At 32.2% G+C, this 69,379-nt stretch overlaps 5 protein-coding genes and 1 long non-coding RNA gene across 14 annotated transcripts; 4 read left to right on the top strand and 2 right to left on the bottom strand.

Moving 5' to 3' along the window:
• The first annotated feature begins 14,155 nt into the window (after positions 1-14,155).
• LOC126845636 (charged multivesicular body protein 4c) lies at positions 14,156-16,189 on the top strand. The gene is made up of 5 exons (XM_050584418.1): positions 14,156-14,538; positions 14,623-14,800; positions 15,173-15,287; positions 15,357-15,492; positions 15,954-16,189. The coding sequence occupies exons 1-5, from the start codon at positions 14,358-14,360 to the stop codon at positions 16,016-16,018; spliced, it is 675 nt and encodes a 224-aa protein (XP_050440375.1). The 5' UTR covers positions 14,156-14,357; the 3' UTR covers positions 16,019-16,189.
• Positions 16,190-17,748: 1,559 nt separating this feature from the next.
• Positions 17,749-24,450, bottom strand: LOC126845635 (leukotriene A-4 hydrolase). 2 transcript variants are annotated; one of them, XM_050584416.1, is made up of 14 exons: positions 24,317-24,450; positions 21,260-21,329; positions 20,514-20,629; positions 20,301-20,434; positions 20,104-20,215; positions 19,968-20,036; positions 19,669-19,890; positions 19,459-19,599; positions 19,178-19,384; positions 18,981-19,122; positions 18,565-18,736; positions 18,275-18,508; positions 18,105-18,209; positions 17,749-18,045 (listed from the first exon to the last, which is right to left on the bottom strand). In XM_050584416.1, exons 2-14 carry the CDS (start codon positions 21,312-21,314, stop codon positions 17,925-17,927), a joined length of 1,830 nt encoding a protein of 609 aa, XP_050440373.1. In that variant the 5' UTR covers positions 21,315-21,329; positions 24,317-24,450; the 3' UTR covers positions 17,749-17,924. The 2 variants fall into 2 exon arrangements, with proteins under 2 accessions (XP_050440373.1, XP_050440374.1); XM_050584417.1 differs by lacking the exons at positions 21,260-21,329; positions 24,317-24,450 and having other exon boundaries at positions 17,750-18,045; positions 20,301-20,418; positions 20,514-20,615.
• Positions 24,451-24,574: 124 nt separating this feature from the next.
• On the top strand, positions 24,575-25,908 carry LOC126845782 (uncharacterized). The gene is made up of 2 exons (XR_007686826.1): positions 24,575-24,877; positions 25,043-25,908. It is a non-coding gene; the product is annotated as an uncharacterized LOC126845782 (long non-coding RNA).
• Positions 25,909-27,893: 1,985 nt separating this feature from the next.
• LOC126845906 (transient receptor potential cation channel trpm) lies at positions 27,894-41,619 on the top strand. Of its 7 annotated transcripts, none has more exons than XM_050584924.1 (25): positions 27,894-28,033; positions 28,205-28,246; positions 28,727-28,835; positions 33,285-33,367; positions 33,439-33,613; positions 33,672-33,885; positions 33,950-34,243; positions 34,306-34,462; positions 34,560-34,707; positions 34,937-35,120; positions 35,266-35,396; positions 35,456-35,583; positions 35,648-35,831; positions 35,897-36,086; positions 36,180-36,391; positions 36,488-36,676; positions 37,029-37,247; positions 37,322-37,479; positions 37,886-38,076; positions 38,205-38,386; positions 39,155-39,340; positions 39,480-39,836; positions 39,911-40,569; positions 41,076-41,379; positions 41,478-41,619. In XM_050584924.1, the coding sequence occupies exons 3-25, from the start codon at positions 28,806-28,808 to the stop codon at positions 41,598-41,600; spliced, it is 4,698 nt and encodes a 1,565-aa protein (XP_050440881.1). In that variant the 5' UTR covers positions 27,894-28,033; positions 28,205-28,246; positions 28,727-28,805; the 3' UTR covers positions 41,601-41,619. The 7 variants fall into 7 exon arrangements, with proteins under 7 accessions (XP_050440881.1, XP_050440882.1, XP_050440880.1 ...); XM_050584925.1 differs by having other exon boundaries at positions 41,133-41,379; XM_050584923.1 differs by lacking the exons at positions 27,894-28,033; positions 28,205-28,246; positions 28,727-28,835 and adding an exon at positions 32,975-33,131 and having other exon boundaries at positions 41,076-41,404.
• Positions 41,616-45,811, top strand: LOC126845909 (S-methyl-5'-thioadenosine phosphorylase-like). Of its 2 annotated transcripts, XM_050584931.1 has the most exons (8): positions 41,616-41,714; positions 42,665-42,774; positions 42,853-42,925; positions 43,005-43,150; positions 43,716-43,883; positions 43,943-44,180; positions 44,366-44,575; positions 45,330-45,811. In XM_050584931.1, the coding sequence occupies exons 3-8, from the start codon at positions 42,908-42,910 to the stop codon at positions 45,360-45,362; spliced, it is 813 nt and encodes a 270-aa protein (XP_050440888.1). In that variant the 5' UTR covers positions 41,616-41,714; positions 42,665-42,774; positions 42,853-42,907; the 3' UTR covers positions 45,363-45,811. The 2 variants fall into 2 exon arrangements, with proteins under 2 accessions (XP_050440888.1, XP_050440887.1); XM_050584930.1 differs by lacking the exons at positions 41,616-41,714; positions 42,665-42,774 and having other exon boundaries at positions 42,785-42,925.
• Positions 45,812-48,596: 2,785 nt separating this feature from the next.
• Positions 48,597-51,691, bottom strand: LOC126845908 (uncharacterized). The gene has a single exon (XM_050584929.1). The coding sequence runs from the start codon at positions 51,318-51,320 to the stop codon at positions 49,419-49,421; it is 1,902 nt and encodes a 633-aa protein (XP_050440886.1). The 5' UTR covers positions 51,321-51,691; the 3' UTR covers positions 48,597-49,418.
• Between the last annotated feature and the right edge of the window lie 17,688 nt (positions 51,692-69,379).

The following is a 69,379-nucleotide window of genomic DNA, read 5'->3' on the forward strand; positions in this document are numbered from 1 at the left end:
TATAAAGTCATATATATTTTACATTTTTTACGATTAATTTCTATACTACCCTCCTAAAGAGAAACACAGTTAACGAAAATTAAAGAAATTGAGGTTATTTCATAAACCGGGTGATTTGATAAATTCGCGTTTTGTATTTTCAAGGCGAAAGCAGTAAATCCAATAAAAATGTGTTTAAAATATTACATTTTTTTATAAATGTATGTAGCAATATTGTTTCAAGAACATGCCAATGTGATGATATAAGATCATTTTTTTTTCAATACTAAGATTTTAGAATTTTGTTAGTTAAAAAATGTGTTTACTAGGAAAATTCTAAAAAAATTGCTAAAAATACACTTTGAACATTTCTAGATTTTAAAAATTCTACAACGCATTTTGTTGTATTGCATTCCGTTTCCCTTTAGATGTAAACGACTGCGGACTGATAGTGATCATGAAAAAAAACATTTGATGGAAAATGGCTGATTAGGCAAAAGATAGACAAATAGCTCACTGTATCACTGTGAGATACGAGATAATATGTATCCCTTCGTAACAACGAACATAACAAAGACAGTGTACACACAGAGAGATTGTTTATAGCAACTTTGGGACCGAAGAGTCAGAATAAAACACAAACCCAATAGAAGAATTTAATTTTTCAAGTCTAAATTGACAAAGAGAAAAAAATTATTTTATAAATAACAAACACTAGTTTTGTATCCGGTTGTATCTTTAATATTTTCCAAAAATAATTTTACAGCGTTTTTTTTTTAACATATAAACGCAAAAATAAAACGCCACGTTGACAAATTTTAGTTGATACACGTTAGATATACACAATATTATGTTGATTATTCTACACAATAAATAGCGGTATTTCAGTGTTAATAATATTTTAATTATTCCCGATCTTAACCATTCCCTGCACTCCGTATGCAAAGCCCAAATTGTGGAACCATCTGCTGAAAATGTCATCGACAAAACAATCCAATTCGTTTACTACATATTCAATCATAGTCGTTTCCTGTGGTATCAGCTGTTTGCTCTTTTTGTACTTAATATCTTCGAAAAATTTCTCGTCAGTCCATTCAGTGTGTTTCGGAATGATGCAGTTATGGCGGGTATAAGCATATACGTTCTTATTATATACTTCCGATATATATTCGCTTATGGTTTTAATTTCGTGATCGACCACATCCTCATTAATACCGTGTGCGGATAATTTTGCCGTCGTTTCCGGCCCTACAGTTAAAGTATAAATTGTTATTTTTTCCGTGGCGATTCTTATATTACGCTTACATCTGGATTGTGGGACTAGCGTGTAAATAAATTCCAACGCGTCTTGCATGCATTTAAACCTCGGTGACACGCTGTGGAGTTTGATCAGCAGCAATTGAAAACAATCGTAATATTTTTGAACCGAAGAGTCGCACCTATTTTTTTCGTATCGGCAAACCCGAATAAAATATTTTATGTGAAGCTTGAACTTATAAATTATCTCAGCGTACTTGCACATGAGCATAGTCGAGATCTCTTTGTATCTTCTCATGACGCTGGATTCGTCGATCGGATTCAGGTTTGACGATATGGCTTGGAGTATTACAGACATGGGATCCGAGATAACTTTGCCATTTTTTATTAAGATTTTAACATTGTGCATGTCATCCCGCCATCCCGGATGACGCACCAACATGTTTAATTTATCAACTAGTTCCGATTTTAAGATCACATTATCCGCCACAATGCGTGTAAGACAAACTACAACAACCCAAACCAGTACTGAAATCAACGTTTTCAAATGCATTATCATAGCGACTAAAAATTGAAACACTGTAGCGCGATTCGATAGACAACCTTGACTAAATGACACAGTGTTGAAAACTATAATAACATTTTTTAATTATTAAATTTTCATTCAGGCACGTGCCAAAACGGCACGTGCTAATAATATTCACATCTAGCTCTTAATTAACACACAACTTCTTGCTTGTTTATTTAGGTGCACTTAATTAAAAGGCACTAAATTACACGGCCACATCGATGTCGGCGTAAATGCTTGTATAAATATGTTTTACACAATTCTATACTAAATACTCATCGCATAGGCGCACGTTATAAATAAAGGTTGGAAACATTAAAAAAAAAAAAAGAACTATGTCTTTGAAACTGAGAAGTTATTGCGTTGTTATAGTATTTGATTTTTTCTGTACCAAAAAACAACTTTTGTTTGGATGGACAATAGTAGGGACCGTTTTTACTATAAAAAAGGGCGTACCCTGCATTTTCGTTACCCCTAAAAAGACCAACACTTATAAAAATGAATAGGGTTATCAAATGTGCGGAATGAAAACAGTAATTTGCAGTCGGTATGGTTGGAAGGACATTAGAAAAATTAGCATAAATTTGTATGATTACGCCAAGATTCAGGACACTTAATCCCAGCTAAAACCTAAAATTAGTGTTATGAGCGCCATAGAAAAATTGACCCAGTATACTTCAGCTGTAGGGGCGGAAACCACGGCAAAATTGTCCGCATACGGTATCAACGAGGACTTGGTTGATCACGAAATTAAGAACATAAGCCAATATATCTTGAAAATAAAATATAATAAGAATGTACACCCGTATACTTACCTACATTGTATCATTTCGAAACACACAATAGTGAAAACAAAGAAACTTATCGACGATATAAAGTACAAAAAAAGCAAGCAGCTGATACCGCAGGAAACGACTATGATGGAATATGTAGTAAACGAATTGGATTATTATGGTGATGAAATTTTCGGCAAATGGTTCTACAATTTGGGCTTTTCATACGGAGTTCAGGGAATAGTTCAGGGAATATCTATTCCACCACGACTGTGGTGGAATAGATATAGTTAATAATGACATTAAAAAATAAAAACACTATAATATTATGAACTACTTAATTCAGTAGGTCGATATCTTTTGTTTTTTTTAATGTTTGTCAACCTCCAATGACAGAATTTTATAAAGTTGTGTAAAACACACGTAATACTCCACGGATGAAAATAAGTGGAGGAAGTTTGATTTTTGTTTGTTCGATTGCCTCATTTAGGTCTTTACCCGTCTGATCTATTTCGATATTTTCGTCTTCAGAATTATCGATGTCGAGTGGAGAAAAATGATTAGAGGATGCAAAAGCAGTTATGTGTTTCTTATTTTTCCCTACAGTTGATGCAGTTGATGTCGGTTAGGATTTGAATTTAACCATTTAAAATTCAGAGTCGTTTTTTTATAGATTCATTTTGATTTTTTTGTTGTTCATTGTTAGTGGGTGATAGGCCAAGAGAACCGAGTCACTTAAAGCTAGTTGGGGTGATAAGCGTATCAGTATAATCGGATTGATCTGAAAAAAGCAAAAGTTGCACAACATGCAGATGCAGCATTTTTGCTTTTTTAGTTTTCTTTTTTAAAATCATTTACAATTGACAAATTTGGAAACTTGTGTGTCAAAAATATATTTAAATGAATATAACATACATTATTTAACAAATGTTTTTCAAACTATAAAGAAACAGGGTTATTAAATTGACCGTAATTTATGCGGTGGGTTTTTATATGAAATGTAGGACAAGATCTGGAATAAAACTGAGGTACGTGGATATAATCTGTTCTAACAGTGGGGGACAGGAAATTATTCCTTTTAATAATTTGTGCAAGAAAAAGTTATCAACTATTTTGCGACGGGTTAAAAGAATTTATGATTAATTTGGATACTGTCTATGGAATGACTACCGAGGGTATTAGTTATGTTATTAGTAGAAGAAAAGGTTATGTTAAACTTGGGTCAAAACATTTCCAAAAATAAACCAAATACTAAAAACATGGTAGAGACCTCTCAAATACTTAGTAAATTAGTGCATATTTATGTAAATCTACCAATTTTTAGTTACTTACCCAAAAGCCTTGTATAGATAGTACGGTACAGTATACAATGATATATCATTATCATGATGCCAAAGTATTGTTTCGTATTGTAATGGACCTACTTGTCTAGCTGGCTAGACTAGGCAAAGTGGCCGTCGATAAGGCTAAAATAGACGGATCCCCACGGGAAAACGGTTGGCTAGGCCGCTGTCTACGTCTAATTGGCCTTAAAGTCTCCCTTATTAACTTAATATATCGCCCGAGGAGCTAGAACGGGCGGTCACACTGTTAAATAATCTAACTTTCAGCTGCAGGCTACAAGATGTTTTATTCTAAATTAGGGTTTCTAAATAAAATACAAAATTATACAATATATATATATACACTCTGACCTGGGTTGGACGATGAAATGGTTGGTCAAAGCGGAGTTGAAACGGACGCACACAAAAGATAGTCGGATGGGCGGCTTGTAGTAAAACGGCAAAAATATAGAGCGCAAGGTCGAGGATATTGGCGGTCCGTGATGGTAAAGTCAACTGGTTAATTAGATGATATGCGACGTGCATTGTCCTGTGTGTGCGACCGTTCCCCTACCTATAGTCGGGGGTGCTGTGTCAGTAGGTTTGGGACGCGAAGTAACGGTCAGGTGAAATATGATCGTTACAGTATTTTTAAATAAGAAAATTTACTTTAAAGTAACAGTGAAACTCGATATGTTCCGGACAAAACGGCCTAGGGAGTGTCCTGAACAATTTGGTCCGAACACCTCTCTCCTCCATACCAGACTCCATAGGATGGAGCCTTTACAACGGACTTCTATGACAGTCTCCGATAAAAATTGCCGACTTCGGTAGAGTACGCACTTTTTTAAAGTAAAACCATCCCACTACTTTTATTCTAAATTGAGCACAGCCAAAGTGGTTTGTTGGTACAAAGAAAATCAATCACATTAAAATAACTTTTATAAAATTGTGTAAACATATTACTACAAGAATTTACTCCAACACCGCTATCATTGTTTAAATTTATTTCGCTTATATAAATACGCTGGACGGTGCATGTAAAACAAGTAATTCACGCAAAATTTATGGGCAAATAGTCTTGTCACGAGCTTTAATAAAAATATAATTATTCATAATTTTAATCAAGCTTGCTTACACTATTTCCATCAGTTAAAGTGAGTTAAAGGTTTCCATCGAATTGTGCCCACCGTGTTTTGTTTTTTAGTCGCTATAATAATGAATTCGCAAAAGTTGATTCTAATTCTAGTTTGGGTTGCGATACTTTGTTTTACACGAATTATGTCGGATTTTGTGAGCGAACTCGCTAATAAATTAAACATGTTGGTGAGTCATCCGGGATGGCGAGACGACATGCACAACGTCAAAATCTTAAAAAAAGATGGCAAAGTTATCTCGGATCCCATGTCCGTCATACTCCAAGCTATATCGTCGAATCAGAACCCGATCGATGAATCCAACGTCATGAGAAGATACAAAGAGATCTGGAATATTCTCGTGTGTAAGTACGCCGAAGTTGTTTACAAGTACAAGATTCTCATAAAAAATACTATCAAAGTTTGCCAATACGAAAGAAATAAGTGCGACCTTTTGGTTCAAACGTACTACGATTGTTTTCAATTGCTGCTGACCAAACTCCACAGCGTGTCACCGAGGTTTAAATGCATGCATGACGCGTTGGAATTTCTTTACACGCTTGGTCAACAAACGAAACCTAAGCTTAGTGTTATGACCGCCATAGAAAAATTGACCCAGTATACTTTAGCTGTAGGGCCGGAAACGTCCGCGAAATTGGCTGCACACGGTATCAACGTGAATGTGGTTGATCACGAAATTAAAAACATAAGCAAATATATCTTGGATGTATATCATAAGAACGTATACCCTTACACCTACCTACATTGTATCATTCCGAAACTCACAAAAGTGAAAACAGAGAAACTTATCGACGATATTAAGTACAAAAAAAGCAAGCAGCTGATACCGCAGGAAACGACTATGATGGAATATGTAGTAAACGAATTGGATTATTATGGTGATGAAATTTTCGGCAAATGGTTCTACAATTTGAGCTTTTCATACGGAGTTCAGGGAATAGTTAAGATCGAGAATAGTTAAAATACTATTAACCCCGAAATACCGCTATTTATTGTGTAGAGTAATATCATATATTATTGTGTATATCCGACTAGCAGATATTTTTATTCAAAACAATTATGTAATAACAACTTGATATTAAATAAAATTTGTCAACGTGTCATTTTATTTTATAACTTTATACATACACGTATGCTAAAATATTTTAAGTAAGCACGTAAAATAAGGAACTTTAAAAAAAAAATTCACTGTCACAATTTTTGAAAATAATAATAAAGAAAAAACTGAATACACGACTGATGTTTGTTATTTACAAATTATTGAACATTCTCTTTATCAATAAATTGAGTTCACTATGGTTACTTATAACATTTTACAGATTTTCGACTGACATTATTTTTGTTTTATTGTTTCAAAAGTCCTGTTACCATCAATCATATCTTATTTTTTTTTTTAGACTGGTTGCAACACATCTTTTTTACATAAATTTTTAATTATACTAAATTAAAGCCAATCACTTTTTATTTGTTTTGTTCTTTAAGTATAAAATCTCACGTATTACAAATGATATGCTTCGTATACCAGAATTCTTGTTTGTATCCAAAAAGATACATCACCTTGTATGTACCTTTATTTTCGTTATTAAGATACATTATCCTATATGTAAAATACAAATAAATTTTATAACAATAATAAATAACTAGATATATTTTAATTTTTTTATTCTAATAAGTATTTATTATTTTATTACGATTAATAAAATGCCTATTTTTTATATGCAGGTGCATTTTTAACTTATTTTAGCATAATAAAATGTATAAAAGTAATTTGTCTTCTTATACGAATTTGTCTTTTTATAATCTGACTTGTAGAATGTAGATATTTTTGTTTAAGTCTGTTTGTTATAGCAACTTGATATTAAATAAAATGTGTCAACGTGCCATTTTATTTTATAACCTTATACATTTACACGTATTCTAAAATAATTTAAATAAACACGAAAAACAATTAACGTTAAAAAAAATCGCTGTGAAACAGTTTTTGGAATTATAATTATCATATTATATTTTGTTTTACTATATTACTTGTTCAATTTTCAATGTATTTGAAAAAATATATACAATTGTAATGTATTAAGTATTTTATGTTAGAAAAAATGTGACCCTCAAAAATCTATACTGTATAATATGAACCATTTGAATTGCACATCTTATGTTACGAACAATTTTTTTTCATGTATAATTTTTAATATATATTTAAATGCGTTTATGTACGTTAGCAATGCGAGAAAAGATTAATGTTTATTTTGTTATATTATTATAATTAAGATTATTAAAGACTTTATATTTTTAAAAACATTATATTTACCAAATTTTTTTACAATTAATTTCAGGACTTCTTCGGTCAACTTTTGTTGATAGAAAATCAATTTTGCGTTACGGTTAACGGGTTGAGAAAAACCGCTGGCCCAGGCAGCCATGTGCCTCGTTATGATCCGAAGAACGACTTGCTCAAAGCTAATCGAGTCGGTACCACTTGTAATTGATTATATTGACTAGAATAGCTTTGTCTAAAATGTATTCTATTATTATTTAAGTGCCCAATTAAGGAAAGTCTAAACAATTGAACAGAAACAAGGTAAAAGAAGTAGTAATGCGTTGCGAAAAGTGATTGGCTTTAATTTAATATTAATAAAATACTTAAACATACATGATCTGATTGTAACAGTTGTATCATTTATATTTAGGTACCTATTAAACTGTAAATACAATGTGTTAAAAATCAGTTTTAAAAAAATAGAATTATATGATAGCTGATAAGATGGTTTTTAAATCGATATAACAAATAAAATACCACCGAAAATATGTATTATGTTATAAATAGCCATAATGAACTTAATCGATAAATAAAGAAATATTTAATATTTTGTAAATAACAAACATCAGTTGTGTATCCAGGTTTTTCTTTATTATTATTTTACAAAAATTGTGCCAGTCATTTTTTTTTTAGTTATTATTTTTAAAAATTCATTTTTTTACGTGCTTACTATTTTAGTAGATATACATATATAATGTATATATATATATATATATATATATATATAATGTATATAAATTTATAGAATAAAATGCCACGTTGGCACATTTTATTTGATGTCAAGTTGGCATTACATAATTATTTTAAATAAAAATATCTACTATACTCGGTTCAAAATAAGAAGTGACGTCGGCGGCCAGCTTCTGCGCAATGGGCGTGGCTGTTAAATCAAAAAACCAATGACAACAGTTGTACCCGCCAGCCGTGTATGGGTGACACACACACGCGGAGTACAGTACATAGTTAGAACAGATGGTTTAGTAGAGTAGGGGAAACGGTAGGGCGTGACCTGACCGCCGCCGACAAAAACTGGTCGCCGCCGACGTCACTTCTTATTTTGAACCGAGTATATTCAAATTTACATAATATCATGTTAATTACCTATTTTACACAATCTCCTTCTTCTTTATCTTTGCCTTACACTCCCAACTACATGGGGTCGGCCACCCTAGTCCTACACCTCCATAGAGCTCGGTCTTCTACATCTCGTTCAATCACCCCCGCTATCATCATATCACTCTGTATTCCGACTACCCATCTTTTCTTTGGTCTTCCTCTTCCTCTATTTTCCTCTACATTCATCTTAATAACACCTCTCACTGCCTCTGCCTCATCTCTTCTCATAACATGACCAAACCATCTCAACCTATTCTAGCTCAATTTCTCCACAATTGATACAACTCCTAGACTGCCCCTTATGTATTCTTTTGTTATTCTATCTTCCCTAGTCACTCCACTCACCCACCTTAACATTCTCATCTCCACTACACTCATTCTCTGTTCCGTTTTCTTATCTACTGCCCAACATTCCAACCCATATAACATTGCTGGCCTCACATCCTACCTATAAAATTTACCTTTCAATCTTATAGGTTCCTTCTGTCACACAAAACACCCGACGCTCCCCTCCACTTCATCCATCCACAATTTATTCTTTTTTTCACATCCTCCTGGTATCCACCATTTTTCTGTACCACCGATCCTAAGTACTTAAACCTATCAACCTCACACACTTCATCATCACCCATATGCATTACCTGTCTTACCCTATAATCTTCTCCAAAATCAAACACGATTGTCTCCATTTTACTCCTACTAATCTTCAGCCCTTTCCCTTCAAGCACTTCTCTCCACTCTTCAAATCTCTCACCCAATTCTTCCGGACTTTCCCCCACTAACACTACGTCATCCACAAACATTATACACCATGGCACCTCCCCTGAATATCTTTCGTAATCTTATCCATTACTAAAGATGCACACCTACTCTTACACTAAAATATTCAGTTTCTCCACACACACTCTTCACTCTTGTAATTGTCTCTTCACACATTTCCACTATTACTTTCACATATACCCTCAGAACTCTTATCTTCCTTAACGTCCACCTCAAAACCTCTCTAGGAACTCTATCATATGCCTTTTCTAAATCTATAAATACATTACACAGTTTTCTTCTTTTTTCTCTGTACTTTTCCACAATTTGTCTCATACAAAATATTGGTTCCATAATTGATTTCCCTGTCATAAACCCAAATTGATTCTTCGATATTACACAATAAATCGGTAATTCGATGGAAATAATATATATATCAAATAATCCCGATCGCAACCATTCCCTGCATTCCATATGCAAAGCCCAGATTTTAATATGGTAAAAAAATGTAATAATAATAATATCAAGTTCATTAAGTTCATTGTTTTTCGTGTTTATTTAAATTATTTAAAAATACATTAAAATGTATAAAGTTATACAAAAAAATGCCACGTTGACACATTTTATTTGATATCAAGTTGTTAGTACGTATTGTCTTAAACAAAAATAGCTACAAGTCAGATACACACAATATTATGTTGATTATTCTACACAATAAATAGCGGTATTTCAGTGTTAATAATATTTTAATTATTCCCGATCTTAACCATTCCCTGCACTCCGTATGCAAAGCCCAAATTGTAGAACCACCTGGTTAAAATTTCACTAACGTAGCAATCCAATATGTCAACTACATATTCCATCAGAGTCATTTCCTGCAGTATCAACTGGTTTTTCTTTAAGTGATCAAAATCATCGTTCAATTTCTGTACAGTCCAATCTGTGTATTTCGAAATGATGCAACGTTTGTGGATATACGGGTATGCGATTTTTGAATATACTTCCTTGATATTTTCGCTTATGTTTTTCATTTCAAGATCGACCATGTCCTCGTTGATACCGTGTGCGGACAATTTTGCGGACGTTTCAGGGCCTACATTTAAAGTATACTGGGTCAATTTTTCCGTGGCGATTATTATACTTTGCTCAGGGTTCGATTGTGCACCTAGCGTATAAAAAAATTTCAACGCGTCTTGCATGCATTTAAACCTCGGAGACGCGCTGTGGAGTTTGGTCAGCAGCAATTGAAAACAATGGTAAAACCTTTCAGCCGAATAGTCGCAGCTGCTTATTTCGTATCGGCAAACCCGTATATATGTTTGTATGAGAAGCTTGAACTTATAAATAATCTCGCCGTACTTACACATGAGCATAGTCCAGATCTCGTCGTATCTAACCAGGACGTTGGATCTGTCGACTGGGTTCCGGTTCGACGATATGGCTTGGACTATTACGGTCATGGGCTCCGAGATATCTCCGCCATCATTTACGATTTTGATGTCGTGCATCCCGTCTCGCCATCCCGTATGGCGCACTAACATGTTTAATTTATTAGCTAGTTCTGATTTAAATTCCGACACAACGCGTGTAGAAAAAAGTACGGCCACCCAAACTAGTATTAGAATCAACTTTTGCGAATACATTATCATAACGACTAAAAAATGAATCACGGCAGCACGATTTGATGGAAAACTTTAACTGGTGGACACAATCTTAAAAAAAATGATTTTAGTTTATAATAATTACATTTTTATTTAGACACGTGCCAAGACTATTTGCCAACAATTTTCGCGTCAAACTCTTGATTTATACGCACCGGTAATAAGTTTATTCAAGCGCAATTAATTTGAACGTACTTTTAATTAACATGTTGACAGCCGCTTCAAACAATTTCATAAAAATCGCTCATCGGTTAGGATAACATTATCTTTAACATTTACATACATCTTTCAAAAGACAAACCAATTTATAATAATATTTTTTGATTTGCTTAAAGTAGATATCATCCTTTAAACTATGTATATTTGTATGAATTAAGAAAAATTATTTTTAGCCTCTACCGTGTGTTTCTCTATTTGAAACCAAAAAAAGTATATATTACATTATAGTACAATTTGTTTTTCAAATAGTTCAAATCAAGACAATTGTTTGAAGCGGCTGTCAACATGTTAATTAAAAGCACGTTTAAATTAATTTGTTTACTATATTACTTGCTTAGTTTTTAATGTGTAAATGTGTAAATACACAATTATAATGTATAAGGTATTTTATGTTGGAAAAAAACCTAACTTTAATCGATGTTTTATTTATTTGTATTAAAGGATAGTTAGCTTAAAACTGTTTTTTAGTTATCTTAGATTTTTTTTTTAATTGATAAATTGAAATTATGTTTTCATTTGATATTAATTATATGATATTCATAATGAATTGGATATATTTTTGTTTTCATAACATACACCACAGTTCATTTACGAATATAACTTACAATAAATTAGCATAATACAGATGAGTATATTATATCATTTTTTTTATCACACAAGAATCTATAATTTTTTTAAACATTATAGTTTTTGCTGTCGATTTATTTACAATAAATATTACTTAGTTTTTTTATTTTCCTTTTATTCATGCATCCTTTGCGTTCCGGGGAGGGGGCTAGCCTGGTGGGGCATTGCTTCCCCCCGGATCACCGATGCTCTTTATTGTACAAAAACACAATATACAACTCTGTTGAGAAGGTGTTCCACGCACCCCCTCTACATATGACCAAAAACTATACATGTTACTTTAATCTAACACACCCTCTCCGGGTGGGATCCAATAATAATATTAACATTGGACCTTGACGTGCTGCTTGAAGTTAAGTTTTCAATCGACTAGCATCCCGAGATACTTAATAGTCTCTCCTACCTTAACTTATAAGCCGTTCAGGCCGATACGCGGGTCTTTGAATACTACTTAGTTAAGTTAAAGTAAATGTATAGGTTTTCAGTAATACCTTGATAATAAAATGCGTACACTGACTCAATACAGTTAGAATATGTTAGGATATATCAAACAAATTAACACAGATTATAGAAAAATACATGGTTAATCATTAAAATAAGTCTTTAATAAAAAAAATTAACAATTTATGTAATTAAAATTAAAATTGAATAAAATAAATCAATATTCTATTAAAAAGTAGATTTGTGTGTTTTCAATAACTAATATATTTATATTTTTTAGTAGGTGTTCCGCTTGAATACTTATTTCTTTCAAATACCGCAGTGTAAAATATTTTCCAGAATAATATTAATTATAAAATACATTATTTCAATATTTCTTCACACATATACATAATATTTGCGGTTCTATGCAGTGATATTTTATTTACAATTTTATTTATATAATATTATTACTACGTACTAAATAATTGTTGCCCTCATTATTGACCGAAATGTTACAAAAATTAAATATTAAAATATTATACTTTATTATATTATATTATATATCTACATAATATGCAAAGTATATCAGTTTAGTTATAATATTACTGTTTAAAAAAGTATAATACTATGATTTATGTAGATTACTTTGTAGATTCATGACCCAATAAGGGCTATTATTAACCTATCCTAACTTAATCATTTAACTTTAAAATGTTACCTACTCTCAAAAAACTTTAATGTATTATATGAACCATTTGAATTGCACATTTCATGTTACGAAAAATCTTGTTTCATGTACAATTTTTAATACATTCTAATGCGTTTATGTACGTTAGCAGTGCGAGAAAGATTCATTCTTTTATGATTTTATCATTATAATTAAGATTATTAAAGACTATATTTTTAAATACATTGTATTTACCCAATTGTTTTACAATTGATTTTCGGAATTTCTTCGGTCAACTTTTTGTGATAAAAAATTAATTTTGTTTTCATACATCAAAAAAATTATTACCCGAAATTAATTTATCTTTAAAATAATGAGTAATCGTTATTTTTTTAACAACCTTGTTGTACCTATTATTCAAATATATTTTTATAGAATTAGTGAAATTGTTCAAACCAATATTATATTTTATATTATAGAATCCAATAGAAAACTCTTTTGGTGTGTATTTTGTAACAAGTTACATCTCAAACCGATGGGCTTATCTGGATGAATAATCAGTTCCTTTTGCTGGTGTATAATACTTGGTATTACCATTCAATCCAAATTTTCACAACAAATTGTATAAAAAAAAAGGCATTTTGTTGATAAATAATAAAAAATGCAGACCACTGACAACCGTGTAAGCAAATTACAAAATTGTTAAGTACCTATAATCTTTAAAGTCGAATATCATATTATCCATAATCTATGACAAAATAAATGTATTTTATCATGATATTATAAGTATTTTTATGTAATAATTCTTTTGTTATAATGTAATATATTATTTATTATTTAACCACGATTATGCTCGTGTGACATTTTATAATAATTATACCTAATGTGCTAACTTGGATAATTAAATAGGTATTGGCAACTTCTTGCGTGTTATCATTTTCTACACAAATTTTCATTTTGTGTTCGCAAAATGCCGACATACCTTTTTATTTTGTCTTGTGAGTGCGTTTAAAATTCGAATATTTTCTCAAGGGCGGGAAAACGGCGCCACGCCTACCCTAAATCGTAATGTTATGAACATTGAGTTACAATTATTAAGAAATAATACCCAATACCTATAAATAATTATGCTGTATTTAATTCTTTATAGCTGGGTCTATGATTATGAATAATGACAGTTAAAAAAAAAAAAACACCTATAACTTCTTCCATGAATTCTTATACAGCGTCTTTGGACGAGCGTTATCACACTTACGGACCTACGTTCAATTTTCCTCGGATCACTTTTGTGGGAAAACAGATGACTAATGAACGACAACAATAAAAAAAAATAACATTATATTTCCAAGTTACCAAGTCCGACGCGTACGTCTTATAATATAATAATTATTATTAAGATCTGTGTTTGTGCGTTAATTTATTGACGTTTTGTGCTCGTGGAATAGAATGTTCGCCGTCTGTTGAAAGTCGAACCTGTTTTTTTAAATTGTTGCCGTAGTCGATCCCGTCAAAATGAGCTTCCTAAGTAAACTATTCGGTGGCAAAAAGGAAGAAAAAGGCCCTTCTACCGAGGATGCCATTCAAAAGCTGAGGGCCACGGAGGAGTTGTTGATCAAGAAACAAGAGTTCTTGCAAAAGAAAATCGACCAAGAGTTGGAAATAGCCAAAAAGAATGGCACCACGAATAAACGAGGTAAGTCGTCTAATCTATAAAAAAAAAAAAACGTATAAAATCCTCAGGCTGCCATTGATTATTTTCATTGTGTTCGATCAACAGCGGCAATACAGGCGTTGAAACGCAAGAAACGCTATGAGCAACAATTGGAGCAAATAGATGGCACAATGTTAACAATTGAAACACAACGAGACGCTCTAGAAGGCGCCAACACAAATAATGCTGTTTTGACTACTATGAAAACGGCTGCCGACGCACTTAAGACAGCACATCAAAATATGTACGTTGTCGTTTTAGTATTCGATACATACACAATATTATTTGGCTCTAGAATTTTTAACCATAATAAATAGTCGTTTTGCATATCAATGTCGACCAACTAAAATCTTTGAACCTTACTAATTCAATTGCCTACTACTGAAAATAGCAGCTGCTATTGTCGGCTTCTTATATTTTTTTCTCTTATTAATAAATTACTATATTATCTCTTATCATTATAAGACCTTCATGTGTGGATGTCGAATAGATCTGTAAAATTGATTAACTTTTCTTTTGGTTAACATTTTAACAACAAGTATGAAACTTGTTGGAACCAAAATATGTTTGATGTTTTTTCCTGCTAAAGCATTATTATTATTATGCCCTATTACAGGAATGTAGATGATGTTCATAATATGATGGATGACATAGCGGAATCACAAGAATTATCAAAGGAAATTTCGGAAGCTATTTCCAATCCAAGTGGCATTGGTATTGATGTAGACGATGTAAGAACTGATATTAAAAAAAAAATGTCAAATGGAACAATCGATTTATATGATTTAATATGATTATAGGATGATCTACAAAAGGAATTAGATCAATTAGAACAAGAAGAACTGGACAAAGAACTATTGAATACAGGCAAGACACCATTATCAGATTTGCCAACTCCCGCTGTTCCAACCAGCGAGCCTGGCGGAAGAAGCAAAGGTACGTATTTATTTATTTTATGTATAGTAACTTTTTTGTAAATAAGCCACCAAAACACGGACCATTTGGACAATATCGGTAATTTTTTTATGTTAAATAATAATTAATATTGTACTTAATGCTGGAGAATAAGTCAGATTTAATTATTCCACTAACAAAAGCCATGAGCCATAAGGATTTATGAATAAAGTGTCTACACAAAAATCAATGAATTTCCATTGATTGGTAAATAAATTAGTCGGCTTATGGACGTAACTCATCGTCTGTTGTCCAGTGGCCTGTGTTACGGAATGTGTTGATAATAATATGTAATGTCGTGTTTGTTTTATCTGTCGAGTCAAAAACAAAGGATCTGTAGTTAAGTTCTGATAGTATAGGCACTAAAATGAAATCTGCGATTTCACTCAGTTGTGTTTTGAATTTGTCTTTATGATATTTATAACAATTGTATAATGTTTTAGCAAAAACAAAAGTTGTGGAAGACGATGACGATGAAATGAAAGAATTAGCCAAATGGGCTTCGTAAAAACATATATTGCTACAATCCATTTAGCGGTAATCATATTATAAATAAAAAATAAAACAATTATAACATTTTTAAACAAATTTAAAGTTATCAGTACAATATACTATTATTATTTTATACATAGAGGTGAGGCATTTACTGTTTTAACACGAATTTATTATTACCGCCCAATTTGTTTATATTTGTACAACTACCTTCTTCCTTTTTTTTTCTTCTGTATCTAGTAAAGTTAGAATAAAATATTTTACTTGTTCTAATAGTTTAATAACCTTGTTAAAAATTATATTAACGTAACAGAAGTTTAAAAAATAAAGCCAATTTTTCTAATCAATTTAGCCGGTTAACCCTTCGCATTTTCCATAAATAATTAACTCAACCGTGTACTATCTTTTTTGTACATACTATTGTATTGTGTCATGAAAACAAACATGTAATGGAGGTAACATAAAAGTGAGTAGGAATATCGTAGGCTATGATTTCTATTTATAATTATTTTGTAATTACTTTTATTGAAATATATTTGCATCATATATATTTATATGTATATGCATTTTTTTGCCTAACACTATTTGTGATTTTAGGTAATGCATAGTTTTTCTTTTTTAATTATTATTATTATTTTACAGTTTAAATATATTTGAATTTATGTAATACCCAACAAAATTTGTTTCTTTATATTATTTATTATTAGCAATTTTTCTATTAAAAGTTTGGTAAAAGTTGTACTTTAGATCTAAAGTAGAGTTTATCACGCTTAATTACCAAATTCAATTAAAAAGTAATTTTAATTTTATTATTATTTAATATTTTTCATACGTGAATGTTTACGTAACATGTAAAGTAGGATTACCAATGGTTAATAACAAATTGGGAAAATAAATATATTTTTCTCAGCAGGGATACTTTGATTTATATTTTTATAATTGATGTTGAAACGGGAACGCTTTCTAGTATAGTTTGCAAATTATCGTAGATGTATGATTGTTGAATAGCATAAAATGTATGCCATTAATATTTTATTATTATACTGGTCCTATGCTAAATATTATTAAATAAATTGATAATTTTATTTTCGGCTTTCAAATTGACATAATTTAAAAACAACTTGTGTACTAAACATTTATTTGTACTATACTTATTTAAACTGTTAATTTTAGTAATAAATCCATTTTGGACTGGCTAATGTTCATAATATATACTCAAGTGCGTGTTTGTGAATTTTAATGAAAATTAAAACTGCTACTTTCGATTTGACGGTCTATTCAAGTCTTACCATATTGAATTAAATTATTTTACATAATTCACTGTACTTATGTAGTATGCGTTTTTTTCTTTTATACAACTATAAAATCTGTATACATTAATCACAGTAATGAGGCGTTCTTAAGTAGGTTCTATAAAGTTTAACAATTTACTAGCATAAAATACCAGCAGAGATATTTTTTTTGTCTGCCGTTCAGTAATTTAGGTTGTTTTCTTTCAAATTCACCCTAGGATGAAAAGTAATTTCTTATCCATTTAGATGGATTTTTTTCTGCTTATTACCCAAGTCTCTTCATTCTCGGCAACTATTGGTATGTCGTCTGCTGAGTGCCAGCTCCTAGCCTTAAAACTTCCTAAGCTCAATTTTTATTCCAATAATCGATAGTCTATTTTCCACATTTCCAATTATTTTTAACATACATATAAAGCGAATTTAGATTTAATTACTTTATTGTTTTTATTAATTTTTAACTGTTAACATTTTTTATTGCATAACCTTATAAAAACTATATATATATATATTTTTTAATACATACAAAGAACACGTATCTCACAAAATTCCTACGCAATACGAGTATGAAAAATTGTACTCTAAGTACTCGTCACATGAGTATTAGACACATACCATAATGGTATGAGCTAATTAATCCCTTAAGTGGAGATCTTTGGCCACTGTGTGACGACAAACATACATCATAGACGTTTTGTTTTTTTCGAAATTTTCAATTGCTTGCACTCGAACTTCTTGCCATGCGTACAGGTCTCTGAAATCAAATTTTGAAGTCTTATTAACACTATTCTAATTACCAACAATGTATTTTACCTGTATATTGGTCGAACGTATTTCATTCTGCCAGAATGGTTGATGAATGTAAAGACCCATTCTAATTGTTCCAACCATTTCACCTTAATACATGTCCTCAACCATCTAAAATTTAGAATCGATAAAAATCAAGGAAAATTATTTAGATTTGTTTTTATTGTAATTATTACCTTAACAGTATTTCACAATTACGAGAACCGTTAAAATTGTACGCTTTTTGCATAGCTTTGATTTTGGATAAAGTCATATTGTCGACTTTCAAAAGAAGTGCTAAAAACTGCACTGTTTGGTTGGTTTCAAATTCGATCAAATCAGATTTATTGAACGGTTCTTCACCCGATTCATCCCATTTTGTCCAACGCTCCAATAGAGCTACACATGCATCCTGGAGACTTGTATCGTAACTAAATACAAACAAACGGTAAATAAAACATTACTCGTTGGAAAAAAAAACACTTACTGTGGTATTATTGGCGGCATTCCTGGCGTGTCCAGCCATAAATCCCAATCGATTTGCAAAGATTTGTCATCGTCTTGAAAATAAGATAATAAATACGACTTGAAATCATTAGTACTAATAGACTTGTACTTGAACTTATCCACATAACTTTTGAAAAACAAATTGAATTTATCTGAAAAATTTTAAATTAAATTAAATTATTAATAACGGAATAATTTAAATACACAACAATATTTGGAACATTCGTTAAAAATATGAGCTCGTTGGCGTTCACTGCCAAAATAAACTCTGTAAAGAAATATCTTAATTATCTTCAAAAAAAAATATCTTGCGTTCTTGTAATTTCTCAGAAAATTCTCTTCAAACACTGGTAATATGTATAATGCTATATAATCCACATAAACGTGATATCATACCGGCACCGAAAAGCTTTTCTAACCAAAATAGAAACGTGTGTCCTTTTTCATACGGACAAGTCGAAAACGCATCGTCGGGATCAATTCCAGTTAAATCGACCACCAATTTAGTTAATGGATTTTCGGAACCCAAAACATCGACCTAAGAGGAAAACTAACGTTAAAACTAATTACAAACACACGTTTAATGATATTACAGCTTGTCTAAGGTCTTCGAGGCCCTCGAGAGCAGCAAATTCCCTGGAACTTTCATTTTTCAATAAACCGTTTATCCTCCGTTCAACGTAAACGGTAAAACCTTCGTTCAACCAAAAATGTTCGAAATTACAATTTGTAACCAAGTTGCCAGTCCAACTGTGTGCAATTTCGTGTGCTACGACATTAACAAGACTCCTGTCGCCGGCCTAATTTATCGAAAACAAATTAACACATTAAAAACATATTGTAAAATTCAATAATATATTAATTTACTACTCACTATTAATGTGGGAGTAACAAAAGTCAAACAGGGATTTTCCATGCCGCCAAAAGGAAATGAAGGCGGCATAACGAGAATGTCGTAAATTTTCCAAACGTACGGTCCGCATACTTTTTCGGCGGCTTTTAATAATTCAGGAGTCTAAAATTTTAGTTTTTTTGTTGAATAGTAGACAACTAATGTTGAACAAAACACAATCGTCTCATTTACTTGCTCAAACTCGTACGCCGCTTTGTCAATCAACTCGGGTTCACACCACACTTTAGACACGGGACTTAAAGTCTTACTAACTAGGTTGCCGACAGCGATAGCTATTAGGTATGACTGAACAGGAACAGTTTGCTGGAATAAGAATTGACGTTTGTCACCACAATCGACTGTTTCCGTTGGAACTGCACTCATCAAAGCCATTAATGGTTTAGGCACTGTTATCTTAAACGATAAAAAACGAAAAAAGATTGTTACAACTACATGGTTTGTTCAAGCTTAATGCTAATACAACTTAATACTTTGGCCGAATATGTTGATTTTATCGACGGAGTATCTTGGCATGGTAACATGGAACGGGCATGAGCAGGCTGCACAATAGACGAGTTCATATTATTATAGAAGATTAAAATTTCAAAAATAACAATTTCTACATACTTGGTTTTGACTGAATAGATAAGGGTGTATTTTACCAAAAGTTTGTTCTGGCAACAACCACTGCAACGCAGTAGCGCATTTTGATGTTTCATAAGTGATTCGGATAACACAACTGAAATTTTTATCAAAATTCACAATGGTTAGAAAAAAAAATGTTTTAAAAAACATACAGCTCTCAATAAAATAAGAAAAATTACTTTTTATTGGGTGGTATTTTTATTTCCATTTTCGATCCGAAAACATCCAAACGCTCACCAATGTTATACTCCAATGATGATCCGTCATCTTTATTTACGACACTTGCAATATTTATATCTAAAATATCCAAAATCTAAAAGTGTATTTTATTATCAAGCCGGTATTTTTTAAATACTTATATTTTTTTTCTATTGACATTATTTTTGGCATACCACTTGATTGCAGTTTTCGTCAATCTTATTTAATGATAAGTCTACAAAACCTTTCAGTTTTTCATTGGAAAAATCTACTTCCAATTGTATTTCAATATGAGTAACCGCTACTTGTTCTGGAAAATTAGTTAAAATTGTGATTTAAATAAGTTACCATTAGTAACTAAATTATTACATAACACAATAATATTACTTAAGTACCCACTTAAGTTAATTCCTAGCGATTAAATAATGAAATTACTGGCCACTTCAAATTATTAGATACTGACAATTTCCAAGAACCAATATATTTCTACAATTGTTATTGACAATATAATAATTGATTTATTTATTTACGGCGTAAGTACTATTTTTCAAATAAACTAACAGGTAAGACATGAATTAAAGCTGAGTATCAATAAAATATACATTATCCGAAATTGTCAAAAAATTCAGCTTCCGAGCAAAAAAAATTAAAAATACTTCTTTCGATATAAAAAAAAAAAGATGTATGGTAGTAACTTTAAAATAACATGACTTACTTAACAAAGCAACTAGTGAAGTTTTTGGTTACTTAACTTCATCAAAGTCGAAATTTGTATAATAATTTACGCAAAATAAAAAAAGAAATTGAATGAAATGTTCGAAGGAAAAATTACATGACATATGCTCTTCTTGGACATTACAATATAACAACCCTTGATTATAGTAATCGAATAAATTCGTTGAATTAAATAATGTTTACTTATAATAATTTCTATATTTACCAGGCAAGGAATACGATCCTGGATCGTTGGGACTTAACCTCTTCCCAGCTGTCATTTTGATTGATTGTCCCTTTTTTTTATATATATATATATATGTATAGTATAAATTTAAATTATAATTTACAATTTATAATTAGTAAAAAATTGCAATAATAAGTCGGTTTCGATCGACTGAACAAAATATATCGACAGACGGGCTTGGCCTAAACTAATCAGTATTTACTAAAAAATCGACCGATCATCAGACCACATTCAACCGTTATCGCTTATCAGCTGTTATCACCGTAATGGTTCCGTCTGTTTACCGTGACAAAATTGTATGGTACGCCTGCAACTTGTGATAACATCAGAATGGCCGCCGTCCACGGGAAAACCACATCGGCAGCGGTAATGTGATGTGTTGATAACACGAGTTGCTGGCATACCTGTTACAATGTTACCATACCCCACCGGAATTATAATCACATTGTAACCTGTTGCGATAACGTCTGTCAATTTCGATAGATCAAAGAAAAAGGCTGTGAAACTAGTAAGAAAGCTCAGTAAAAATTAATTTTTTTTAACGAATTTAATCAATCCATTTTTATGCGCAGACAAATCACAGAAAATCTATTTTAATAATAATCGTTAAGGAGATTGCATGGTGTTCGACTTAAACCATGGTTTTAGATCAGATTAAAAGCCAGACAAAATTTCGACTACTTAGGATGGTCCGATTTCCATTCTGTAAAGTTAAACGAGTTCTTTGGCAACTCTACTAGGTTATGTGGGAAACAGATTTTTGTTTTTTTTTTTTTTGTAAAAATATATTTAAACTTAAAATAAAAATATATTTAAAAAATTACACGTTTTAAATAATTTATTTGCTTATAAACTATCTAAATAGGGTTAGGAGATTACTTTTTTAAGAAGGTGCCTATTACATTTGACAAATTTACAATAAAAAATCAAAATCTAGTTCTTAAGTTTTTAAACTTAAAGTTACATAATAATATGTATAATATAATATAAATATTATTTATATGCATAATGTAACTTAAGTATTATGAGTATGTATATCAGTGGCGGGTTTAAGGGGGCAGTAGCCCCCACCCCTCTTGGGATTAAGCTATTTTTTTTTTAAGGCAAGTATTATGATATATCAATAATTATTATAAAATATGGTCATTGAAGAATATGGTTATTTAATATTTATGGATATTTGAATATTTAGGTTTCCAGCTATTTTTTTATTGTTGGATTTAAAATACAGCTAGGTAAATTCTTGAACTTCAATTAGCCCCCCCCCCCCTTGGTGAGTGATAAAAACCGTCCCTGATGTATATAGGAAGTAATAAATACTTAAGGAAATTTACTAAGCTAAATATCCTATGTTATTTGAAAACATATTGAATCGTGTCTAATGAAGGGAAAATATTGTGCAAAGAAAAACTTGAAAACCTTACTGAACAATACTGTTATGTACAACTTTAATCACCCTGTACATTTATAATAATTCATTTGAAGAAAAAAATGACTAAATATGTCCTGTAAGTGCTTTTAATAAAGCTCAAAATGAGCGCCGAAAAAAAGTAGCACTAAGACAAAGAAAGTAATAATATGTATATTGTATTGTTTGTTCAGCTGATATCATAGCGAGTATGACAAAAAATATATGTTTTTTTTTTGGTTACTGCAAAATAAAAAAAATTGAATTTATATGTAGTCTTTGTCTGTAAGTTGAAACCATTAAAAACATCTTAGTTTCATTCTGGCATTTATCGATCAGTCACCAAAAACACAAAAAAAAGATATCGCGACTCAGTTTACTTCATCAAAAGAAAATGTTTTTCAACGTGTTTATTACTTTGTTGGTTTCGACTTTGGTATTTAACGATGGAAAATCTGTTTTCTGTGCCGACAAAGAGGAAACAATTGAGACACTCAATAAGCTTTTGGAATCTGAAGGATGGAAAAACATTAGCAGCTTGAAAGTCCGATTCCACGATAAACCAGATAAGGATTTCTCTGTAGATGATTTATTAAAGGATAAAATTGTAAACGATGACAACTACAAAATAAAATATGACATGGTCGTTTATTCGGTATCGTGTCTGCATGCAAATGCGTTTGTCAATTTTATCAATTTGACCAAAACCATTAGAAATATTTCGCTCAGGGAAAGACGTCGCTTGAGGGATATTAGATCGAATAAAAAGTCAGTCGGAAAACGTGGCAAAAAAAGGTGTAGAAAAGTGTCCAAAGATAAAGAGCGTTCGTCAGACGAACAAAACGAACAAGCCGACGAAGACGATCTTGACGAAAACATTCAACCGTCTTCTAGTCAAAATGATAATGATTTAACGGATTACTGGCAAATGGTCGAGTCTGTGATTAAACAATTTAAGGACAATTGGTTGATGTTTGACCATATGTTTCAAGCGTTGCGTTTTTTAAAACTACTGGCCCCGCATGAATATTTCGAATTGCATTTACCCGAAGTAATAGCATTCGACACAATCGTGTCGTTCTATAATGATAGATCCGCAGACTTGAGACGGATTTTATCCGAGTACATCGGAGAAGGCGGTAACTATTCCGAAGAAAACCTGAGCGATTTAAGCAGGAGAATCAACAAACTCCTCAGCCATACCGATCTGGAATCGTTAGATGACTTAGTAAACATCTATTGCGTTATACCAGAGGACCATAAAATACGGGTCGTTGAAGATAATAATATATATCCAACTTATTTTGAAACACGAGGAAAAGGATATATTCCTACAAGCGAAGAAATATTTGCAGTCGTACGACAATTGGAAGTCCAAATTAAATCGATTGTAAATGATGTCACTAAAAATTACTTCACAGATTTGGGGTTCGTTTTTGTTTTCGCGGACTAGAGACCAAAATAATACACACAGTTAAAAAATGTAAGTCAATTTAGTGTTCAATTACACAACAAAACACGTTATAAATATTTGTTACACTTTAATCTCGATATAAATTATAATTATTCATAATTCTGTAGTATCATATTATTATAAAATATATATTAAAATAAAAAAATTAATTTACCTATTTGGTCGTTTTATTACTTTGGGAAAATCAAAACCGTATATTTTCTTTTTGCACTAAAGCAAAATGAATAATACCTACGTGTACCATAAAAATTATACACTTCATGCGTACACGTGTTACGACAACGATGTTGTCATCTTCAGCGCTAACAACAGACTACGTGTATTTTATTATTTATTCAGCTGATAACATAGCGAATAAGGCAAACGAAAAGAGTTTTTTAGGTTTCTGCAATAATTGAATTTATACGTTGTCTTTAATTTTAAGTTGAAAATATAATAACATCTTTCATATTTCATTCTTGCATTTACATCAATTAGATCAGTGTTGCAAATAACAAAAAAAAATCTCCACTCAAGTTTACTCCATCAAAAGAACATGTTTTTCTACGTCTTTATTACTTTATTGGTTTCGACTTTGGTATTTAACGATCGAAAATATTATGTTTTCTGTACCGACAAAAACGAAACAATTAATAAGCTTTTAGAATCTCCAGGATGGGACGAGATTAGCGGCTTGGTTCGATTCCCTGGTACAACAGGCAATAACTCTTTCTCTGTAAGTGATGTATCAGAGATAAACATTGCAGAATCCAATGAAATTTTAAGCGATTACTCCTTCGCGATAAAATATAACACTATTGTGTGTTCGTTATCGTGTGTCTATGCAAACGCGTTGGTCAAATTTAATTATTTGACAAAAACTGTTTTAAATGTTGTCCAGAGGGAGAGACGTCGCTTGACCGAAAAAAAGAGTAGAAAAAGAGCACGGGAATACAACAAGGCGCATTCGACAGATGAAGAAAATGTACAAGCCAATCAAATGGATCTTGTCAAAAACGAACAGTTTTCTATTGAATATTTTGGTGATTTAATAAATTCCTGGCATATAGTTGAATCTGTGATAAGACAATTTCAAAAAAATTGGTATATGTTTGACTACATGTATGAAGCGTGGCGGTTTTTAAAACGACTGGCTCCGCAAGAATATTTTGAAACGCATTTACCCGCATTAGTAGATTTAGACAGCACTTGTTATTTTATAAAGATAGATCAGCTGACTTGAGACCAGTTCTGTCCGATTACCTGGGGGAACACGATTATTGCTACATAGATAAAATAAGCGATTTACACAGGAGACTTAACCTACTTCTCAGTTCTACGCCTACCCAATCGTTGGTTGATTTGTTAAACAACTATTGTATTATACCAGAGTACGATAAACCGTGGATCGTTGAAGAAAAAGATGTATACACATATTTTTATGGAAAAAAAGGGAATCGATATTATCCTACGAAGGAAGACTTATTTGATGTCGTACAAAAATTGGAGATCAAAATTGATTTGCTTGTAAATGATGTGACTAAAAATTACTTTACAGACTTGGGGTTCGTTTTTAATTTCACGGACTAGAGACTACAACAAACATACAGTTTTTTAAAAAAAATTTAACTCAATTTAGTGTTCAATTGCATTACAAAACACGTTATAAATATTTGTTATACTTTAATCTCAAAATACAAAATTATAATTATCCATAGTTCTGTAGTATCATATTATAAAATATATATTTAATAAAAAAAGTTAATACATTTAGGCCAGTAAACAACTATTGCTATTTCTGTGACCCTACGACAAATTGAAAAAAAAGTTAACAGCTGTTACCATTAAGAGGGCGTCGCACCAGTGATTTTCAGTGGTAAAAACATGTTTAAACAGACTGAAAATAACTCGCTTAATTTTGGTTTTAAAGTAAAAGCACCTATTATAAAATTAAAAGAAAACAATACTTCGGAGGGCAAGACGGTGCGTTTTTTTAAAAAAATTAATTTTTTGGAAAGTTACAGTCATTTAAAAATGTTAAAATAGTCGTTATTTCTAAACTATGTACTGAGCGTTATACTTGGAATAATGAAAAAACGCACTGTCTTGCCCTCCGAAATATTGTTTTCTTTTAATTTTATAATGGGTGCTGTTACTCTAAATTCAAAATAACCGAGTTATTTTCAGTCTGCTTAAACAAGTTGAAATGAAAAAACATTTATAAATCGCTTTCAAGATGCTATGATAGTCCAAAAAATAAATTAACTACCAAAATAGAGTCTTAGTTAGGAGAAAAATACGTTGTTTTTTTTTTTGATAACAAAAACTTGGCGAATACGATAAGATAAAATTCAATACTAATTTCCCTATGCCGTGGTATGGCTATATTATATAATCATGTAATAATATAACCATCTTTTTAAATCATAAAGCGTATTTTCCAGAAGGTACCGAAAGCAAACGGTTTGCTGTTAAGGCCCCTGGATACCGACCGTTATTTTCAGCCAAAACACATCATTTTTTGTCCATCGCACAGGGTGAACCATTAATCCGATAAGCAATCTAAAAACAGATATGAATTTGTCATGAAGTTTACTTGACATCGGTCAGAGCACATTTTTCAATTTTTAATTTTAACCCTTTCCAAATTTGATTTTAAAATTTTTAATTTTATAAACGTGTTCAAACGTGTTTTATGCGTAGTAGGAATAAGATATCAAAAAAGTACGCTGACCGAATTCAAGTAAACTTTATGACGAATTCAAATCTGTTTTCAGATTACTTATCAGATCACTGGTTCAGCCTGTGCGGTGGATAAAAAATGTACTATTATATTAACTAAAATGGCTTTTACTCATAGACAAAATGATTTAAATTAAAAATAATACCATGAAGCTCATATAAATTAACCGGTAAATTAATTAACATGGTCGAAATTTAATAAAACCACTTTTTTCTTAAATATTGCCTATACAAAACCCCTTTAAAAATGGTCGGTATCCAGGGGCCTTAACCATTTTGGCGATGTTTTAATGTCAAAACTACGTTTAATGAAATGTTTGCTCTTATCAGTAAACAGCTTTTTCAGTAGTTTGTAATGTTTGATATGACTACAATCAATAGACCCAAGTAAGAGGTGGGGGGGTCGAAAGAATAATGTTCAATAGATTTATGCCTAATTCAGTTAACTCTGTATGGTTTGCTTGTACTCTAATATTGTGATTTGTATGACGACTGAAGTAGAAAATGTCAATTGACTCTCCTGAAGTTTTCTACATATTTTATTGTACGACTAAAAGTTGAATTATTTATAAATAATTAACAATAGTATTTTTATTTTATATTTATTAAATTATTAAAACGACTTTAGGTACACTTTTGTGTATCTAAATTCCTAAATACCCGTGTGCAAAATATGTAATTATTATACACACGTTGGATTTACCCACCTTGGCAATACTGAACACATATGATTATTAAATTTATTGATAACGGTTTTCAGTATTTGAATATCTTTATTTTGCGTGACGTTGGTGCTCCTGCGCGATGTCGATGATAACGCCGTTCGTCATTTTTCGGACAACTGCCCCGTGCCGTGTTGATAACACGATTTGCTGGCATATCGGTTATCCGGTTACCATAACCTTACCGGAATTATTCTTATCACACGACGGCCCGTTACGATAACGTCTTATCAATTTTTCGATAACGGCGACGTCTTGTGGTCCGTGAGAATGCGCTGGTAAGTGTTGCGCATGATAACAAACCCGATTAAAGGAGTTAATAAGGTTTCATAATTTATCATAATATATATTTTGAAATGTAGCACCGTAAATCCATCAAAGTTTTCAGATATTAGACGTATACATTTTTCAAAATGTAAACAACGCTGGTGAGTAAATCGTTAATTTCAGTATTTCCGTCACTACGAAAATTACGATTGGTACATTTTGCCAATATAAATTTGACCGTCAATGAGCGGTTGTGCTATATTTACAATGTATATTAGCTGTTGTCAGACAAAGCAATTAGTGATTAATTTGTGTCACTTGTATGTTCGCAGTGTTCTTCGTTCGGACTGTCCAAAGGATCTGATAACACATTGGTAAGTCACCAACTACAATTAGTATTGTTAACGATACACACTGGTCATATTCATTTATTGGAGAAAATAATAGCCATGGCGTAAAATACATTTGACGTTTAATTACATTTTTGCTAAACCGATTTTTTCGTGTAGCAAGTACAATGATCAGAAATCTCAGCTTTAAGGTACCTTATTGGACCAAACATTGAATAAGTTCACCCCTTCTACTCCAAAATCTTGAAAAACACCCTAAAAATATTCATATATTTCAACAATTACGGTGTGCTAAAACTTTTTTAAAAATTGTTGTATTTGTTTCAAATTTGTATGAAATTTTCTTAAGACATAGTACCATCAATCTAGTTGAAATACCAAAAAAACTATTTAGCCTAGAATATTATTATTTACATTATTTACTGACAAACGACCAGAAAAAGGGGTGGAACAATTACAATTTGATATAGTTTGCCAATTATTTTATTATTTTTTTTTTTACAGAAATTTTGGCCGACAATGGTAGAAACGTTAAGGGTTGGACGCTGCATCCTGTTAAAGCAAAAAACTGCTCACTACCAGTATGATTTCAAGGATAAACAAATCCAAAAAAGTATGTTGACTAAATTTAATACAATAATCTAGTTTACAGTTGTATCCATTTTTTGTTTTTACCCCCCTCCCAACTTAGTTTTTTTGATAGCAATTTTTGAAACCTAAATGGTAACGCATACATTTCATTATTTTTATAAAATGAGAATAATGTACTAAAAATGTTGACTAGTCGATAACCAGTTTTGGATAACTATTTTTTAAATTATAAGATTTTAAAGGTCAGGATGAGAGGGGAAGTGCGGTTGGGAAAAGCGCTCAGAAAAAAATAATACTACTTGAAACTTTAATAATTTGCTATCAAAAAAACTAAGTTGGGAGGGGGTAGAAACAAAAAAAAATTGTGAGAAATTGAGATTCCGTTGCATGAAAACACTACGTAGAGAATTTAATTTCTTATAAAACTCAGTGAGATAATGAGTGGTTCACAATAAGTTGATCACCCTGTATATACATTTTTTTTTTTGAGGAAACGTATTCTGGATAGCAAATGATATATTTAACATTTATACAATTATTAGTTTTATTATCTCACACTTATTATTTATCTTATCTATTACGCATTTTGTATGTATATACTTTTTTTAAAATTCGGTAGTTATAGTTTAAGTAGTCAACTTAAAATACCAATTTAATTTTCCTTCGTTCTTCTTTCGTCTGTATTCAAGGATTTATTCATAGTATACAATATTGGTAGGGTAACAAAGCCATGACAAGAGCTATTGGTATAAAATCAAAATGTGTATAACATGTTCTTTTATCTTTATTAACTATCCATTATTTAAAGATGTGAACAATTAATTATAATGTGCTAATATTCAATGTATATTATCCTAAATAATTAATGTTTGGCATATAAAGAACAGCTGAGGTCCATTTATATTTTATTACGGAAAAACAATATCTTAGAAACATTTTAAAATTGAAATAATTGAGTCACCTTCTTAATCATAATTAAATTTGCACACATGTCATAAATAGTAAAATAAATACACTTGGTATTCAGATTAGATAAAAGTATAGTATTTAGTATAAGCCTAAAAGTTTTTAATAAAGTACAATAAATCAAAATAATAAAGTAAATATTTAAATGAGTAGGGAAGGGCAATCTCAATAATCCGTTTTTTTCTCCGTCAGTGTTTTTTTTAGTTTCAATGTTTTTCAACTTAGCCTATATTAAGAAGAACTTTATTGAAGGTTGTTAAAGTAGACAGTTGTGACAACTCTAAAAAATGTTCCAGTTTAAATGTTGCATAAATATATTCCTAAATAAAAATATATAAAATAACCAGGGAATTAGACTTAAGGTGAGTTCCGCACCCAAAATTTCAATAATTTCAACAAATAAATCTGTCTCGCCAGTTTTGTAGCATACTGACACTGCATCGGATTGGTAAAACATACCGAGAGACTAGAATCTAGTCACTAGATGGTCCATAGACTAGATAGTTAGGGTCTAATAGTAATTGTTTTGTCTCGGTGAGGTCATTTTGGATTTTGGATTTATTATTGACATTTTGGGTACATACAGAAACAAAACCATTGTACCCGTTCTAGAATATTTGGGTACATGCCCGACATATTTGTACCATTATGTTTTTAAATAAGAGTTTTAAACATTTTTTTTTTTGTTTATGCTGAATTCAGAATTGATTAAAATCATTATTATTATGTGAATTTTAATTATTGAACATTATTATAAACTTATAATAGGCAATTGTGTTTATCAGTAAAACTATGTCGAATTTGTAATTGATGCATATCTCTGTGTACTGTACCTCAAAGCAACCCATAGAATTGGACAGAACGCTGTATTTTTTTTATTTTTCTAAAGTGGTTTGTATACGTCATGTTCATTATTTTTGTCTCGATAAACTGTGAATAAATCTTATTTTTTACTCTTACTTAGGATTAGCTGTAGTACTTATACAGTTATTAAAGATAAGTTAAAACTTAGATGGGTCCTTATGCTAGGTATGTAGAACAAAATACTTAACTTTTGGTATTTGAACTATGAAACACTAAATAGTATAATTATAATAAAAACTAAATAATACACAATTAATCGATCATTAATTATAAATAAAATATAAATTATGTATTTTGGAAGTATAATATATTTTTTTATTACAAAAGTTTACTGTTTATGAATCAGACTTTTCATTTATACATTTTTTTTTTTTGAAAGCTTGAAATTGAGTTGTTTTTAAAAATTTTAATTACTTACCATTTGGAATCTTTTCAAGACTGGTCCGATGGTTTAGCTTTAATTAAAAAACAAATTTCCTTGTAACTTTGTAGTTGTACATTTAAACTAATAATTTTTGTGAGTTTTGAGAAAGATACTAACTTTTTTAATCACCCGAAAGAGGAGATACATAATTTATATAAGATGTTTTTCCTACAATTGGGTTAGTCTTAAAATACTCGAAAAAGTCAATAGTATGCCAACAGAAATATCGATGGGCATTGACTGAATTAAATACGTCGCAAAAACACAATTTAAATCTTAAAAATAAAAATAAATGGCAGTACAGAGGTATAGTGGGGACGGATCATATTGGGACATCACGGGTGTGTATACATTTTTACAAACTGAAAGTGTTGAAGCCACTTTCAAATAAACGCTTCAATCACTGATGAGAATCTGTAATGGTGCACAGAAAGAAAGTATTAATCGTAAGTGAGTAGTAATAGTAGTAAGTGTGTAAGTAAGAGAGGTCCAGTGTTCACAGATAAAAATACAAATATCGATAAAACCGTTGAACCTAATGACAATAATGTGCTTACAATTATTACTGTATTTTTAGTATTAGGGTGGATATTCGAATAGGGTTAATTGTTTGTCTATAATAATTTATTTCCATAGATGCCCATGTAATTAACAATATAAGGGGGTCCAGATAGAAAAAACGCATCATTTTAAAAACATCACCTTCTCAGCTCTGGCTTTAATTAAAAAAAAAATCGTTTTTGAAGGCTAGTGTTGTTGTTTCTAGCTGTTCCTAACCTTCGGCTGTCGATATGCATACAATTATTGCTGTAATCTTATACTATCATATTGATTGTTTCTTCGACTACTATTGCCAAAAATGAGGTATTTTTGGTCTTCCACGCGTCTGCGTTAGTATAGTTTGAATATTGGTTTTACATTTTTCTGGTAAAATTATAAAATAAATGAGTTTTTCACGATTGCCCTCTGATTTTGTTGCGTTTTGATAATATTCAATTCGTTATTTTATTGATATATTTGTTAACGAGTTTGAAGTGGTATATTAGCTGTAGAAAGCATGCATTTCGAGAAATTTAAATCACTGCGTTTTGTTCACTGTGTATCCATGCCATAGCGGGGAGTTTACCTTTTTGCTTTCAAGTATAGATTAGTTCAAATATGCATGTATGCGAGGGATAAGGTGTTTAATTTTAATCTTATTGGTGCAGTCGGTGTTTATAGGTATTTTTGCTGCTTGTCCAGCGTGATTTGTTCCGGAGAGATGTGCTTGGTTTTAGATAAAGAAAATGTCATTGGTTTGAGATCATCATAATATTACAATTAGCACCAACTCGTATACTGTCCGTTGTTTATTTATTTATAGTATTCTTTCTGTCGACTTACGATTTTTCGCCACCGCAATTATTAATATTGGCGTCGCCTGCGAAATTTGAACTAGTTTTCGAATGATGTTTGGTATATATTATGTAGGTAGGTCGTTGATGACAACGAGGAATAGAGTTTCACCAAGGCTAGGACAGGTGGTGGGAGTCCATTGTCGGTGGTCGGTACACTACAATAACGAGTGGTGTCTTATTTTAGCGAGACGGTCGAGATTCACGAAGAGTGCCTATTTTTTTTATTACTACGATATCTGTTTCCCACGAATATTTTTTACCGGATATATTCAATGTGTATTAAAAAAAAAAAAAATTAATAACAATAATAAAGGCAAAAACAAGGTGTTAAAAAAAAAAAAAAAGTTGGGCAAAAAAAATAAACGATGACTATGCAAAATGTGATATTTTTAAATAGCTGCAACGTTATTATTTAACTGCTTGTTTCAGCAAAAAAAAAGTTGTATTTCATGCGTTCCTAACCCACATGAAACAAACGCAGTTCTTTTAAAAAAAAATATTATTAATCCCACAACGTTGTGGGGTGTATCGGTGAACATCTAAAATGAACGTTACTTTTAGTAAACCTTTGATTTCTGCAAATTTTTGTTTGCAAATTCGCAATCAACACGAAATGTATTACCGGTTAAAAAAAGAAAAAAAAGCCAAGAAAAAAAAAGCATGTCCGGTAAAATAGATTTTCCGCCAAAACAACCAGTTCAATATGCTGTTATTGTTTTTTTTTTATATATAGCTTTAATTTGAGCTAAAATTTACAGCTCTACAATTCGAATAAAATACATCATTAATATTATAATAATTATTTATTTATTGTTTTTAGTGTCGGGCTCGGAGTTGGGTTGAGGCGTCTTTTCAAAAAAGAGATTGTGTCAATTTCATTCCAAGCAAACTCGATAAAAACAGGTGATGTTTTATTAATTGATAATTTCTATATGTTTTTTTTATCAACTTCTCTAATTTATGTCACCATACAGATGTGGCTGTGGGCTATCTTTGACATTCCACTGTGGCGGAGGCAACGGTTCTATTCAGTTGGATCCGAACAATGCCAACGAAATTTGGTCTCCTATCAAGCACACGGTACTTTCACCGACAGATGCTTATGGGACAATCGAATTTCAAGGTGGCCCCCATCCGACTAAAGCTCAGGTATTATAAACTAAATAAAAGCGTTACAAATGTGTTTTGACAACTAATTTTCTTGTAGTACGTAAGATTATCGCACGACACTCGACCAGAAATAATACTTCATCTTTTTACACGAGAATGGGGTCTAGAACTACCAAAACTTTTGATTACCATCCAAGGAGGAAAAGCGAATTTCGAACTACAGCCTAAGTTGAAAAAAGTATTGCGCAAAGGCCTATTAAAAGCAGCAAAAACCACTGGTGCTTGGGTGTTTACGGGGGGAACGAACACAGGTAAACTTGACTAGACTCTAGGCCTGCGCTTTAGAATAATTATCTTGAATTTCGTCTCTGGTAGGTGTCACACGTCAAGTGGGAGATGCACTATTACTTGATTCCCAGCGAACTGGTAGAATCGTATCCATTGGCATTGCCCCATGGGGTATCATCGAAAACAATCACGAACTCATTGGACACAACAAAGACGTCCCTTATCATTCTATATCGTCGCCCAGATCAAAGTTAGCAGTATTAAACAATAGACACACGTATTTTCTTTTAGTAGATAACGGTACATCAGCACGTTATGGTGCGGAAATAATATTACGGCGAAAACTAGAGAAATACATTTCAATTCAAAAACTTCATCCAAGTATTTAGTTAATTTTTAATTTTGCACATCTCTGTTACACACTTGACCATTGTTTTGTTTAGGTGCACATTACAGTACGCCTGTTGTGTGTCTAGTAATCGAAGGCGGAACTAATACCATAAGAGCCGTGCTGGAGTACGTGACCGATACACCGCCTGTACCGGTAGTCGTCTGTGATGGTTCTGGCCGAGCAGCGGATCTAATAGCTTTCACGCACAAGTAAAAATTTAACATTGCTTCATAAGTCCATTTAAATGCTTTTAAGTGTTAGTAATTAGACAAAAATGAAAAAGGTGGCCTATACCTTTTAAACCAGATATGCGTCAGACAATGGAGAGCAAACTGTTTTGGAAAACATGAAAGAGTACATATTGGATAACATTCGACGGGCGTTTGAAGTCGGACCAGAACAAGCTGAATGTTTGTTTCAAGAGTTGATTGAATGCACTAGATACAAACACATGGTATGTTCAACACTTTAAATTTTTTTTGATTAACTTATATCTGCGATAGTTTTTTTTTAAATTCATAAATATTAAAAAACAACTAATATTTGGTATGACAAATGCGTTTGTTTAAAAAAAAAAAAATCCAAACCGAGAACGCGTTTTGGTTTTTTTAGTGAACGTTTTAAACACTGATAAATAATAGTTGGTTGATACATTAACTAATAATATACCTTGACAATTTCAGATTACGGTTTTTCGAATAAGTGATGGCCAAGAAAAGTCACAAGAATTGGATCAAACAATATTAACAGCGTTGTTCAAAAGTCAGCATTTATCACCGTCTGAACAATTGAGCTTAGCTCTGACGTGGAATCGGGTTGATATTGCAAGATCAGAAATTTTCGTGTATGGACAGGAGTGGCCACTAGGTTAGTGTGGTTTTATATATTTCCACCTTGTTTACTAGTGATATGATGATGATTTGGTACTACCTATTGTATTTGTGTGTGTATTGAACATTTTGTGTAAAAATATTTTATTTATTTTAAAAAATGTTCTTTTAATATCTTAAAGGGGCTTTAGAAGAATCTATGATGCAAGCTTTAGAGCATGACAGGATTGATTTTGTAAAGTTACTGTTGGAAAACGGTGTGAGCATGAAAAAGTTTTTGACAATATCGAGATTGGAAGAATTATACAACACAGTGAGTTATTATAATTCAATAAATTATTTGATTTATACTTAATGTGTTCTTTTTCTTAGAAACAAGGGCCAACTAATACTCTGGGCTATATCCTGAGGGATGTGAGGCCTCATATTTCACCGGGATATATGTACACGTTACACGACATCGGATTAGTCATCAATAAACTAATGGGTGGCGCATATAGGTAATATAGAAATTAATTGCAATTTTTAAAACCAACTTGTGCTAATTTTGGATTTTTTAAATAGAGCTCAGTACACAAGACGCAAGTTTCGCCTAATGTATGCACAAACGCGTCGGTTAAATAATATGCACAGGAATAGCGCCTCGTTTACACGATTTTATGGAAATAACTTAACATTAGGGGTTTTAGCTGATTCGGATAACTCTGAAGATGAAACATTGTTTGAATATCCTTTCAATGAGCTGTTGGTGCGTCGACATAATATATCTATTTCGTTTGCCTCTAAATGTCAAATTTTAATTTCACTGTTTAGATTTGGACTGTTTTGACGAAACGCCAAGAAATGGCATTGCTTATGTGGCAACACGGTGAAGAAGCTTTGGTTAAATCGCTGGCTGCTTGTAAATTGTATAAAGCCATGGCACATGAAGCGGCTGAAGATGATTTGGAAACTGAGATATATGACGAGTTACGAAACTATGCTAAAGTTTTTGAGGACATTTGTACGTGTAACACACATACATAAGAAAGCAGTATTGTGCAATGCTTAATTCGTTTTATCATTATTAATTTTTTTTATTATTATTTGTTTGAAGCCTTGGAGTTATTGGATTATTGCTATCGTCAAGACGACGATCAAGCCCAACAGTTATTAACTGTTGAACTACAAAACTGGAGTGGGCAAACCTGCCTTAGCTTAGCTGTGGCAGCAAACAATCGAGCTCTACTTGCACATCCGTGTAGCCAAATAATACTTGCTGATCTATGGATGGGCGGTCTGAGAACAAGAAAAAATACCAACATTAGGGTATTGTGAATTTAATATTTCTATATTTCCTTAGTTTTCCTTAATGTTTTGGTATGTATAGAACGTTCATAATCAATTGTAATATTTTGGTTTTAGATTTTGTTAGGACTGCTTTTTCCACCATACATTTCTAGACTGGAGTTTAAATCTAGAGAAGAATTGCAATCGATGCCTCAAACCGAAGAAGAGCATTTGTATGGGTTGGAATTGGAAGAAGACACAGAGAGTATGGAGGAAGGTGGTGTTCATCGATCGCATTTAAACCTGGTAGAAACAAATTTGGATGTAGGCACACATTTTATACTTAAAATTTTTTATTACATTTCTATTGTTATTAATGAGAACAGCACGATTGAGTGGGATAAGGCGGTAATGTTATAGCTTTATACACGTGGACGGAACATTAGGCATGATAACACGTTGAAGTGGGTGAAATATCTCCCGAGGATTAAATGTCCCAGTTTTACTTAGGCGCATGCCAAACGTATTCATCTTACTTAATATGTTTGCCATGACCACGTCTATAAAATCTCGGAACAAATGTTCTGTCTACGATTATTTCGCTGTCGCCGGTTTAAATTTTAGTTGGTGCCAGTTTTTTTAATTATTTGTTAATAGTATCGTTCATTTTTTTTAGGGCGTAACGATACCAGTCGATAATGATAATGCTGAAAATGGCACAATGTTACCAAGTGGCTCGTTGGGCACTGTGAAAAGTATAGATTTTGAACATAAATGCATAACACCGACTTACGAATACAGTGTGTTTGACTTGAAAAGACAACGTCCGTTGCCGTTGCAACGTAAAATTTTTGAATTTTACACTGCTCCTATAACAAAATTTCTAGCTAATTCGGTTAGTAATAAACCGTTATTGCTTCAAATAATATTCTTGTTTTTAAAAAAATTATTATTTTTCCTCTTTTACAGGCTGCTTACTTTGTGTTCTTGGTTTTGTTTACCTATGTTGTACTTGTGAAAATGGGACCGAGTCCGTCTTGGCAAGAACTTTATGTAATTGCTTACATATGCACTTTTGGATGTGAAAAAATAAGAGAAATTGTGTCATCTGAACCGACAAGCATAAAGTTAGTACTATTATTCATAGTGGGTGCACCATTAAAATTAAGCAGTAAAAACGTTGCAGCAAAAATTTTACACAAACAAAATATGTATAAACGATTAATAAAAATACGTAATAGCTTGCGGACAGTCTCGTATTATTTTAGAAGAATAAAAACTTATTTCCCGTAATTAGTTGTCAATTGATCTTTCATTGTACCGAATTCTACATATTTTTAGCTTAGGTAGTTTCGTATGCATTATAGTGTTCTATTTAAATTAATCTTTTTTTTATTGAGTTACTTTTTAACTTGTAACAATATATATCGCTTGCAATAATAATACTGTGTGACGTTTTCACTGCTATAATTTTTCCCTGACATTTCGACACCTATTTTTAAATAGCTAATATAACTCTGATGATTGTTTTAGTGATAAGTTCTCGGTCTGGGCTTGGAATATGTGGAACCCGTGTGACGCAGCCGCTATAATATTTTTCTTGACTGGCTTATGCCTAAGATTACAAGAGTCGTCCCAGGCTATTGGTCGTGTCATGTTTTGTGTTGATATTATTTACTGGTATTTGCGAATATTTAATATATTGGGCGTAAATAAATATCTCGGTGAGGAATTGCTTTTATTGAAAATAATAAAATTTAAGGTTTTTCATTTACTATATTAAACATATTAATTAAAACGTTAATAATTTAATTATTAGTTTAATTAATCTTGTTAATAATTTATTGTGCAGGACCTCTGGTTACTATGATGGGCAAAATGGTAAAAAATATGCTCTATTTTGTGGTTCTTCTTCTCGTGGTCCTAATGAGCTTTGGAGTCAGTCGACAGGCAATTTTATCTCCAGACTCAGAACCTGACTGGATCCTAATTCGTCATATATTTTTGCAACCATATTTTATGCTTTACGGAGAGGTACGTTGTTTTTAGATTAGATGTATAATAACATTTCATTTAAATTATTTACAGAGATTGTAGTTACACATAATAGGGCTGCCAATTTTTCGAAATCTTTTCATCTTCCATCTTCAGGACTGTGTCATAGGTTATAACTTATAATATATGCTAAAGTGTAGTTCACCTAGGCTATTATTTTCTTGTCGTTCCTTTGTTGTTTGCTGTCCTGTGTTTGTCCTCCTTCTTTTCCATGGACTGTCCTCTTCCTTCATTTCTCTCAATGTTTACCGTGGACCTCTTCTGAGTTGGACTATCGGCCTTTATGTCACTCAATTTCCATCCATCCTCTCTGTTGAAATTTAGCGTGCGTTTTTCTATTTCAAAGGCTTCCCTCGCCATCCTTTTTGTGTAATGTGATTCTGTGGTTAACATTTTAACATTAAGTTAATATTATGACCATTTTGGTCTGTACGTTCCGTATGTTTCTTGGACATTCTTGCTATATGATAACTCTTCTATGTAAGATGTATCTGTGGCAATCTGTTTATCGTTTTTTTCTTTTTGCTTGTTTATTGATGACATCCTTTAGCCATTTGCGCTAGTGTTTGTCTCTGGTGTTGTTTTTCTTCTTCCAGATGTTCCTAGCAAACAACACAGACATGAAGATGGAAGATAAATGTATAAATAAAAATGTGTGTAGCGTCAAAAAGTGTAGTTAATAATAAAACAAAACACCCTGTAGATACTTTAAAAAGTGTATGACACTTCACTTGTCGTAATAATTAGGTGTACGCCGATCAAATATACCCTGAATGCGAAGAATCCCCTTCAATGCAACACTGTCAAACCGGACGATGGATTACACCATTAGTGATGGCTATGTACTTGCTGATTGCCAACATTTTACTTATCAATTTGTTGATCGCAGTATTCAATAACATATTCAACGATATTAACGCAATATCTCACCAGGTGATATTTATAAATAACCCTTCTCAGTACATAATATAAAAATGTTCAAACTAAAATAACATAACTATGTCTGTCGATCGTAGAACATATTATTTTTTAAATCTCCAAATAGTAGTATAACTATTATTTCTCCTTTCAGGTTTGGATGTTCCAGAGGTTCACTGTGGTCATGGAATACGAACAAAAACCAGCACTACCCCCTCCTTTAATTTTTTTTTGCCATATATTTTTGTTGACTAAATATTTGTGTCGCAAAATCCAAGGCATACAAGAAACGTACGACAACGGTCTGAAATTGTTTTTGTGCAACGAAGAACTAGAGCAACTCTATGACTTTGAGGAAGAATGCGTAGAAGGTTATTTCCGAGAAAAAGATTACAAAGTACAAATATCTATGGAGGAAAGAATCAAATCGTCTGTGGACAAAATGGAAAACATTCAACAAAAAGTAGAAGACATCAATCAGAAAGAAAATTCACACAATTCGTCTGTACAAGTATATAAATATATTATAATCATGTCATTGGAGTTTTATTGACTCGGTTTTTTAACACTTTCTTTTTTTCTTAGTCTTTGGAATTCAGACTTCACAAAATAGAGGAATTGATGGACCAGACGTTATCTACTTTAGGAGTGATTCATAGATTTATGGCTACCCAAAGTGGTGATCACGATAGCGGAAGTAGCAGTGACCATGCTCATAAAAGAAGTAATTTGTATGAACCGGATTATGAAAACGATCCTAAAACAGTAGTTACCGGCAGAACAAGATGTATCAGCGAGAGATCAGATTTGTTATCAGATATTTCAGACACTTTACCGCCGTCAGCTTGTCGCAGAAGAAAAAAGTATTCGTTCAACGAAATTCGCCATCCCAATTTGTCGGACAGTAATTTTCTGTTATCTGCGGACGGCGTTTGCTCATATAACGATAGGCCTTGTATGGAACTAAACACATATGAATGTCGTCGTATGTCTTTAAACTCGGCTAGACACAACGATCGAAAATATGACACTGAGAGCACTTTATCGCCGGACTTCAATAGTAAAGATTTAGATGACGCCGCCGATAACATAGACAATATGGCTGATGAATGCAAAGGCAACGAATTGTTCCAGTCGAAATCTTGTGGTGAACGCACTAACGTTTGGGTCGAACCCCGGATTAAAGTGTTTCCGCCCACTCCAAGTAGACCAGTGATGATGAACAAACGCATCGAATACACAAGGTAATTTGAATTTAATTTCGGTAGTGTAGTTTATGTTATTTAAATACACTGATGCATGCATTAATAAAAAAAAAATCTCAAAAACTACAAAGGAAGAAAAAATTCTTCACCCTTTTGGTATTACTCGTTTTTAAAAATTATTTCTGATACAATCTCACTGGTTGAAGGTACACATGGTTCTTGAAAAATCTCAAGTTTTGTCCCGAACCTTTGAATAACAAAAATAAATTTATATTCTATGTTCTATGGTATAAGTGAGCTTACATTTTAACTCTTTCGAACATGTTACATTGTCGTTTACATTTATTTGATTGTTATTTTTTAGTAAAAAAACATAAAAACTATTAAGGTTACTTTTAAAGTTTTAATGAACATTTATTTATTGTTGTATAAAATCTGCTAAGTAGACTCAAGTGAGTGAGTAGTACACACGCATAAAAAGTAAAAACACATAGAACGCAGCTTTTGCAATTTCCCATGGTAAAAAACGTTTTCATTGACTCTAGCATAACAGATGAACTAGAAACTGTGTGCGGCCTAATTAGTCCTCCTTGTTCGCCTAGCATGTTGTCTCCACACTGCGACCATTCGCCGAAACGTGGAAATACGCCTGTGCCTCGTAAGAGACACGCTTCGGAAATGTCCAATCCGGAAATTGCCAGATACTTGGAAAAGGAACATCTGAGGGACGCCGAAGAAAATGATTATCATCTGATGGAAGGCCTGATCAGGCATCATAAGCAAAACCCGTCTAATACTAACGAACTGTCTATCATCACCCAACACGATCACATAGACATCCACCGAAGGGTTCGTATTGAAATCCACCGTTGTGGTAAATACACATATACCTTATATTGATACTTCATACGATCGTTGGTCATTTATTTTATTTTTATTTTTTTCAGACAACCTTATGTCCGGGCCCCGATATTGATGCTAGCGAACCTCTTACAAACGCTGCTCATACCTCCGAATGCTCGACATCTCACAATCAGCTAAACGGAATGTCTTCCACAAATTGCGATTAAACCAAAATATTATGTCAAATCATAGTACACCATTTGTATAGTAAATAGGAGGGAGTACTTTAATATATACACTTAATTATATTTGCATACATGGGCTCAACCGAATTCAATTAGGTAGTGTACTTAATTGGCAAATCTAATGTAATCGATTATATTTCGTTTAGTAATTTATGTACTTATAGTTACCTACTCCGTAATTTTTTTGTTTTTTTTTTTAAATGACGGTTAAACAAATTTTAAACTTTTTTTAGTTATATTTTATTTTGATTTATATATATTTATATTTTTTTTTTTGCACACCAAATTCATTTTAGAATGTTTTTAATGATTTTTTTTATTATTATTATTATTTTCAAATGTAGGCTATTTAAACGCAAATTATTTTTTTAGATTATTAAAAAACGTTGTTTCATAATTTTATGATGTTGATCAATAATATTTACTGGTTTTTTTTCGCCCATTGTATTATCCCTTATTAACACAATGGTTAAAATAATTTTATCCAATTTCATCCAATTAATAAAATAATTTTACAAAAATGACAATAAAACTCAACCGATTGAATCAGCTTAAACTTCTTAAAAAAATCTCGAACAATGGGTTTGGTGAAGTCACAGGCTTTAGAAACTGTTGTGTCAGAGATGGTAAAAATATTACCATTAAAAACAAATTGCTATAGAAGCAATGTTGTGTTTGTAATCACATTGCTTTAAGTTGATCAGAGTTTTCGACATGGAGATTTTTGAAATTTATTACAAGTATAGACTAACACCTGAGCATAATTTTAATAGTAACTCACATAGTTATTACAAATAAATATTGATTTAAATTAAAAAACATTTCCTGGTACACAAAAAAAATGTCAAAAAAATATATTTTAAAAACATGATACATATACCTTCTAGAAGGTCATATAAGTAACATATTACCCGTCTATTATTTTATAAAAAATATATAATTAAATTAAAAACAATATGTCGAAAGAACATAATCAGTAGACCTAATTTAATATAATTTCTTAACTACTTTTGATTTGTAATTAATATAAATAAATATACTTATAGGTATATACTACAGCTGACTGCTGATAGTAGTTTATCTTATCAGTAACTGGTACTGTAGTGTAACGGTGAACACTTGTGGAGTTCAATTGGCCGGCACTTGCAGCTAAACAGTTTGTACTTTGTCATTACTCAGTAGTCTTTATCAAAAGTGATTAAAAATTATTACCACTTTTCTTTGTCTCTTTCAGAGTATAACAATTTAAACTTACTCATCGACAGAATATCCGACAAAAGTCAAAAGCGATGAAGTACAACGTGAAAGTGAGTTAGATTCGAAAATTTTTTTTTTTTTTTACTTTAAAATTTCGTAAAAATATAATTTCTTTGACTTACTCGGCAGGTTGGAATTATTGGTGGATCCGGATTGGACGATCCGAGTTTTTTTACAGACTCTACCGAACATAAAATAGACACACCTTACGGTCCGCCGTCAGACTCGCTGTTCTCTGGGAAAATCAACGGTGTTGATTGCGTCCTCCTGTCTAGGTATTCTCAATTTTATATCACCCCTTGTAAAATTTAGATAAAAATCTAGTTTGCCGGGCACACTTTTTTTTTTTTTAATCAATAGTACTTTTAAAGCTGATTACACGCGAAATACTGATAATGCTCTTGCACATACACCAAGTTAGTACTTAGTATAGAAGTCTGTGGCGTGGCATTTACATTGTGACGACTACCACTTGCCTGTTACTTTTTCAAAATGGATGTGTGGCGCTACTTTTTATAAATGTCATTGTGATGCAAGTGCTATATTATATGTGATTAACCTAATCCATATTTTTCCAAAAGTAATACTCAATTTTACCTGTAATAATTTGCAAATAATATTTTTCGTTTATTCCCTACATTTATAGATGTCCATAACACTATTATCACTTATTAAAGTCATTAAATGGCCTTTCGGGCACTTTTGCGTGGCCGGAAGAACATTAAAAGAAATCAGCATGCAAAGTACTATTGATAAAATAAAAAAAAAGGGGGTGCTTGGTAAATGAGATTTATTCCAAAAACATTTATAACTAAACGTTCTTTGTATTTCTTATCGTAGACATGGCCGCAAGCATTCAATTAGTCCAAGTGATGTAAATTATCGTGCCAATATTTGGGCTTTAAAACAACTTGGATGTACTCATGTGATTGCATCATCAGCAACTGGTTCGTTAAAAGAGCAAATCAAACCTGGTGACTTGGTTATTTTAGACTCTTTCATTGATTTGTAAGGTACATCGAAAAGTTAATAATCTTTTGATTTGACATTGACAAAATACGTTTTAGAACCAAGAAACGACATTATACTTTGTACAGCGATAAAGTCATGCATATACCGATCGAACCAGCATTTTGTTTGACAACAAGAAACATCGTTATTGATACTGCCAAAGAACTTGGTATCGCCGTGCACGAAACCGGTACTGCAGTAGTTATTGAAGGGCCAAGATTTTCCACTAAAGCCGAGAGTAATCTGTACCGTTCCTGGAATGTAGATTTAGTCAACATGACTCTTGCGCCAGAAGTAAATAACTATATTTTTATATTTTATTAAAAAACATAGGCTGTTATTTCTTTTCCACTTCCTTTCAACTTTTTACTTAAAAACATGTACAGCTTATATTTTCCTAGTGCCATGCAGAATTGACATTGTCTTTATAAAAAAATCAAATAATCATATTTAATGAAAAGAAATTATTTATATTCTAGGTTGTCCTGGCTAAAGAAGCAGGTCTCTTGTATTGTGTAGTGGCCATGGCCACTGATTATGACTGTTGGAGAGAAGCGACTGAAAAAGTCAACGTTGCCAACGTTTTAAAAGTATTCCAAGAAAATGTTGAAAAAGTCACTCGAATTTTCATAAGCGTTGTAACTAAAATAGCAGAAAAGAATTGGGACACTGAAATCGATGATCTTAAAGTATGTCAAACAATATAAGCTTATTTTCCCCAAAAAATTCAGTATAGTATAGTTATTCAAACGTACTGCGTGTGTTTGTGTCTCAAACATATCCAACTTGTACATTTATATACAATTTTGCATTGTTACAAAGCGTCAACACACACACACACACACATATATATACACAATTACTATCAGTAATGTGGCTTGTAAATATCCGTCTATTGGAGCTGCAATTAACATTAAACTGAGAAGCAGTAATGAATAATATTCAGTTCTATAATATAATATTAAGTTCTCAAACCTAAACGTTTAATAGTTTTCTCGTTTCTGTTTACTAGTACTTCTTTATACTTTCTTTACTAGTGTCTTTCATGTACTATTTCCATCTCATCTCATAAAACTTCATACAAATAAAATACTTCTCTGAATAGAATTTCTGTCGAATTTAATAAATTATCTTCTTTTTACATTATTTTAAAATCTGGTAATCCTTCAATTTTAAACAGTTACATATTACGATAGCTATTATTAGAATATTGTCAATTTTTTGTTTTAAATAATTTTAAATTACCCATTTTTATTTATTGAAACAATTTTATATTTCACTCTATATATTCTATTTGTATTTTTGTTATACTTAATTACTGTACTCGAGCCTTTGGCGTAAATTCATAAATAAAATTTTTAAAAAATGTTGAGGACAAAATGTGTTAAAAATGAAAATTGTAATCGTAAAATAAATGCTAACAACATTTTTTTATTTTTTTAGAATCTCTTACAAGAAAGCATTCAAAGTAAATGATAGATGATTCAGTCGACGAGAAAAACAAACACATTCAAATGTAAAAAATTATGAAATGTGATGAATACAACAAATTTACCATATTTCTTTGCAACTATTAACTGTTTAATTAAAGGTTAATCCATTACGTTTATATATTGTTTATAATTTTTTTCACTTTTTTCTTTTACCATGCTATTCATCTTTTGGGACATTGCCAAAATAACATGTACAGCAACTCATTTAACTTGGTATAAAAATTAACCCTGAGTCAGACACTAGTGACAATTATAGTATGCATGTATAGTTTATTTTTGTAACCAATTAGTATGAACAACAATTGAAACAAAATAAAATTGCAGTGGTTACACACCTACCGTAAGTATAAGATTGTAAAGGAAATGTCGAGTTCAACATTTATAAAATAAAAAGAATTTATAAGGCTAAAATATACATACCTACATAATTTATTTAAAACATTGTTTATAGTAATTACACTAGTGTACCTACAAATCTAACTTGATAACAAAATTATATGTATATACCAATAAAATTTGAAAACGGTACTATTAAAAAATTAACTTCAAAAGTTCAACCAAGAATTAAAGGAAGAACTAAATATAGTTACAATTAATGGATTCATAAAGAGTCAAAGGATAAAATGGCTAGGGCATGTTATGCGGCGTAACACAGATGCATTAACCAAGGTAGTATTAAATTGGAAGCCGGAAGGAAGAAGGCCACGGGGTCGTCCTCGGAAAAGATGGATGGATGTCGTGGAAAAAGATTTGGAGCACAGAATTGGAGGGAGATCGTGCAGGATCGAGATAAGTGGGGTGATTTAGTGATGGCGGCAAAAACTCTTGGAGAGTTATGAAGGCCGGAAGAAGAAGAAGAAGAATTATTTATTATGGAATGATAAACTATTAAAATATATTTTTAAAAATGTTGAAGTTATTATATAACTTAACACATTAATATCTAGCTGAATACAACAACTCCCAAATTCCCAAAAGTGGTTTTACATTCACTAATTTTTCCAAATTAATATTATTTGTGTTTCTAGTAATATAATTATAGGAACAAGGACTTAGCAGATGCTCAAAATTAAAATGTAAAATATGTAAACTTTTTAAAAAAAAAATTTGATTTAACTCTTGGCTAAATATTATTGTTATTAGTTGATGAATTATATAAAATAAATGCAATAATTTGTTTAAAATGGTAATGTGATTATTATAAGTGCAATGCCAGAATTCAATACAAAACATTAGAATAGATTGTACAGGTGATGTATAAATGATTCGTTTTAGTTTATAAGATTACACATGTATACTAACCTATTCTAATCTAACCAGGGTTTAATACTATTTACAACTAGACCTGCCTTAGTGAAATATAATTCATTACCTATACGATTTGTATGAAATTAGTTTTTTTTGAAAATTAACATTGATATAGATTTTGTACCGTGCGGTTTGTATTAAATAAAAAAAAAACAATGCCAAGTTGCTTAATTAAAATGTGTGTTTAATTTTGTTTTTATCGGCCTAGTAGATACAGCTAAGAATTCAAAATTCTTACCTGAAGGTATGAATTCTTTAGAAGGTATAGAGTATTTTTCAATACAAAAAAAGCTTTCAGCCTTACCTTAGCCAAGTACAAATTATTTTGACTTAGTTACCCAATTATTGGGGCACTTTTGAAAAAGACATTTAAAATGGCGGAGAAAATGTACCTACTCAACCATCTATAACCGTGGTAGCAGATGGTAAGTGGCAGGTAACCAAAATTGTTTTCTATTAAAATTATTTATAATAGGTAACCAATAGCAACAGCTGTAGTTCTTATTCACAAAATTCATCGTTGTATTACTTTTTTTTTTTTGGGGAAATTTTATATTGTTAAAAATCATACAGTAATAAACGCTTTAACCCAAATAATTCCGTGTGTCGTCGATTCAGGAAAAAAAACTCAACGATGACAGTAGATGCAGGTGTGATGTGCGGCCGTTTCCGTTGCACTGCAGCTGTCTACTATGTATTTTTAATTTTGTCTACACTACACTCAAGGTAGGTATTTCCCATTATTATACTATACACGATAACTAAATAAATATGTATATATATATTTACATAGGTACAGTACAAAGGTAGTACGCCAACTAGAGTAGTAGGTGGAATAAATTACTATTGTTATTGTTTTCACAGAGTAAGTGATATGAATTTAGATTAGAATGCAAGTGGGATTTAATTGATAGTATAAAACAAATCCACATTCGTCTGTACAAATATTTGAGCTCGTCGGCCTTTTTTCCAGGTTATATTGTGAAAATCGATTTTCATATAACTGTTTCATTTACTTAAAAAAAAAAATCACGAGGGAGTGGACACTAGAAAAGTTGAGAAATTTGAGCGATTAAAATAGGACGTCAACACAAATTTAAATGAAATATCAAAAATCGATTCCTACAATAACCCAGAAAAAAAGGCCTCGAGTAACTCAAATGTTTTTACACAATCAAAAATATCAATTTTTATCATAACATTTCTTTTTACATAAGAAAAATACTAAAAAGTAAAAAAAAATGTTTATAGAAAATACGGTGCATTTCTTCTATGTAGCATTTGAACTAATTAGGGGGGCTTTTTTAGAGACTTAGAGCTAAGCCCCTCCCTTAGTTACGCCTAACGGTACATTATGCGCGTTTATTTTCAAATCAAAATTCACCTATAAATTGCCTATACCGAACCCCTTAAAAACCGATAGGTATTATGCTGGTATTTTGCTCGTCCGTTTATATTGGGTTTTATTGACGTCAACTTGCATTAGGGGAAAAATATATAAGTATATTATCAGTAAAAAAAAATCCATCGTTTTTCCGGCATTTTGTTTTTATTTTAATAATCAGTCAATCATTACCTAAATTTAATATACAACAATTTTATTAATTAGATAGCGTGTTATTGTTTTAAGTCTCCAAAAGACTACACCCTTAAAAAAAAAAATGATTTCCATTCCATTCCGGGGAAAAGGGTTGATGATAATATTTTTTAGTTTTTGATTGAATTTTGTTTACTTAAATTATTCACTTTACCTTTTGGTTGTACAGCAACCTACCCTTGTACGGTCACTGTTGACTGTTGCCACTGATGGAATGGAATTAATGTACATCAGTACATAATACATATTATACAGGATGTACCATGACTCGAATAGGGTTGTTTATTCAATTCACAATAATGAAAACAACGGTAAGGTTACGAAATCAAAACGTTACGTTTATAATAATAATTTAAATACAAATAGCGAATAAATATCATAATATTTTATGTACGACCGTGTGAAGCCTTATAAATAAATAAATAAATAAATAAATAAATATATCGGTAGTATATTATTATAGTTGTAATTGTAATTGTCGACAATCAAATACTTAATAAACATCATTATATTTTATTATGCGAAAAAAAAAGTATATAAATGTTTAAATCGATGACGCCTAAGTATAATATTATATAATCGAGAACGGTCTATTTTTAATAATATTTCTTAAATAAATAAATAATAAATTAGGCGACGTTTATCGCCGTAGTATAAATATTTTTTTTTATATAATATAAATATATGTATTATGGACAGGTTGAAAAATTTGTTCAGTGAACCTACTTAATATATGTAGTTCACATGTGCGTGATGTGTATTTCTTTATTTCCCCCTTGCAAATTTACACTACAAACAACAATAACATTACAATACAAAATATATGGTAACTTTTCCTACGGTGTATATATCTGTTCTTACATAAGATTATTATTATTTTTTAACACTATACCGTAAACGGGATGGCGGAGCGATATTTCCTTTAAAAAAAAATTGTCTTTAAAAAATGATCGCTTTACAAAATTTTTTTGTTTTATATATTATTATAATGGCTATTATACTTTAATATATAATTAAAATATTAATAATAATTTCAACCAAACCGCTTAAATATGTTAAATTAAAAAATCGATTAATATATTTTATTGTCATTTCATTGTGTCGTTGAATCTGCTCGGATATTTGTTTTTGTCGTTATTCATAAAGCGTGTTGTCCACGAGCGGTTCCCGCTGGAATCCACGGCTGCCGCATCCGTCCGGGCCTTTGGGCATCCTGACCACGTTGTCGGGCGCTACCAAGCCCAAACTGGCGCGACGGCTTCCGGAACGTCCGGACGAATCGGACGAGTCGACCGACAAACGTCTGCCGTCGCCCATGGACGACGAGCTGCTCTTGCGCGACCAATTCTGGTGGAATCCGCCGCCGGGCGATCCGCAACAAAAGTCCGACGTCGAATCCTTGCGCATCAAAAAGTCGCCACCGCCGCTGTTGCTGCTGCTGCTGCTGCACCGTCGGCTGTCGTAATGATGGTTCTCTTGCGCCGAGTGCCGACGCATGACCATCGGCGGCTGTTGCTGTTGCGGCGGCGGCGGCTGCGCCTGTCCGTGGCCGCAGTTGCAACAGCACGGCTGCTGCTGTTGCTGTGGCGGTTCCGGGCGGTTGGCCAACGAGAACCGACGCATGCCGAACGTCTCGGGTATTGACACGCCGCTGCTGGAACGCGACCGTCCCGAGTAATAGCTGTCCGAGCCGGAGTCCCAGCCGGACGACATGCGCCTGTGGCCGAAGTCACCGCCGGCCGGCAACTGGTGTTGCGGCGGCACGTACGAGTCGCGGCGCGAGTACCCAGACCCGGAGCTGTCCGTGCCGGAGTCGCGGGACCAACGGCGCTGGTTCCACGCCGACTCGGATCGCATCATCGTGTTGGCCGACACCTTACGCTGCATGCGCAACTTGGTACGCAGGTCTTCCGTTTCCGAACCGCTCTGGCACGATGACGAGTATTCCCCGTCGAACAGACGGTTCATGGGCGACTTTTTTGCCGCGGCCGTGGCCTTCTTCTTGGACGCCGGCGCGTTCAGCTCCATCACGCACATGGCCTGTCCGTCTTTGGCCTTCTCCGCGGTCCAGTCTTTGCTGATGGCGTTGTGCGCGGACTCGGTGCGTACGAACTCGACAAGTGCGCTAACGTTGTTGCCCATCTCCGGGTGTTTGTTGACGAAGTGCCGGACGTCCGACGGTATCGGGTTGCCGGGCCGGAGCACGCGGATCAACGCTATTTCACCACAGCTGCGGAACATCTCGGCCACAGACTCGATGCTGACCGGCTTGTTTTCGGGCAGGTTGATGGCCACGACCGTGCGCGACGGCGTCGTCTGGTCGTACGCCGGCAGCGGGTCCTTGCGTCGCAGCTTCGTGCCGGACTCGTTCACCTCCAGCTTGTCCGACTTGGATATGGCGTGGGCCACGGCCCGCCAGTCTTTGGCCAGGTGCTTGACGCGTTTAAACGACGAGATGAGCTTGAGCGACACGTACCCCTCCTTGTTGCGGCGCACGTGCTTCAGCAGAAACGCGTCCTTGACAATGTTGGTGTCCGAAAAGTAAAACTCCACCTGGTCGAGTATGCGCTTAGTGGTGTCCTCGTCCGGCGCCACGAACGGTACCGACTCGTCGCTCGACTTGCCTTGTCCGCCCTCGTAAGCGGAATCCGACGAATCGGTCAGGCCGATGGCGCTGGCGCCGCCGGCGCCGCTGGCCGCAGACGCGCTACGCTGGTGGCCGCCGTCGTCGGTGCCGGAACCGCTCGAATTGTTGGCCGACATGTTCCGGTTCAGGGAACGCGGGTAGAACGGCGCGGCGTCGTACGACAACGATATGTCGCTGTCCACGGACGATATGCTGGCCCGTTTCAGGTCGAGTACTTTGCCGACGATGCTGTGCACGGGCGGAGGCGGCACTTTTGTCTGCGGCTTGTCCTGTTCCTCCGCGGCGACCGCGTCGGCGGCGTCGTTTGTCTGTTCCGCCGGGATATCGATATTGTCTTGGTGGGGTTCCGCTGTTACCGGTGCTGAACTTGCTGCGACAATCGTTGCCATCGTTTTCAGTTGCGCGCGTCGTGAGACCACCGCGGCATAACACGGCAACGCAACGGCGGCCGCGCCAAACACTCAACTACACACACACGCGGGCGTCGCGCGCGTCTTGCGCTTATGGGTGGAACGAACCGGCCGGTCGGACGCACTCACGGCACATGAATAAAAAAAACGGCGGCTGCGGCGATCACGCTCGTTTTTACTATACGAAGTCGACGACTGTGCGTAATATTAAAAAACCAACTAAAACGCTCCCGCGGCGTTCACCTGCTTATATAACGTGCGCGCCAATCCGTCCAGGGTTATTGGACCGCCGGCGGTTCAATGTCGCCGGGCCCCCACTAGTCCAACGCGGCGGCGGCCGGGCGGTCCGCTCGCGCTCGTAACGATAACGCTCCACAATAGGCGTACGCAGGACCTTTACTATACCCAATAATGTTATGCACCACAACAACGCCTTTTACTGCTGTCGGCGGGCGGCGGCGGCGACCGGCCACGGCGTTGTTGTTGTACTTCACTTCCGATTCCAGTCCGCGCGCACACACATTGCTCGCTATCGTTACGGCGAATAGCGACGATCGCTCGGCCTGCGTGTTCCGTTCTCTTCCTTGTTCCGGACACCGCGGCATTGAGACTGTACTAACGTATGTGTGTGTGCACGTTAGTGCCGCGCGCGCGGACCTTGGATATGAAGGTGGCCGCGCCGGATCGAGTCTCTCTTTATGCGTTATTATTATATTATTAAATATTATTATTATTCCAGTATGTATGTATAAACGACGTCGTCGCCGCTGTCGCCGCGCCGATAACGTAAAACGCACATAAACAACAACGTGTAAGACCGATTAGTTTTTTCAAGTAGCGTTTTATTACACTTCCGGTTATGGCACTTCCTCGATCGCCGCACGGTCGTTTTTATTTTAAAAAGTAAATAACAATGACTTGTGTCATTTTCCAAATTAATTCAATCAGTTTTATTATTTTTTTTTTTTTTGTAATAACCCTAAAACTTGGCCCTACAACAAAAATCTTTTTTTTTGTTTAAAAAAAATTCATTTTTTTAGTTTTATTTTGTTAGCAAAAATACATTTAGTTTAGGTGCCTCCCCGTAGAGTTATTAAAGAAATTGATTATTTTACATATTTTCCTCAAATTCCCGTTAATTTAATCTACCGGGTGATTCTTTTAACGCCCCACGCCAGTTTTCTCTAATTACAATTATCTATCGGTTTAAAAATTCTAAAACCGTCTATTCAAAACTGGTTATCAACATTTGCAGTAAATTATTCTCAATTTGAAATAAATTAAATTAGGTATTCTCAATTTAATCGAATAGGTATGTATGTTACCGTTTAAGTTTTAAAAGTAGATCAAAAGCTCAAGAAAATAGTAAAAAAGGTAAAAATTCGAATAATGTATATTAATGCAATAGTATAACAAAAACGTTTTCAAAAAGAAGTAACTACAAAAGGACCTTAAAAGAATCATCCGGTGTATACAAAATTGTACTCATGCTATCAAATTAAAAACAAATGTTAAATGAGCATAGAATGGTTAATCCAAGTATAAGTTTGCGTTACAAGTCCAGTTTTTAGCAAATTCCAACAGGTAACGATTGTAAACGTTTTATAATAATTATTGTATATTTTGTAATAGTGTATTTTTGTCATAAATATGTTTTTAGAAAAAATTATTTAAAGTGTAATATAATAAAGCTGTTTTGTAAGCTTATATTTAAATTAAACCAGAAAAATAGTATAATTAGAAATATATTTTGGTTTTTATTTCTAGATAAAAACTCAAATACCAGATAAATATATATTTTTTTAGTGAACATTAACTTAATCCGTTTGTTAATTTATTATTATTTGTTATTAATTTATAACTTAATGAAAACTTGTAAACAAGCTATCTATAATGCTTCCGGTCTAAATCATTTTAAAACCTAAGGCGAATAACAGAAATTATAATAGCACTTAATTTTTTTTTTCAGGGCCAACAACAAAAAAAAAAAAATATCAAGTGAAAGCTGACTCAAATTATTTCTTATTAGCTGTTAAACTTTAAACGATTATTCGAAAAGAAGATTGGCCAAGTCAAAATGATTTATGATAAAATTCGGTGATGAGTTTTGATAAGAATAATAATTTTCGGATAACGCTGATAAGCGGTTATTGATAAGAGAACCGGCTGATAAGGGAGTCGACTGATAAGAGACAGAAAATCAACAGCTGCCGTTCATAGGACATATTTTGACGAGGGAAACAATTTTTAAATACCTACCGTCTTGGATTATTATGGATGGGTGTGCTTATAATATTATGGTCATGAGATGGTCGACCGTCGCGCATAGGTTAGAGTAGTACCTACGATCAGTGTACTCCCAATAATAATATATTCATCATTTCTAGAGGTCAATGGTGCGCGAAAAAATATAGTGCCGATACGATAGTAGGTATAATAATAATAGTGATATTATTGAATAAAATAAATCAAAAACGATCAAGGGCAAACGGTTTGCCCGTAAGCCACCGGTTCGCGCAATGTATAATGCATTGTAATTTGTATTATATAGGAGGAGTATGTAATTTCTATAGGTAAGTATAAAGTACAATACAAAATAGTGGATTGGGGATATTCCGGTACAATAATATTATAATAGGGGTTTCCATTATTTTCCCGCCGGTAAGAATCGGTTTTTATGGCTAAAGAAATAAAACAAAAAAAAAAGTCTGAGAGCTACCGTAAGAAATTTAGTAAATCCGGCCTGAAGGACTACCACGTGACCGGTTTTTTTTTTAAATATTACACTTGCCAACCAAAATAATGTTTCACGCGTTAATATTTTGCCTTATTATTAAACTGTTGGCAACTCTGTACTAAAGGTGCAATATTTAACGGTTAACGGATTGATAGGCATAGGTCGCAAAATGAAAATCATTAAAATATTCAATAGGTGCGATTTATTGACATTGTGCTTTAAACAACTAAGTTGTCTGAGTGGCAAATTATGCAAAAATCAATATTTCAATTTTGAAATTAACATAATATTGTAATTGTATGTAAATACGGTAGGAAGATGCAAGATGACACAAATTGAAACTAACCACCAACGAGCAAATACACTTTTGTTTAATTCAAACAATCATACTTATAATATGAAATAATAAAAATGGCCAACACGTAATATAGGTACCATTGAAGATAACTTCGTTGTCTTAAATATATTATGTTTAATGCTGAGCAAAGCCAATACTTTGAGCTTCTCTTTTAATCATCCGGAACCTGTTTTTGATCAATTTCAACTGTAAAAATGACCTTTCCACCAAATGACCAAATACATTTTTAACGAGGCTTTTTAGTAAGTTTAAGCTAATTGAAACATAATATTATAAGAAATCGTGAAGACAATATATATTGACTGCTGCGGTAGATAAATCAAGCAAATTACAATTTTAAATATTAAAAACAAACAATACTACAAAACAATATACTATATTTTTAATAAAAGTGCATTACAATACTTTTTATTTGTTATTCATTTTTTATCATAGGCCAAAGGCAATGGTTCTTTAGTTATATTAAATAATCCCGTCACTTTTAATATTGCATAAAGAATATGAAACTGAATATAATTTAAATAAATATATAAAAAAGGAAGAATTAAATGAAGAAAAAAAAATTGTTACTGGGCGTATTTGATTATCATTACCATGACAATTTTAATATTGCATAAAAAGTATGAAACTAAATATAATTTAAATAATTACATAAAATAGCAAGAATTAAATGGAAAAAAAACTGTTACTGGGCGTATTTGATCATTATTATCTAGTGTGAAAATTCTTAGATTTTAGTCCCTGATCAATTTATTATTAGAAATAATATTATTTGGGTCGAATCATTTTTTCATCCAATACAAATGTTTAGTATAGATCGTTTTTTTTTATTGGAATATTTAAGATATATTGTAATTTTTCGGCGTAAACGAGTTATCTTTTTCTTTTGATGCATTTTTCTTTTCTTATTGTTTACTCGATTTTCTTGATTTAATTACATTCTTCTATTTATAAGTACCTAACTACATGTTATTTATAATATCCTAATATTATTGAGATCATGATAATTTTTTTCTCTATATTCTATTCAAAAAAAGTTACAGTCTACTTAAAGCCTAACGGCTAAAATTATAGAATATGCTTTAGCCTGCTGTCTCCTGAACAGTGATTATGTGTGATCTATAATCTCCCCGCGATTTATGATGATAGTATAGTCTGAATTATATGTTCTGGCCAAATAAACAATAATCGTGTTGCTGTTATTACGCTACTTTAGTATCGCAATGTAGTGATGTTTTCAGGCTGGGGGGCCAAGGCTAAAGCATGTTCCATACTAAAAATTATCCAAGTACAATTTTCAGTAATTTTTCAACTTAAAAGAGTGATTTTTTTCTTTTGACGCGTTTCTATTTTCTATTTGTTCATTAGATTATTTGATTTGTTTACTCCTTTACTCTATTTATTTACTCGTTGACTCTATTTGTTTACTCGTTTACTCTATTTGTTTGCTCCTTTACTCTATTTATTTACTCGCTGACTCTATTTGTTTACTCGTTTACTCTATTTGTTTACTCCTTTACTCTATTTATTTACTCGTTGACTCTATTTGTTTACTCGTTTACTCTAGTTACTCGATTTATTTAATCCTTTTCCAAATATATATTATTTCTAGATTTGTTTGCTCTATTTGATTCAATCGCGTGTTGTGCTGTATCCTTTTTTTTTTGCAATGGAGATAAGTGTTAAATATAATATAAGTACTTACTTATATATTACCTACTTACTTACTTATAAAATAAGTAAAACATCATGTGAAAACATATTTTAATCGCGCAGGTTAATCCTGAAAGAAAAAGCCAACTATCAATGTTTTTCCCACGGAGCGACGAAAAATCGTATCTATTGATACTAATTGCCAAACATTGGCCTAGATTGGCCTGCTTTGGTTGATTCATCCAGACCGGAAATGTTTGTCGTTGCTGCTGCTGAAAGTTAGTCGACATAATATTATTTTTTTCGTACCGACAAATGCATAAAGAGAACCGGTGAGTCATTTTTCAACGTAAACGTGTAATCTTTTTTATTTTTCTACATTTCTTTAAATATATTTTTATAGCTTTTGCAAAAGTATATATTGCAATAATATATGGACGCGTCCGGTTTACACCGATAACCCACTGCCAGTAAAACAACATTTAAAAAAAAAAAAAAAAAATCACGCCGTCTCAGTGGATTTCAAGGGCGGCCGATTTTACACACACACAAGAGTAATGGTGTTCGGTTCAAAATAATATAACATATTATAGTACTAGTATAATTAAATTCGCAATGTTCCCCTGTGTACGCGCGCCACAAAGTGTCCTTCGATGAGTTTCTTATTATATGGTAATTTTATATAGTACCATTGGACGCGATTTACACACAAAAATTACGCTTTTTTTTTTTTATATCATTTTATTCTTTTACCTTTAGAATGTTGAAAAATGATATTCACACAGGAACACACATACAACTAAAGTGTATGTAGTAGGTAGGTAAGTAGGGTTGAATAACATTTTTTTTTTTTTTATAAACCAAAATATGCTCGTTAATACTGAGTTATACTAAAAAATCGTGACACTTAATATTATATAAAAAAAACCAAGTATTAATTATTTATATAACAGCTACATAAAAAAGCTAAAAATTTAATGAAACAAATATACATTATACATGTTACAGAAAATGAGTGTGTTTGATTATCCACACCAAGTGGGACAAAGTCCCTAATATTTTGTTCGAAATTGAATAATATTGTGTCAAATAATTTGTGTATCCATTAAAATAAAATAAATGTTTAGTATAAATAATTGTTTTATTCGAACAATTAAGATAAATAGGTATAGTTCTTTTCTTTTGATGCGATTTATATTTATTTACTCGATTTGTTTACTCTTTTTTAAACTGGTTATCGACTAGTGGACATTTCAAAGCAAATCATTCTCAACTAGAAAATTTAATAATACATATAAGTTTCAAAAGCTCTAGAGAATACTAAAAAAGATAAGTTTAGGTTTTTTTTTCATTAAATTTTCATGATCCGCACTTATATTTTCATAATTATCCTATTTTTATTTATTTTATTTTTTAACGCGTCTGTCCTTGTTCTCTTCACTTTTTCTCCCTCCGCCCAACGTATTATTTATCACGGCCCATTCGACAAATTTGAAACGTCATAGAAAAAAAAAACCCAATTTCCCCTATTGATTTTAAAGTCACTTTCAATTAGCCTTCGCTCGAAATCGTTTTGCGCAGTCCATTTATCAATTTAGGAACATATATATATATATATATATAATACACAGGCAGGTACAACTTTTTATCTATCCATTTATACAATAGTGTTAATACATCATAATATAGGTATTAATATTATTATTATCATTAAAGTATGTATATCGATATTTCCCCTTGAACAGGGATTCGAATCGTGCAAATCGATTTGAACGGGTCAAGTTGGTCGGCGCCGTTTTCGATAATGGATTTTGTTCAATAAAATATTTATGCTACGCTATACATATAATTTTTGTTTATAGATTACTTATGGTTTTTTTAAGGAACACACGCCTACAAACATCCGTTATCTGCCATCGATTCCTTGGCCTTTAATTGTAAAATCCTTGACTCGGATGTGTTTTGGTATTACCGTTGTGATTCATAATACTACCTATATTTACCTCGTTAAGCGCTTCGCTTAAACGGTTAGGTCCATAATAGTAATAATAATACCAATTACAATACGGTTAGGTCGAACCATAGCGAGTAGAAAAGAAAAAAATTATCAACATTTTTAATTTTCTCAAAAAAAAAAATATATAATATGTATATATTATTCGGGCGATTACAATAGTTATTAGCACAGCAATCATAATATTATAATTAGTACCAATGTTATGGCCAACACCGCTTCCTATATTTGGTTGGATGTTTTAGATTCGATCCGGAGCCTGTAATGGTATTTTTCTTTTACAATGATGCGTTTTCTTTATTTTTGTAATATCTCCTGGAGGGGGGGGCAAAATACGCCAAAAGATACATAAAGGGGTGAAAAAAAAATATTAAAAAAAGTTTTCACCGTTTTAAGAAATCAAAAAAATGCCCTTTTTTTCGACATCAAACATTAGGCAAAACAAATTATAAATATTTCACTGAAAATAAGATATTATGTAAAATCTGTGGTTGAGAGCCAACAGCTGATATATGCAAATAATGCGATTTTACAGGTTTTGGGTAGTTAAATGTGTATAATATTATATTTTTGTGTTTCAAAATATGGTACTCTGTAATTCTGCAATATCATCAAATGCGGTAATCAGAAATGTATTGAAATTATTTGTACAACATTGTAACATTTTAAGTACTATTTTTGCACATATCAGCTTTTACCAACTCAACCGCACAATTTTCGCTTAGATTTTATCATCTTTTGGATTTGACGATAGGTATTTTTGCTCCGAACCCATCATGGACCGTGTAAAACGCATTTTGTGTTTAAAATATAATATGAAACGTTGCCAAGGTCACTGTGGTAGTCTGGGTATAATGTCCTCTTAAGCACAATATAGCATTTACAATGAATGTGTTGTTTATACTTCTAATTTTTTCATATTTTTACAGGATGGTTAAGATAACGTAAGGCACGGAAATTATAGTAATTTAGCAGGTTTTTTGTTTTTTTTAATGCTATTGTTAGTTTCTTCAAATTAATTTTTGGAATATTATAAATTTTCCAATGAAACAGTCAAAATGTACAAGAAAGATCATTCTGATAATATTTATATTGAACACAAAAAAGTCAAAAAGTTATTAATTTGTAAATGGCTAGTGTTTATACAAGTAATTGTACATATTTAATAAGTTTTAAATTGGTTAAATAATTAAATAACATCAATAATAGCCATCGCAACAATCGAAATTAACGAGACCAAAGGTTAGCAGGTCATTGTCGTGCGCTCAAAGACTAGAAAACTTGGAGATTATAATTGTTCGCATCGCACGTAGCGTCGATAATAATATTGTTTATTTTGTACCAATAAACTATAACTAAAATAAAAAAAAAATTAAAATTAACCGTTAAAAGTTAAAATACAGTATGAACCATAGAATAAAAATACATAGAGCTGATATCATGTAATGCCCTGTACTCAGCACCGAAGCTGTTAAGAAGGCTAGTGACAGCGTGACCACTTTAAATACAAATAAAAACACTTTTTTATAAGTTATTAAACGCTGCACAGTATAATCCTTATCAACTATACAGATCACAATAGATAAATTAGAATTTCATATAATAATATTATAACTGATAAGTCATATGTTTTGTATCACATGGTTGCAGTGGTGAAATAAAATTTAAAAAATATATGACCAGAGAAATGCAATTTCGTCATCCTGGTCACACTGCAGCTCGCCTTTTCGCTTACTTCACAATATTTTACTTTTTGCTACCCCCTGAATTAAAATCACAGATTCACTAAGAAAGCGTAAGTATAATAATTTTATAAAATCCTCCCTAAATACTTTTTATGTAGAACACAAATAAATATTGGAGGTATAAATATGATCACATTATCATATGAAATCCGAATTTACCTATTGATCTGTATAGTTGGTAAGGATTATATTGTGCAATGTATAAAAAAGTATTTATTTTTCTTTAAAGCGGTCACACTATCGTTCGCCTTCTTGACTGCTTCGTTGCTGAGTACAAGGCATACTATAATGATGTTACAGCTCTATACATTTTTTACTCTATGGTATATAGCCTTTTCTAGTATTGAAATTCCAATGTGTCGACAATGCCACAACGGTCTGAAAAACAGGATAAACTGGAATTTGATGGTTAAAAAAAAGAACACTTACTTTCGATCAATGTCGCGCCGGACAACCCCGAAATCGATTTTTTAACAGACAAATATATAATTCGCTGCCGTATATAAAATCCAAGGACTTTGGCAAAAAAAACATAATAGTTCGTTGCCGAAATAATGTGTAAAATAATGTATATTTAAAAAAAAATGCAACGAGAAAATAATAAAATATACTCTGTCAAACGTTTCTTCCTGTATTGGCGACCGAGCGCCGCTCAAGGTAAATGTATCATTAAAAAACAACAAAGCGTAGGCAGACGTAATAATTCTATCTCTATATATAAGTATAACATAATGTAGGTACAGTCAAAAAACCAAACAATACAATAATTATTATCCATATGTCTCCAAATCGTTAACAGTAGTACAGTGCTTCGATTGTTTAATGCGGTCGAATGGAATTTTGAGAACAGGTTAGGATTGCGGTATCAAAATGTGGCTTAAAATTTTGTTTTCTGTTTGTTAAGTATACACGGTTTGCTTTTAGGTTGGACTTCTTAAATGTTCATTATTCCTATTGAAACCGCATTATAGTAATATAGGAATTTGTGAAAACTAATGCAGAGTTACTTGAAAATCAGTGGCCTATATCGTGAATATAGCGCTTGGAAGTCGATTTTATAAAAACAAAATAGAACGTAAGACTTAAAAACGTTCATAATACTCAGAAAATGTCTTAAATATTTTCTAATAATTATATACAATTAGGGTAATTTTGGTTAGAGTAAGTTTAGGCTGCCGAAGAAATTGCCGGTTAATATTTATTTGCTATTGTATTATTATGAAATGTGAGGAAGAGGCCATTGAGTTGTAATTTTTTTGTTGTCGATAAACGGGTGGGGGGGGGACTACAGGTACAGTTCCCCCCTCTAGTTTGTAAAAAAAAAAAGAGAGGTATGGTTAGGTTATCCCAGTTACTAAAATTAGGTGATTTGCTCAGCTCTGGTACAACTATCGGCCTCACAAACCATTAATGATTGAATTACACAAAAAAAGGACATTAAAAATGTACTGTCTGAAATGGTCCAAAGCATGATTATAAGGAGTAAAATATTAACAAATTCGAGTCCGATTTTGGAGCCCGCTGTAACCCCCCCCCCCCCTAAAAAGGGTCCGGATCAGGTCACTGTCCCCAGACATTTTTAACATTTATATTATGCCTGACGGCTGAGGGTCAGTTCAAAATTCACGTTTTGGCCGATGCGCCGTCCATCGCCCCTTATCATACTTCTTTATCTCTTTCTCTTATCACTTCTCCTCATTGTACGAACGATCTGGCGAATCATGCGAAATTTGTTCGGTTAAGAATTGAGATATTAGCAACGAGTGGGAGTTTTATAATGTACTTACGATTCATACGTTTCTCCTTGATGAGGAGGAAATTACTTTCACTTTTCCTCTTTTTAAATTACCCCGCAAAAATTAGATCTAACATTTTCAGACTTATACAATTTCAAAAGGCCTATCTCGCCAATTTTAATAATAGGGTTTCATCAGCAACGATTGAACCGTAGTAGGTATGTGTCACACACATAACCTTTGTTTTGTTAAATAATTTTATATAAAAAAAAAAATGAAATGAAATATATTACTTTGTGCAGAATTAAAAAAATACCAATATAATAATATGAAACGTCCGTGATCAGATGTTAACCGCATGCGCGTTCAGGAAGTAAATTTCTACAGCAGTACATTATTTTTATATCCTATATAATGTCTAATGATGGCCGGCAACTAGATTTATGTAGACGATAATAAAAAAAAAATATATTAATATACCTACTATGTACAGCTGTGCAATAAATATGTCTATGTACGACTGTGCGTGTTCCACGGAATATGTGTATTTCATGGTCACTGACTTTGCAGCACATACAGCTCCATAATACTTATGCGATAGGTATACCTATTGTATAATAATAATGATAGTGTTTTTTAATAATAATAACCGGCGTGCGGCGAATTCCGGTTGGTCAACTACTTTCGTTTGGTTGGCTTTTCCGTTCGAATAAACGTCAAGAAGAACAGCTGTGATGACATCTTAGCCGAATCTGAGAAGGTAATAAAGTGTACTTTTTTCACATTTTTTTATATTTTGGACTTGTCAAAAATCGTATCCGAAGGATACCATTACCGGGTCGAAAATTCAAAAAGTTCAACCCTTCCAATTTTTAAAATCGAAAAATATTATTAAAGAAAATATTCAAATTAATTGTATCTACTTTTATTTTTTTTTCAGAGCGCTATCAACTAATATATATAAACTATATATTTATTTAACTTTTTGAAAGTTGAATAATTTGCTGAAAATCTCGACTGGTCGAAAATCTGTTTTGGAGTATATCACTTTATAAGTTATCAAAGTTTAAGATGGGTGGAAACTTTTTTTTAATATTTTCATTTTGGATGTAATTTTAAAATTTAAGATCCGAATTCTGAAATGTGGACTGAAGGTAGATTAGTTCATAATATTATATTACAGTATGACGACAACATATAGGTACAATATTCTCAAAAAATGTGTAGTCCAACTTTTTTTTTTAATAAGGAAACCTCCCCCCTCCCCTCAAATGAAATACCAGTCAACGAATATTAACAATTATATTTTAATCAAACGTTTCAATTAACTACTATTGAAAAACAATATAATAAAAAACCGTATACTTGTACTTCCAGACAAAACAAATAAATTCTTAGAGCATTTAAGTACAAACAGAACAATATTATGCGATGGGTTAGCTGCAATTTAGATTCGCATTGAAGCTTTTATTTGAAAGGGATTTAATAATTTTCAGCGTTAATCGTTCCTTAAAATTGACTAAGTTATTTTCAAAATTTACATTATATTTTACTCGACCCTATACATACAATATGCGGTTCCTTGTAAAAATGTATTATATGTAGTCAATTATTAACAATAACAGGCAAAACACGTATTTGGCATATTTCATTATCACGCCAACGGTTTAGTCGCCTTGAATCTTGACCATAATGAATTGAAATGATTTTTTTTTTTTAAATTTAATTTAATATACAGGGTTAATTTATTGGAAATGCTAAGTACGTTTTACGCACGCCCTTGTTAATATTTTGCGAGGTCGTGTATATATATATATATATTATATAGAAATAAATATAATATAAATCATAAAAAAATTTTACATTTTCAATCGCTCACCAATAAAATATTTCTTCTAATATAATATACTACCAGTTACTTATAACACAATATAATACTATTTGTTTATTTAAAAAATAGTTTATGGCAATTGAAATGAACAAAACTGTCTATGTCGATAATTTTAAAAACTTGTGAATTGAAAAAATAAAAACAAAATTCTACACACTAACAGATGTCTTCTTCTTGTGTGTGTTAGAAGATTATTGTCTTAGCTTTGATAAAACATAATAATATACAGTTAGATTGGATTTGATCTGACTTATGAGGTATAATTGTTTGAATTTTAAAAAAGTCTGTGTGTTACATTTTATGAACGCTTGATTTTCAATTTCCCTTAAACTATAAGCGATAGAAAATTAACTCTAAGCTAAATAAAAATAATTTTAGCTAAATTTGTCTTTAGCTACTCACACCTCTGAAACCGATAAACGGATTTTGTTATATAGGATCTTTTCTAGTGATGATTCTAATCCTAGATCTTAACATCTTATAATATTAAACTATTCGAACAACCTTTACACGAATAATGTGTCATTTGTATGATTATATAGATAAACGTTTTATTGGAATTATGTACTGCCTCGTTTAAAAAAAAAAACAATAAAGAACAGAATAGTCGAACACCGTTTGAATTTCGAAATTAAACGATAGGTATAGGTGTCTATATAGGTAGGTACCTATATAAACAGCAGTAGTGCCGTTGACTACCAATTATGTATTCAGCTGGTATAGGTATAGGTTAAGACGTTTTAAACGATGTACAACACATCTTATCTGTCTGGATAAAGACCTGCTGCAAGGACGTGCGACTTCAATGACCTTAAAACGTCAGTTTTAATAATATCAAAAACCGATCGATTCGCTCGCTGCACGTTTGCTAATACCGAACACATCATAGATCATTGTAAATCATTATATTGTTCTGAACAAATTAACATAGACCCACTGCAGCATACAATCAAAAGCCCAGAGAAGTTATTTTGCCATCTATAGGTACCTACGTTGCCTCAACACATATTACATTGTACCTGTATTCGTTTAGTTTATCATAACATCATAGCACAATGTACCACGAGAAAAAATAATAATTTTAACTCCATTTTATATACTATTAACATTTTCAATAAAAACATATTTAACATTTAATGTGGATTACATCAAATGTATAGATTTCATAATTTTTTTTTCACAATTTAACATGGTTTTAATACATTTTGGACGTTTCTTCTAGTATATTTTTAGAGTATCAATTAAAAAAAAGAACCTAAACATGATAACACGCCGAATTCTGGGTCGTTTCATTCCAATCTATATCAACCCATTCTAATTCTGTTAAAAGGATAAGTGTTTAAACAAAACTGATTTCGGATTGATTCTCTGGTCATGATTTTGAGTGCCTAGTCGAAACTATTGTACCCTACTAAAAAGTGAAGCATATAGTCAAGGCGAGATCTTTACAATAAAAAATACAACCGCTTTGAGGGCATCACAGCAAAAGAACTCGTGACAGCTTCTTTTAAAAATTGAAAGTCGAACGAGGCCTTAATTTTGATATCCTGGACGTGTGCCTTGAAAGTAATTTTTATTTTTGTATCGAAAGTAACATCTAATCATTTTACTTAACATTTATTCGCATGGACAGTCATATAACATAGTTAATTATTATTACACTATTCAACCAGTTAGTTTCGTTCATAAATAAAATAAAATTACCAGCATTGTTGTAAATTATAAGTGAGTAGCCAAAAAAAAAACAATTTATAATTATTAATTTGTCCAAAATGGGCTATTTTTTTTTAACGGATGACTTTAAAATTTCAGAAAATACTCCAAATTTTAACTCTAAATGAAATTGGTTTAATAACTTAAAACTGAATCGTTCATTTTAAAATCGACTGAAATTTCATACTAAACATATTATATAACTCGGTTACTCCAGAAATAAAACTTATGTTGCACTTCCATCTAATTTTAAATGTATTTGTAGGATCATAATTCATAGTTTTAAAAAATAAACAATATTATTAGTGTACCTATGACCATATATTATTTTAATGAATCAATATAAAACTTACTTGACTAATGTTGTTTTTGCAAGGAATAACAACAAATTATCATATAATATGAAAAAAAGGTCGACCAAAACAACTTCATTAATAGGTACCTAACGAAAATGATTAACTTAAACTATTAATAATGTAAGTAAGGGAACCAGCGGCTAACTTGAAAGAGGTTGTAAGGTTAAAACCAATCCTTTCCATGTTTAAAATGGCAAACATAGGCATAGTATTTATACCATTGTACAAACTTGTGTATTTATTTAATTAATAAATAATAAAAACGAATAAAATAATTTATTGGTTGTAAGAAAACTTAGCTTGACAGAAATTAATTAAAAATAATTTATATCTAATTATATTCCGAAAAACAAAATATATATAAAATATCCATTATGTGCTTTCAATTGAACAACCTAGCCTAACCTAACCTCTTTCTAAAGCTTATATAAATCAATTTATAGTATCCTTTAACGCGGAACTCATAATTACCAATAAAAACACACAATTTTATCTTATTGTGGATTTCCTTGGCCGTGCACACAAGACATGCTGAACTTCTGAGGACAAAACAAACAGTGTTTACGGTTTATACGTTCTCCTCGATCAACGAATAAAAAACATACAATATATATATATTTAAATATAAATTTATAGTTTTTCTAAAAAATTAAAAATAGCATGGCCGTCGAGGAACAAATATATCTATCTAAAACGAACGTGTATTGCCTTGATCCGTGCGCGGCCACACTTGGTTGGTCTATTGTAATAAAAATAAAAATTAATTGACCAGGAAAAGACCAGGTCATCCATTGCAGGGTTATACGAATTTCATGTTAGTGATTTTTTTTCAACGAATTAATTATGTAGGCTAAGCAAAAATATTTCTAAGTCCTCGTTTGTGTATTAATACACGCTAGGCAATCACAACACTTGTGTCAATCTAGTAAAATAAAATATATGTTTAGACTTAATTAAAGTGATTAGTTAACAACTAAACGCTGTCGCTTAAAAAATATAAACAAAAAAATACCCAATTTATACTTATCATTTTTTAAATTTGTTACATATTTGTTCAGTTTCTGTTTTGGTTTTAAACTTAAACAAGTTGTTGGCAAGAAAAATTTCATATTAAATCAATCATCAGTGACCTTTTGTAAAGAATATAATTTTAGCTTCGATGCGCAGCTTAGAAGGTATTGTTTTTCCAAAGATGTTTTTTTTATTTTCTGTCTAAACCCAATAAATATTTTAAACCACGACCGATATCGTCATGTAGCAACTATATAGATCAGGAATTGTACCTAATTACTTTCTTCGTCCAAAAATTAAAAAAAGTTCACCCCTTCCCCTTCAAACTAAAAAAATATCATAAACCCTTTCCTCTAGACGGGGTGGAAACTATTTTTTTTATTCCTTTTCAAGCAAAGTTTTAGGGATTTAGGTCTGAAAATTAGATCAGTGGTACATCTAGAATGGGCTTATACATATACCACTTTCTCAATAATCTGTAGTCAAACTTTTTTTTTATTAATAAAAACCAAAAAAAAAGGGGGGGGGGAATAACACTTAAACCTTAATCAATTTCCAGGTTTCTATGTGTGAGTTAATTAACAGTCAACGGGTATTTGAAAACATTTTTGTTAATCATTATAATATATGGATTAATATATGCGTAACTATGGCAATGAACTCTCACAGACAAAACCCTATTATTATCCACTCTAATAACAAAAATACATTTTAAAGCACATCATTTTCATATTTAAATACTTTTATTGATATTTGTATTTCTACTTTTACAGATTCTCGTGGAAGCGTTTGTTTGAATGTGATTTTATCATTTTCAGTTGCAATAATTCACACACATAGACTTGTGACCACCCTCGGCCCTTTTGTATTGGCTCTTTTTTTCAACAGTATAGCACTTGGTTTTTACTTAAACTAGTGTCGACCTTTTAATTTTCGAGCCACTCTCTTAATGACGTCGAACGGCTGCAAGGTAAGTTAAGGTGATATTATTATTATTTTAATTAAGAAAACAGATAAGCGCAAGCGAAGCCTTGACTGGCAAAATCTAATCGGCAAAAACGGTGCGATTAATATAATATCACGTGTAATATTATGCGTTTTGCTTGTATTTTATTTTTTTCAACAACATAATAATATTATACATTTTATTTTATTGTAACAAAACGTTTATTATAAATCGGGCCAATTATGGTATAAACTACTGCCAGTGTCTGCCGTCTGCTACCCGATGCACTTGACCCAATTTTTCGGATAACGTCTATGCGCTTACGCCTGTTATGTTCACCACCGGCGTGGAGTGTGGACCGGTCTGTGTGTATTATCTCTACAGTGTACCTACATTATTAACAAAAGTACAGGGTGATCCATCTGTCTATGTTGTCAGTTTTTCACACAATGCAACACATGTTTTGAATTTCATACATTTCTAGGCAAAAAGTCTAAAAAATGTCTTGGAAAGGTTAGCTGGTTAGGTTAGGTCAGGCTTGTGAAAAAAACAGTAGCCGTCACTGAGTCTGAACAATTAGACAAGAACCGCTTGCCTATCACTATCTCAAAACTGTGTCTGGTCTAAATTGTTTATCTATATATTTATGGAATTCAGAACATTTGAAAAATATAGTAAAATTAGTACTTACAAGGATAGGGTCCAATAATTTTCTGAATATTCATATTACTTTAGAAGGATTATTCTGTATATTAATGTACAAAAAATAAAACTATATCTTAACTACCCTCTTGCATTACATCCACCAGATCCAACGGTTTGTGTGAGATTATAGTTTTCGGGGGGCTATGAGCCACGAGGTGTAAATTAATGTTAGCAAAGGTTTTTTTTTGGAATATATTTTTGATAGAAATTTCAAAATGTCCTGTTTGTGTTTATGCGCTGTTGTTTGCCTTATCTTTTTCATTAAAATAAGCCGTAGTCACATATTATCTTGCCAGGTCCTTGAACTTTAGGGCCAGGGTACTTGTTCAATACAACATATATATATATATGCTCTTCGATGCTTGGCCATAACCGTATTAATTACACCAAAGTCGATTGAAACGCGTCAAATAAACAATAATATGATTTATTTATCTCGGTTTAATAGTTTACAGTTGAAATAGCAATGTCACGTTTGCAACCTGAACGTTATTTCTCAGATAAACCGATTATACTATTTTTTAGCCAAGATCAATATAGGTAGCCACTATATTAATATCTTATTATACACTGTTTTCTACACAACATACTATATGTATGTGTTATTTGCCAAAGTATTCAACAAAAATACAAATAGTTTTTTTTTAGTTATTAGCCAATTTCGAAAAGTTGTCATGTCTTAAAAATTAAACTCGTTTTCGCACTTAATAATGTGCAGTATGGTGAGCAGATCATAAAAAAATAAAAATGGTACTTGACACTTATATATATATATTTTAATAATGTTTTCAAATTACCATCTCATATACTATGTATATGATTTATTCGAACAAAAGTTTAAATAATACTTTAATTGAAAAGTGGTTTAAATGAATACTAATCAAAGGCCAGAACAAAATACATATTAATTTTTGTTTTTAGCTTTTTTGATGTCATCAAAACTTATGTCTAGGTAAAAATGAACAGAGAAAAACATGTCCAAGTAGAAAAACGCCAAAGACATTTTTAAATTAAAAAAAAAAAACTTTAAGTTAATACATACATCTTAAAGCGAAGGAATAAACGACTATCAGGGCAACAGCCTAGAAGGGTCATAATATTATCTAAAATAATCACCTCTCTTGTTGCAGGCACTTCCTCTTTGTTAATTGTTTGACAACAGAGAACTCCGTG

The sequence above is a fragment of the Adelges cooleyi genome, unplaced genomic scaffold (genome assembly GCF_023614345.1).
Source record: "Adelges cooleyi isolate 19-005CV unplaced genomic scaffold, UGA_ACOO_1.1 ACOO_flye_CR_arks_rails_tigmint_CR_PRNA_8, whole genome shotgun sequence".
Classification (NCBI taxonomy): Eukaryota; Metazoa; Arthropoda; class Insecta; order Hemiptera; family Adelgidae; genus Adelges; species Adelges cooleyi.

Bases quoted from the DNA above. Each gene is read 5' to 3' on its own strand.
- LOC126845636 (XM_050584418.1), top strand. From the start codon at position 14,358: ATGAGCTTCCTAAGTAAACTATTCGGTGGCAAAAAGGAAGAAAAAGGC. The intron at 14,539-14,622 runs GTAAGTCGTCTA...TTCGATCAACAG, and splicing joins TGGCACCACGAATAAACGAG to CGGCAATACAGGCGTTGAAA. The intron at 15,493-15,953 runs GTACGTATTTAT...ATAATGTTTTAG, and splicing joins GCCTGGCGGAAGAAGCAAAG to CAAAAACAAAAGTTGTGGAA.
- LOC126845635 (XM_050584416.1), bottom strand. From the start codon at position 21,314: ATGACAGCTGGGAAGAGGTTAAGTCCCAACGATCCAGGATCGTATTCC. The intron at 20,630-21,259 runs GTAAATATAGAA...CTAATTTTCCAG, and splicing joins AGGATCGTATTCCTTGCCTG to AACAAGTAGCGGTTACTCAT. The intron at 18,210-18,274 runs GTAATAATTACA...TCTAAATTTTAG, and splicing joins AATTGTGAAATACTGTTAAG to ATGGTTGAGGACATGTATTA.
- LOC126845906 (XM_050584921.1), top strand. From the start codon at position 33,009: ATGAACGTTACTTTTAGTAAACCTTTGATTTCTGCAAATTTTTGTTTG. The intron at 33,132-33,284 runs GTAAAATAGATT...TATTGTTTTTAG, and splicing joins AGAAAAAAAAAGCATGTCCG to TGTCGGGCTCGGAGTTGGGT. The intron at 36,087-36,179 runs GTACGTGTAACA...ATTTGTTTGAAG, and splicing joins TAAAGTTTTTGAGGACATTT to CCTTGGAGTTATTGGATTAT.
- LOC126845909 (XM_050584931.1), top strand. The intron at 43,884-43,942 runs GTAAGGTACATC...AATACGTTTTAG, and splicing joins TTAGACTCTTTCATTGATTT to AACCAAGAAACGACATTATA. The intron at 44,576-45,329 runs GTATGTCAAACA...TTATTTTTTTAG, and splicing joins CTGAAATCGATGATCTTAAA to AATCTCTTACAAGAAAGCAT.
- LOC126845908 (XM_050584929.1), bottom strand. From the start codon at position 51,320: ATGGCAACGATTGTCGCAGCAAGTTCAGCACCGGTAACAGCGGAACCC.